General features: G+C 40.1%; 4 protein-coding genes across 7 annotated transcripts; 2 read left to right on the top strand and 2 right to left on the bottom strand.

Annotated features, from left to right (window-relative positions):
• Positions 1–3,478: 3,478 nt before the first annotated feature.
• On the bottom strand, positions 3,479–6,755 carry cep20 (centrosomal protein 20). The gene is made up of 4 exons (XM_030737203.1): positions 6,492–6,755; positions 5,588–5,785; positions 4,372–4,456; positions 3,479–3,995 (listed from the first exon to the last, which is right to left on the bottom strand). The coding sequence occupies exons 1-4, from the start codon at positions 6,517–6,519 to the stop codon at positions 3,884–3,886; spliced, it is 423 nt and encodes a 140-aa protein (XP_030593063.1). The 5' UTR covers positions 6,520–6,755; the 3' UTR covers positions 3,479–3,883.
• Positions 6,756–7,166: 411 nt separating this feature from the next.
• Positions 7,167–33,640, bottom strand: abcc6a (ATP-binding cassette, sub-family C (CFTR/MRP), member 6a). The gene is made up of 31 exons (XM_030729517.1): positions 33,254–33,640; positions 29,945–30,121; positions 29,658–29,783; positions 23,827–23,964; positions 21,532–21,654; positions 20,361–20,422; positions 20,105–20,236; positions 18,836–19,042; positions 17,472–17,649; positions 17,073–17,234; positions 16,863–16,955; positions 16,100–16,303; positions 15,054–15,200; positions 14,871–14,958; positions 14,235–14,304; positions 13,994–14,120; positions 13,722–13,898; positions 13,463–13,630; positions 13,073–13,256; positions 12,875–12,959; positions 12,669–12,786; positions 11,756–11,963; positions 11,349–11,659; positions 10,862–11,061; positions 10,549–10,675; positions 10,230–10,331; positions 9,967–10,113; positions 9,713–9,871; positions 9,384–9,550; positions 9,097–9,291; positions 7,167–8,472 (listed from the first exon to the last, which is right to left on the bottom strand). Exons 1-31 carry the CDS (start codon positions 33,293–33,295, stop codon positions 8,364–8,366), a joined length of 4,533 nt encoding a protein of 1,510 aa, XP_030585377.1. The 5' UTR covers positions 33,296–33,640; the 3' UTR covers positions 7,167–8,363.
• Positions 33,641–48,385: 14,745 nt separating this feature from the next.
• coq7 (coenzyme Q7 homolog, ubiquinone (yeast)) lies at positions 48,386–55,547 on the top strand. Of its 4 annotated transcripts, none has more exons than XM_030734460.1 (6): positions 48,386–48,523; positions 51,003–51,181; positions 53,187–53,301; positions 53,481–53,620; positions 54,883–54,951; positions 55,095–55,547. In XM_030734460.1, exons 2-6 carry the CDS (start codon positions 51,071–51,073, stop codon positions 55,170–55,172), a joined length of 513 nt encoding a protein of 170 aa, XP_030590320.1. In that variant the 5' UTR covers positions 48,386–48,523; positions 51,003–51,070; the 3' UTR covers positions 55,173–55,547. The 4 variants fall into 4 exon arrangements, with proteins under 4 accessions (XP_030590320.1, XP_030590312.1, XP_030590304.1 ...); XM_030734452.1 differs by having other exon boundaries at positions 51,000–51,181; XM_030734444.1 differs by lacking the exon at positions 48,386–48,523 and adding an exon at positions 50,496–50,688.
• Positions 55,548–64,592: 9,045 nt separating this feature from the next.
• On the top strand, positions 64,593–70,825 carry notum2 (notum pectinacetylesterase 2). The gene is made up of 12 exons (XM_030741229.1): positions 64,593–64,737; positions 64,826–65,150; positions 65,292–65,344; positions 65,807–65,902; positions 65,992–66,052; positions 67,515–67,627; positions 67,763–67,865; positions 68,263–68,451; positions 68,571–68,671; positions 69,413–69,560; positions 69,954–70,001; positions 70,522–70,825. Exons 2-12 carry the CDS (start codon positions 64,828–64,830, stop codon positions 70,823–70,825), a joined length of 1,539 nt encoding a protein of 512 aa, XP_030597089.1. The 5' UTR covers positions 64,593–64,737; positions 64,826–64,827.
• Positions 70,826–71,300: the final 475 nt, after the last annotated feature.

Raw genomic sequence — 71,300 nt, 5'->3', positions numbered from 1 at the left:
ACTCAGTGTTATTTTGGTAAACATTCAGCAGCAGCTACAGAATTTAAACTGCCCTGTGATGAAAACTGTTAAAGAGAAACTGCTTGCATTTACAATGAATACATTTTTTATTTGGAAACCCTGCAACACATTACTGTATCATTCAAGTGACAATACGAGCTGTAAGATCAGCTCAGAGGGCTGTGTTATTGCACGTTAATTAAAGTGCACTTGCTGTGGTCTCTGCTATTTTTGCAACTTTTATGCTCAAGGTCCCATTCTCAATATTTTCTGATTACTTGAAATTTAAATCATCAATAATTTTTTTTTTTTTTTCATTTTTTCATGCTTTTCAAATATTGGACACTGGGAGACATACAGTGTTTTAATTTACAGTGCCACATGGCCGTCCATCCATCCATCCTTCCTTCCTTCCTTCCTTCCTTCCTTCCCTCCTTCCTTCCTCACAGAAAGGCCCCAGCCAGCCAGTGGATTCAAACCCAGGACAGTCTTGTTGTGCCGCATGTTAGAAATGATTAAACAGAGACTACATGTCTGAAAACTTTACTCCAGGTAACAGGTCACATGAAGGGGTAAAACCCCTGATGGTAATGACCCACGCTTTTTTTTCACACCTTGACTCATGTAATGATGCACATGACCACCTCCAAAGGGAACAACCCCCACTAGGGTTTAAATATCTGGTATTCTCCACCTTTTGGTTTTAGAACTGAAAAAAACCTCTTAGATAAGAGGAGAAATGTTTTTAAAAAAGAAGTCCAGTCAATTTATTTCAAGCTCTTCAGAATAGTGGGAATGGCACTTTGCCCAGCTACAGTGGGCAGCAGGTGGTAGACATTAGAGTTAAAAATTACACTGTATTTATGCAAATGGTTAATACAACTGCTATGACCATGACCACAACCATCTTTAGTTGATTGGTAACATTACAGATCCATGTATTTTTTTTTATTGATTATAAATTATATTTATATATTATATTTACTTATTATAAATTTATGCAAGTAATTTATGATGGTTAGAATGACCGCCTATGGGAGTTCTAGGTAGAAATACTCATAACTCTTTGTGTTTTGTAATTTTAATAAAATGACAATGTTAGAATGCAATATACACACATTTCGCATATAGATTTAATTTTATTAATCCCTTTAGGAAGATTCCGTCAGGGAAACTGAAGAAAAGTCAGTCAGAGATTAATAATAACTTGTGATTACATGCAGAATGGTGTATAAACAGAGCATAGAGATGAATGAAAAGAAAAACTTTATCAGAACCCCTCAGCAGCTTAGGACTATAGCAGCATAACTCAGGGATGGTTCAGGACCCCTTGATCCAGTCCTAACTTTTATAACTAAAAGGAAAGTTTTAAGCCTAAGCTTAAAAATAGAGTGTCTGTCTCCTGAATCCAAATCGGGAGCTGGTTCCACAGAAGAGGGGCCTGAAAGCTGAAGGCTCTGCCTTCCATTCTACTCTTAAGTATCCTAGGAACTACAAGTAAGCCAGCAGTCTGAGGGCGAAGTGCTCTGTTGGGGTGATATGGTACTATGAGGTCTTTAAGATTCAGATGGGGGCTGATTATTCAAAACCTTGTATGTAGCAGAGGAATTTTAAATTAAATTCTGTATTCAACAGGGAGCCAATGAAGAGAAGCCAATATGGGAGAAATCTGCTCTCTCTTTCTAGTCCCTGTCAGTACTCTCGCTGCAGCATTTTGGATCAGCTGAAGGCTTTTCAGGGAGCTTTTAGGACAGCCTGATAATAATGAATTACAATAGTCCAGCCTAGAAGTAATAAATGCATGAATGAGCTTTTCAGCATCACTCTGAGAAAGGATGTTTCTAATTTTAGAAATATTGTGCAAATGCAAAAAAGCGGTCCTACATATTTGTTTACATATCCTGGTCAAAAATGACTCCAAGATTTCTCACAGTGTTACTGGAGGCAAAGGTAATGTCATCCAGAGTAAGTATCTGGTTAGATACTATGTTTCTAAGATTTGTGGGGCCGAGCACAAAAACTTCAGTTTTATCTGAATTTAGAAACAGGAAATTAGAGGTCATCCAGGCCTTAATGTCTTTAAGACATTCCTGCAGTTTAACTAATTGATGTGTGTCATTTGGCTTCATGGATAGATAAAGCTGGGTATAGTCCATTAAAGTAAATATTATTAAAAAATGATCAGATAGGAAGGTGTTTTCAGGAAATATTAAGTCTTCAGTTTCTATGCCATATGTCAGAACAAGATCCAGAGTATGATTAAAGTGGTGAGTGGGCTCAGTTACATTTTGAGAGAAGCCAACTGAATCTAATAATAAATTAAATGAAGTGTTGAGGCTGTCATTTTCAGCATCTACATGGATGTTAAAATCACCCACTATAATTATTTTATCTGAACTGAGCACTAAATCAGATAAAAAGTCTGAGAAATCAGACAGAAACTCTGAGTAAGGACCAGGTGGACGATAGATAATAACAAATAAAACAGGTTTTTGAATTTTCCAATTAGGGTGGACAAGACTAAGAGTCAGAGTTTCAAAAGAATTAAAACTCTGATTAATTAATGAGCTGGAGTGGAAGGCTGCTGCTAATCCTCCTCCTCTACCTGTGCTTTGAGGATTCTGGCAGTTAGTGTTACTCGGGGGTGTTGATTCATTTAAACTAACATATTCATCCTACTGTAACCAGGTTTCTGTAAGGCAGAATAAATCAATACGTTGATCAATTATTAAATCATTTACTAACAGGGACTTAGAAGAGTGAAAGAGACCTAAAGTTTAACTGTATTAATCCTTGGTGGAGTTGAGGTTGCTATATTAGTTTATTCTTTTTGAATTTTTATGCTTAAGTTGTTTTTCGGGGCAGCATGGTGGCGCAGTGGTTAGCACTGCTGCCTCACAGTTAGAATACCATCTGGAAGGCCTGGGTTTGATTCCACCTTGGCCCAGGCCTCTCCATTTCTCTGTGTGGAGTTTGCATGTTCTCCCCGTGCTTTCCTCCGGGTACTCCGGTTTCCTCCCACAATCCAAAGACATGCACTTACTGGGGTTAGGTTAATTGGCTACTCTAAATTGCCCATAGGTGTGAATGAGAGGATGAATGTGAGTGTGAAAGGTTGTTTGTCTCTCTGTGTTGGCCCTGTGACAGGCTGGTGACCTGTTTAGGGTGTACCCTGCCTCTTGCCCTATGACTGCTGGGATAGGCTCCAGCCCCCCCGCAACCCTGAACAGGATGAATGGAAGTTGTTTTTTGGTGGTCTGGGAGCAGGCGCCGTCTCTATGGGGATGGGGTTTTGGGGGGATGGCAGGAGGAGAGACGCTGCAGAGAGGCGTGTAAGACTGCAACTCTGCTTCCCCATCTCAACCCTGGGTAGTCATGTTCTAGTGTTAACCCTGTGGCTTCAGCAGTCTTGGGACTTGTCTGTAGTAATGCTGCCACCACATGGTGCAGAATGAAAACAGCAATTCAATAACTGAAGTTGGTGAATAAATAAGTTTTTATTTTTACACTCTAAAAAAAAACAGTAAAAAATGTCAATTATTTATAAAATGAAACAGAAAATGCATCAACAAATGTAATCTCAATCCTCAACTATGACGAAAACAATTAGGATTACTAAAAGCAGCATCACTATGACTCATATAAATGAAGTGCTGGAGTCTGATAAATACAAAATGTAAAAAAGGCCACAAGGATCATTTGGAAATTTATAACAATGACACAGAGATTACTGAGCTAACAAGAACTTATATACTCCATGCTCTAATGGCTGTAGAACAGTGAAAACCACACACATAGGTGGAAATCCACTGAGGTGTTATCTATCAGTCAATCCATCTTTTTAGTCTGTCACCTTCACAAGTCATTGTTGTACCATCAGATTTTAGGCCTCCGTTCTGGGAGCTGTGTTAACAGCAGCAGCACCTCGCAGAAACACCTTCCCTCCATTATCACTGCTGTTCAGGAAGTGGGACACTAAGCCGTACAAAAGAGGTCTGCAAAGTAAAATGGAAAAAAAAAAGAGAAGGAAAACGGGTTGAATGACTAATTATTTAAATGTGTATGTCTTTCAGTTTTCCCTGGAGATAAGTGCTAAAAAAGTCACAAGCTAGTGTAACATCCTTTTCACACGTGATTCCCCCAGAGATAATCTGACTTTTACAACACAAATAGTCCTGTTTCTTCAAAACTGTGGATTGAAGCTAACACTTCTAGGTATTTCAAGATAAAACTATGATGCTGATTCATGGAGACATTGGGAAATTGTTACACCCACACTGAACATACCCCAAAGAGTTCAGTAAATTTTTGAACGCAGTGTTCAGGAGCAGACTGTACTGGTATTTCCCAAATCCTGCTTTCTATACTTACACCGACTTGGAGCTTGGATCCTCTGCAACTTTCAGCTCACTTGCCAGGAACTGTCTGTCCAAAGGAACTTCGGGTTGGCCCGACTCTGTGAAAACAAACAGTGCTGAGAAATATTCACTTTTCTCAGGAGTAGTTACTAGTTATACTGGAATCACAAACATAAGCAGTCGTCAAGTGTCAAGAGTAATATTTCTGCTGTTACCACTGAATTCACTATTTCACCACAAATGGGTCACTCTACCATACCATGTAAAGACACACTCATTGAACACTTTATTAGGTAATGGTCTGGATCTGCTTTTGCCTTCAAACTTGCCTTAATTCTTCATAACACAAATTCAATAAGATGCTAGATGAGATTTTGGTCCACTTTGACATGACAACATCACACAGTTGCTGCATTTTTTTTGGCTGCACATCCATGATGTGAATCCCCACCCTATTAAATCACCACCAAGGGCCTGAACTGTTGATACAAGGCAGGATGGATCCATGCTTTCATATTGTTTATGCCAAATTGTGACCAAGATTCATCAGACCAGAGAACATTTTTCCAATATTCTGTCCTCCAACTTTGGTGAGGCTGAGTGAACTGTAGCATCAGTTTATTGTTCTTAGCTGACAGGAGTGGCACCCGGTGTGGTCTTCTGCTGCTGTACCTCATCTGCTTCAAGGTCTGACACGTGCATTCAGAGATGCTCCGCATGACTTGGGTGTAATAAGTAGTTATTTGAGTAACTGTTGCCTTCCTACTAGTTTGAAGCAGTCTGGCCATTCTCCTCTGTCATCAACAAGGCATTTTTCACCCAGAAAATTGCCGTTCATTGGATATTTTCTCTTTTTTGGACCATTCTCTGTAAACCCTAGAGATGGTTGTGCCAGAAAATCCCAGTAGATCAGCAGTTTCTGAAATATTCTGACCAGCTTGTTTGGTGCAAACAACCATGCCACATTCAAAGTGACCTAAATCACCTTTCTTCCCCATTCTGATGCTCAGTTTGAAAATCACCAGATGGTCTTTAACCATGTTTACACGCTTAAATCCACTGAGTTGGTGCCATGTGACTTGATGATTATATACTTGTGTTAACTAGCAGTTGAATAGTCGTACCTAATAATGTGGCCGATGAGTGTATTTGACATTGTAAAAGTAGTTAAAGCTGTTAAAGTTAGTAAAAAAAAAATGATGCGCTCGTACTTTAATGTCCTCACCCACCTGCCGTCAGTACCGACGCTGTGTACCTGTACTTGTTGAATTCCAGGTACTCCCGGATGAGCTCGTTGATGAGCAGGTTTTCATGGGACAGGGGCGGTCGCGGTTCACGCTGGTCATCCAGGGCGCTGAACACCTCCGCCCGGATGCGAGCCTTCAGCTGGCCCAGCACACCGCGGGATTCCAGCGTTTCCCTCAAAGCTAAAACATTCACAATTTTTAAAAACCGGAGCAGCGCAAGAATAATACTCCGGAAAACTGAACAACTCCACGGGATAAACCCGACTTGCCTTTTTGTTAGTAAATGCAGTTTACAAACGAAAGGGGGATGTTTTTGTAATGTACGACGTACCCCGCTCAAAAAAATGCCAATTTAACATATTCTTTGCATTTTTAAAGCTATAGATCACTTTACTAGGACTCATACTCATGTCAAAATCGTTACAAGCCACTCTTGAAATCGTAGTAATTTTCAACCATTAATCTGTTTCCATTGTAATAAAAATGTTTATTACATTTCCTCCCCATACGCTAACTAGCTTAACTTTAAACTAGCTAGCTATCGGCTGTTAGCGTAGCGAGTAGCGGAAATTTCACGAAAAAGCTAGATCGCATAAAGTATATTGCGTCTTTAGTTGTGCCGAACTGAAATAAAGGTTTTAATAGTAAAGACAGCAATGGGTTGATTTATGTTTAACATTTCCCTAAAACCAGTGCCATTCAGGTGGCTGATTTAGCAAACCTTTGAATGGAGGCTGGAAAGGACGTGTTGTTAACTTGCCAGTCTCCGTAGCTTCTCACTAACTTGCAAAATAACATCTAAAGTTGTGTGGGTTGATTAGAGATCACATTAAGTACTAGTTAGGATATAAAATAACGAATAATGCTAATAACAGTGAGTGCTTACCACACTTTAGTTCAGTGATGGTCGCCATTGCAACAAGTGTAAACGAACAGCTGCCTGTAGGCTACTCTTCGTAGACGTCTGCCATCTAGTGAGTGAGTCTAGTAACTTCAACTAAGACCCCCAAACGATGTGTTTGTCGTTTTTGTAAACTCTACATTTCACATGCGTCTTCCGACAGTTTAATGCTTCATATTACATAACACTAAAATTATTATAAGCCCGGCCCTGGTTACATGCAACAAACCGCAGTAAATCTCCCATTTAATGAGCTTTGGTTAAGCTCTGATACAAAAACGTGTATGTACTTAGAAAGGCAAAAGTTTTGCCTTAATCCAACAATAGTCTTAAATGTGAGCATGCTTGCCTCACACTTTCAAAGTGTAATTATCAGGAAAGACTCGTTCTTAACATGAAATGTGTCTTGTTTGTTTTTTTAAATATGAAGACTTGTCAGTTGCAGTTCGGCTTGATATTCTCTGATATAAATAGAGATAATCTCTCACTATAGTTTCATGTCATTATTTGAAATTGCCTTAATCTTTCCATAGCACTTCTTTTTTTTTTTCTAAACCAATTTCACCTCTATTCATATAAGAATGTGAAGTCACTGAGTCAAATAAATTTTATTTTCCAGCATGATGTATGCAACAAAAGACATTAACAGTAAAAGGTCAGTGAAAATGATCAAGCTTGTTATAAAAAGTATAAATATAATATAATCCTCATAATTTTAAGGACATTTAATACATTTTTGTCATATGGTATAAATAAACACTTGGGTTTCTCTTAGAATACATTGTCTAAACCAGTAAGACAAAACAGTAAATGCTTCTTCTCTTTGAAAAGTTCATAGGGTTCATCCTTTGACTTGAGAGTAAAAATCAACATGTCAGCACCATAAAAAAAAAATACTGATTTTTATCTTCTCTGTGTGTGTACAGCCTGGGTCTGTGTGGTAGACACTGAGAGACAATCACACAGAGATTTATCTCCATTGTTTTCACGAGGCATTCTCTTCATTCATGGTGGTTTTCACTACCGGTGTCAGGTTAAATCTGACCAGAAAGGACTCGATTGACTTTTTTATGTGTTTACTTTGACAGAAATAAACAATGGCCACAACATAGTTGGATGATTACTAATGTGCTGGCTCACTTCAATGTTTTCCTTTTTTTTCCCCTGACACATAAAAACTCCAAACTGGCTGCCACACGCTTAGATTCTGAATGCTGTACAAACCTCACTTCCCCATCGTTTGCCAGTGCGAACCGTTTGAAGGTTAGTGTGTCAGAGAATTTCCTGACCCAGTTTCTGGGACAAGAAGACAAAACAGACTTTATCATTTCAAAATGATTAAATTGCCTCTTCTTTGGTATACAAGGCTAAAATAGAGTAAGTAAACATCCATATTTAAGCCTGAGAAAACATAAAAAAATACACCATGTGCTTAATAAACACTTAAAAAAAACCTACAAAAATAATATAGCTCCCATTCTTAAAGAGAATGAAAATTCTTAAGATCTGTGGTACCCTTTCATTCCAGCCTTTGGCCTAATCTTTTTTATGGAATAAATTGACTCCACTAATCGATATGCAACATTTATAGCTCAGAGACTCTCAAATATCCACTATAGCGTTCCTTTTTAGTGTTCATTGTCTGAGGTGAACAATGTCTTTTCCTGACTTGGGACAGTGTGTTAAAAACCAACAAATGCTCTTGAGATTCATCGACAATGCCCTCACAGAGAGGTGTTTTAGAGCTGCCACAAAGTTTGGAATGGCCCAAATTAATGTGTGTTGGAGAGCCATAAGCATAAGGTGCCACATCTGTACACCAGGTCATCAGTTCCACGGCCAAAGCCCAACAGAGACCTAGACCAGCCCAGCTTCCCGACACATTCGATAGAACTGCCCCTTCTGTGAGATGAGGTTGGCTGGAGAGTCCATCTCAGAAATGTGGCCTCTGTCCATGACGATAACTCTGCAAAGCAGCAAAAAAGAAACAATATTGTTTACATCCACCATATAGGTGTGTAATAAAGTTCAAGGCACATCTGTATTTCTATTGGCACAAAACAGCCTCTGTGTCATCTGACATGTCATCGTTTCTTTTGCTGCATCTGGATCTCTGCACCTGCATCATTCAACTAGCATGTAATTTGCCTCCCATCATCTAGACACTCAGACCGCAGATGCTTTCACATGGTCCAACAAAGGGTCTGGCTCTTCAGATCCACAGGCAGCAAGAGCCAGATCCATTTTTTTAAAGGAGTTTTAACATAGGCATAACTTTTCTCTGTGTGGTAATGAGTATCTACAAATTACTGATAGAGTAAATTAACAATGCATTCATGAATTTTTGCAGTTATATAATGCAAAACTAACCCCAAAAAACAAAAACCCCAAACAATTCACGTTTGTCACATGGTAAACTTGAATTTGCCCCACAGCCCACAAACAGAGTCCACTGCAATAAATTCCCATCTTTACTTCCTGAGCAGTGTAACATCTAATACAGTATCTTTATCTAATAACTCACTAAAACGAATTAAAAAATTGTCACCATTACTTCAATTCACCGAATAGACAGTGAATAGTAATGTACCTGGTGTAGTCCATGATAGTGTTTAGGCGGTGAGCGATGGTCAGGACAGTGCAGTCCTCAAACTGTGTGCGGATTGTTGACTGGATGAGTGTGTCGGTCTCCAGGTCCACAGCGGCTGTCGCCTCATCCAAAACCAGGATCTTGGTTTTCCGCAACAAGGCTCTGGCTAGGCATACGAGCTGGCGCTGACCCAGACTGTATACGCAAAGGAGAAGAAGGGAAGATAAGTATAACATAGCAGAAAAGCTGTTTTATCTGAATTGTCATATTGATGTGCCTTTCTATACCTGAGGTTTTCTCCTCCCTCTGTGCATTCATGGTTAAGTTTGTCAGGCAGATTAGACACAAAGTTTTTGAGGTGCGCAAGCTCCAGCGAACTCCAGACCTCCTCGTCTGTGTAGGTATCAAAGGGGTCAAGGTTCATCCGGAGGGAGCCTGAGAACAGCACAGGATCCTGTGAGAGAGGACAGCAGGTGTTATTCATTCATCGTCCAGACTGGTAACAGAATCAGTACAATTTTTTATTGTCTCATTTTACACTGGATACAGATGACAACTACTGCAAACAGTTCATGTGATGAAAGCCAGATCTCAGTGTGAGTTAATACTGTTGTACCTGAGGAATGATAGTAATGCGTGATCTGAGGTCATGGAGTCCAATGTCAGCAATGTTCACTCCATCGACAAAGATCTTTCCCTTTGCTGCCTCTAAGACCCTGAAGATTCCCAAGGCCAGTGAGGACTTTCCTGCTCCTGTTCTACCCACAATTCCAACCTGAAAAAATAAAGGTTTCAGAATTTATATTTTAGATAATTAAACAGTTTAAATCAAGACTATAAACAATTTTAACATCACACAAAATGAATTACCTTCTCTCTCTCATGAATATGCAAAGAAATTCCTTTCAGAGCCAACTCAAGGCCTTTACGGTACTGCAGTCCGTAGTCCTGGAACTCTATAGTACCTTTCTGAGGCCAGGCCTCGGGCAGTGAGCTGCTCTCTATACTCCAACTGGCCTGTATCAGACAATAAGAAAGGATGAGTAGAGAAAAAAAAAACCCTTCTCCAGTACAGTTTTGGATTTATTGTCCTAAGCAGTGATTGGTGCGTTTTGTGTAGTGGGAATACTGACCTCTTTAGGCGTGTCAGCGTACTCGTTCACTCTCTCAACAGAAACAATGTTGTTTTCGACATCAGTCCATGATCGCACAATCCAGCTCAGGATTCCAGTAACCTGCAATATGCAGTGCAAATAATTTTACTTTTCCTGAAATAAACAGCATTTTCTGATTGTAAAAAACAATGCAATCTTAACTTTTTCCCCCATCTAGCTCTCTCATGCTGCTGCTGCTGCTGTGTGGTCAGTGAAAATGACTGTATTTCTGGTGTTAATAAGATGGATACTGGGACATCTCCAGCAAAACAGTGTGATTGTGGGTAGACCTTCTTACCTGGAGAGAGTGTGACACAGCCAAACCAACAATGCCTGGGCTCAGGGTGCCTTTCCCCATCACAGACAGAATGGCAGCAGCTAAGACCACACCATTACCAACAAACTCCAGATTGACTGCCAACCACCTGTGGATATAACAGTGATTCAGCCTTTAGGCATAGAAGTTCCAAAATGTGTCCTCATTACTACTTCATAAAGCAATTACACCTCCTAATGTTATAAACCATCACCATCCCTCATAAACTCCTAAGCGAGCAAATGGATGTATAAATAAAGCTAAAACCCTTTATAATCATTGCATGTCCTCTCACCGAGTGGCCACAAATCGGGGAAAGTAGGAGGTCTGATTGAAGTCGACCCTCTCATTAGCCTGCAGAATGAACCTGGACTGCTCTCCGAAGGCTCGGATGACGCTGGCGCCTTGCACTGTCTCATTGAAATGGGTGTAGATGGGCGAACGGCTCACAGCTTCCAGCCTGCGCAGCTGACAGGATGTGGCAACATAGAAGCTCTGTGGGCCACAGTGGAAATATAAAACATCAGCTTTAATGAATGAAACAAGTGGGAGCGCTCGGGGCTTTCCCATAATTCAGAATGCAACATCTACAGTATGTCAGCAGGTGGGAAACAAAATACAAGTGGATGGCAAAATCAGCAGATTTGGTTTTGGAGCCTAGAACTTTCCAATAACATAGACTAATGGAACCAAGCTCTTGCTATGCAACATTCAACAGAATCATCTCAAATAAGAAACTAAAGATCAGAGTGGGGAGTTTATATTTTGGGGAGAAAATGTACCTGAACAAAGGCATAGAGGAAAGAGAGAGGCAGGATGATCACGGCTGCAAAGGGCGTCGCCATCAGCACAATGATGCAGACTTCCATGAGCTTAAACACGTAGCTTAGCATCATCTTCAAGCCCTCAGGCACCATGCAGTCAATAGCGTCAATCTCCTTGGCAAAGCGATTCAGGAGGTTGCCACTTGGCGTGGACTCAAAAAAAGACATTGGAGAGTGCAGCACGTTGTTCAGCAGGTCCATGTGCAAGTGGCGTGAGGCGATAATGCCACAGATGGAGATGGCAACAGTCGTACCAAAGATAGCAATACCTATAGAAAAGGGGGACATAGTGCTTATTAAAATGTAAACTGTCTGAATCCTTTAAAGTGCTTTTCAATGAGGACTTATAAAACCCACTAACTGACCCTGTACAAAGCCCAGAGCCCCAAAGACAGTCAGTTTCAGGTCTGTATCAATCTGGGTGCCGTTAACAACAGGATCATCAGCCCACATGCTGAGCCAGTAGTTGTAAGCCAGAGAGGCGCCTTGCTGAAAGGCGTACAGGAAGACAATGGGAATGATGATGGCCAAACCGATCGTCTTAAAGTACTTCTTGTACATCTCCAACCTCACCTGTAATACAAATAGATAAAAAGCAGCAGAAATAAGAGAACTGTCTTCACATTCATTGGCGTATCCATCCATTTTCTGCCATTTATCCAAGTCCAGGCCACAGACATTAACAGTTTTATTTATCTTCATTGAAACAGCAATAACTGTTTTCTGAGAGCTGTGTGCCTGACATGGACATGTTAGGGATATCCATTCTCACTGACATCCTACAGACCCAAGAGTAGAAAAACCAGTCAGAAACTGAGGCTTTACAAAAGTCTGAAGCCTGAGCTTTTGTTTACACAGTGATGCAGTTTTAATGAGCATCTACCACTGTAACACCACATGTAAAAAGCATAACAGGTCTCCTGTAGAATAGTATGGCAGACATTTAGATAGCAAACAGATATGGACCAATATCAACGTGCAAGTTTAAAGCTTTAATTTTTTTTTTTTTTAACTTTGCTTCTGTGCTACTGTTTGCTGTTTGGTGCTGGGCAGGTAGTGGAAAGGTGGCTTTTTATTGAAGAAAAGTGGCTTATTATCTTGCTTTAGCCAAAAATGACATACGATGGGGAGTGACTGTCTACCAAAACATTAAACTTGCACAATTGTAAAATAGCAACAATCATTTGCAAAACACTGGCAAGCTAAGAGTTGAGGGTAACTGCAGAGCATGGTGGGGTGTGGCACTGACACCCAATTTTATACCATTTTCAGACTTACTCTTCCAGTGCGTGCCTTGTCAGCTTCAGTGAGCTTGCCCAACTCCTCTGGTACTTGTTCCTGGTCTGTTTCAGACACAGGCTCCATATTCTGCAGGTTGGTATTAGTGGTGTCACCCCTAAGGAGAGGTCAGAGGTCAGTTTCATAAAACAGGATGGTTGGTATTCCAAATATGAGAATGAGAATTGATGTGTTTGTCAATGTACCCGATGAGCTGCTCCTGTGAGAGGTCTCTGGAGAATGGCATGAAGTCGACCATGCTGAGACGAGCATTAGACCTCCTGGAACCAGCTACGTGAAAAGCATGCATAGTGGCAAGTTATTAGTGGAGGTTGTCTTACTGGGAATCTAAAAGACTGTTTTTATGTAAAACAGCAAAATGAATTTCTGAAATGTCTCTTCACCTCGCTGTATGGCGCTCTCTTTTCGCTCTGTGCTCGCAAAGGTGTGGATGAAGTCTGCAAAAGCACCGTGGCGGCTGAGGAGCTCCTGGTAGGAACCACTCTCTGTGATTTCGCCATCTACCAGGACGAGGATGAGGTCGGCCTGCGGCAGGAAGCTCATCCCGTGGGTCACCAGGATGCGGGTCTGTGTAGCAAGCCACACAAGTTAGAAAAATAACATGTAAGCACAATCCAACACTAAATTGAGGCTTTCTTGAAAACAAAGGTGTCAGCAAAGTGGCGGTTTCCATATTATGATAACAATAGCACATAACTTGTAAGTGGCGTAAGTGTCTTTGTGGCTGCACTGAACTAGATGAACTGTACTTTGACAGCGATATGTGGCATTACCTTGTCTCTAAGGACTCCTTTTGGTCCAATGACTTTGTCAAAGATATGTTGACCCACATGTGCATCAACGGCAGACAGCGGATCATCCAGCAAGTAGACATCAGCCTTTCTGTAGACAGCCCTGGCCAAACTCACTCTCTGCTTCTGTCCGCCTGAGAGGTTTAGTCCCTGTGGGGAGAAAAAAATATTTAAAATGTTTGAGACTCAACTTATGCAAGAAATACAATTTTTTTTTTCTTTTTCATCAAGTATTCAATACCTTCTCTCCAATTTCTGTAGCATCTCCAGCAGGTAGGATGTCCAGGTCAGGCAGCAGGGCACAGGCCTCCAGCACACGGTGGTACCATGTTTTCAATTTGTCACGGCCAAATATGATGTTGTCTTGGACTGTGGCGTTCTGGATCCAGGCCTGCTGGGGAACATACGCCACAGAACCCTGTGAAGACACAGTCAAAAGAGAGAACATCAATATTTATTACAAGTTACCCACAAACTATGAATAGACCTTGTTATGGAACACAAGCTTAGTACCTTGACAGTAACTTGGCCACTTCTTTTCTCCGTTTCTCCAAGCATAGCGGACAACAATGAGGATTTTCCACTGCCCACATGCCCGACCACGGCAACGAGGGAACCGCGAGGCACACGGACACTGATCCTAACACGGTAACAAAGAAGTGAATTTTCCTGTAAACCTCAAGTCTTTGATGTTATTGTTGATTTTTTTTTTCCAATCTCGTTTTTTCTAAACACATACATACTAAACACGTACCGTTTGAGACACGGAGGACCCTCTGCAGACCAACTGAAAGTGCCATTTTCTATGACCACATCTTCCCCATCTATACAGTAAAGAAAAGATCAACTAAAATGAACAAAACGTGCAATGAGCACTGGAAAAAAAAAGCATTCTTTCATACGTAGTGATAAACAACCTTTAAAAACAAAGTTTTCCCTTGAAGTTACGCAGCAGGGTGCAGTTGGGGCATAATTACAAGTGAATTTGCTTAATCATACAAATTACAGAGCTGCTGCTTTTTCACAAGCTGTCTTAGGAAGTGTTGACAGATTACAGACAGAGAAGTGCCGTATATTTTTTTATTTCTCTCTGAATCATATGTCTGAATTCATGCTGTGATTTACGTTCAACCGCCGAAGGGAACATCCTATAATTACCCTGTCTACCAGTCAGCCTGGGGACCCAGGAAGTGACAGTGCACATGATCCATACAAGGCTGTGGTAGTCCACAGTTATAAACAACTACATCGTGTGGGATGCTTATATTGATTATGACAGCCTGTGATTTTAGGCTGTATGGGGAAAGCAAACTGTGTATATTTGTGAAATTGAAAAATATGGAAGTGTATTCATTCAGTGTAATAGTTTATATATGGGCGGGGTTCTTACCAGAGCTCAGTGATGTCTTTGAAACACTGTCCACTTTCAGTTCTTCTGAGCACAAGTACTTTCCCAGACGTTTCAGTGAGACTATAGCCTGAAACAGTCAGGGAGTAGGTTAATTGTACCCATATCTGTTGTAGGACTGTGAAAACATTCCTCATTAGGAGATAGAGGACAAATGCAACCTACCTGCATGGTTGTGCTTATTGCAAATGGAAGCTGACTGAGTGGGGTCTTCAGGATGTTGATTAGTGCCATGGAGACAAAAACCTTCTGTGCATCCAAGACATTCTTGTCATCAAGCATCACATAGACTCCAAACATAGCGAAAGCAATCTTGGAGGGGGAAAAAAAGCACTAAATGTTACTTTTATGGGCAGAATCCTGCATGCTCTTTAGACACAGACAATTCAATTTTAAGCATAAGGATTGCACTGGCCTAAATTGATCTAAATGTCAATATGCTTTATCCCACGCCGAGACAAAAACCAGGAGCAATACTTTAGCTGTCTGATACTGCTTTCTGACTTCCCCGCCCTGTCTGTGGCACTTAGCCCCAAATCTATTTGTTCTGAAGACCTGAATCTTTAAAATCAGGCCACTTATGTATAATTTAAGAATATTTTGCCTTTCTAGCAAGGTTATTTGATCGAATAAGACGAAATTCTGTTCAGACATCTCCAGAGGATAAATCGTAGTGATTTGATGATCTGGCACTACCATGTTGGGATGTGGTGTTCAGTACTTGTAATTATTGTATTGTCTTAGCTGTAGTTTGCGTTAATAAATGCTGGCACAGTAAATTGGTGTAATGGTGAACATTATACCTGTTGGTGACTGACTGAACATTAGATTTAGCCCAGTGTAGGCACAAAATAAATTACTAAATTAAATTCTTAAGAATTCCCACTCTCTGGATGTCTGCTTTTATGGGATGCTACCTACAAGAGAGTCCTGAATGAATGGGCCCCTGTGGAGCTGTGCGCCTAAATTTAAATACAGGTAAACTTTTTTCTTCTGCAAACTAAACCCTTGTTTTTGATAGAAGAAGCTGAGACGAGAGATACAATTCCATTTTCAAATTTCTGCTGATTTTGACTGATACCTTTCTGTAAGGATTACGAATGTCCAGCACAACGGAATGAGCTATTTTCAGACTTTAGATACACAGGTCTACTTGCTCTATATCTATATTAGCCTCTATATTGGCATGGCTTTCAATGTACTGTTCTCACCAAGAAAGAGGAGGAGTTAAAGGATGCAATGGAGATGGAGTAGAGAATCTGAGACTTCTTCAGGGCCTTGAGCTCCTTTTCTCTGTAGCCCAAAACCTGCTCCAGGAAGGCCTTCTCCCAGGCATAAAACTTCAAGATCTTTATCCCATTCAGGATCTCATTCATCAGTCTGATGCGGCCATCCATGAACTTCATTTGAATCTCCTGTTGACCAGACAGAGGGGTTTTTACTTGATATTGTTTGAAAAGGAAAACATGCAAAGCTGAAACTGGGGAACAGCGGATAGAAAATTATCAGAACAAAGGACATACATTCATTTGTGAACATGGGTTTGGCTCCTCTCATTACAGCTGTAGTAGTTTTCCTGAACATCACAGAACTTGTTTAATTCAGTAAGAATTTATTGCTTGTTACATTTTAGTGATTTTTATAACAAGGAAACAACAAAGAGCCAGGAATGTGGTCACTGCATTCAAGACTAAGTTCGATTAAACTGGCATCCAAATTTACAGAACCCTCTGTTGTTTTTCCAAAGAAATGAAAAATTATGCCTTTCTACTGCCCACCCTTTCCTGTCATTGTTTTTCAAGCATGTTATATGGACCAGACATCAAAAGGACAAGGGAGAATGTACCATCCAGGCCAAACACCCACACAGCTCTTCAGTCACTATCTAAACCAGCTGTGGCATCCCTGACCTGACATGCCAGATGTCTGGGCTACTGGAACACGAGTGTGAAGGATTCCTGTAACAGCTTTTACCTGCAGCTTGCTTCTTTTCTTTGCAATGAATCCGTTGAGTGGAAAAATGAGAATGACAGTGGCAATTCCTGCCAGAGCTGATGGGCCAAGATGCTGAATAACAGAGAGGATATAACTGTCAAGGTTTTTTTGTTTTTTTGTTTTTTTTTTGGTCAAGCTGCATTTGTGCATGAATAGGATGCATTGTGAAAACACTACATTTCAACATACCTGCCAGAGGAAAAAGAGACAAAGGGCAATTTCAATAGGAGCCAGCCAGACAGCATTGAAGTACACAACAAAGTCCATGAGCTTCTGAGTGTCTGCTGAAACCAGATTCACAATCTCGCCCACGGTGCACGTCCTCCTGGCAGAGCTGTTTATCACCAAAGACTGGATTGACGACAAAAGAGACAGAGACATTTTAGCATTGTTTACCGTGTAATTTTATATCCTCATAAAGATTTCACACAATCATTCATCTTAGGTAAAAGCTGCTAATCACACACTGAGAACCGTTTTCCAGTCTGGAAGAAGATAAAGATTTTGTTTTTGCCACTTACGACATAATTTATGTTGTGTGTCTATGCTGGTTAGTGGCTTCATGTGCGTCGATACAGATTTACTCACCTTCCTGTAAACCAAGCCCATGACAGCTGTCTTCACCCTCATTCCCACTGTGAAGCAAGTATACATGTACTGATGGTTGAAGAGGGACTGAAGGCAAGACAGGAGGAACATGAGCGTGGCGTAGAAGTAGCCCTTCCACAGGGGTGCATCTTCGTCTCTCATGAAAGCCAACAGAAGACTATGGAGGAGGAAAAATAGATCACGGTTAATTAATTCCAGTGTTCAGCAGTTTGCACATGTTGAATTTTGTCTTCAACCTCTGTATCAAAGCACTGTTTCTATATTTTTCCTGGAAAGTAGTGAATGATGCAAAGCAAAACAGGCGCAGACAGGTTTTTACTCTTTTTACTGATTCAATCTGGTATTATCTGACTCTCTTTGTGTGCCTTAACCAATGTCCTTGAGCGCTGCTGTGGCTGCTGGCTGACTGGTCCTCACAAAGTAGCTTGGGTTGCACAACAGAGCTCAGCCTGTGGCCAGGCTGCCCTCACACTTGGCCAGCGGCTCCCTTATTGTGGTCCAACTGCATTTCTGCCATTTAGAGCCTCCTCTCCCTCTCTTCATGTCCTCCTTACTGGAGCAAAGACGGCTGTGGTCTCGTCTACTTTTCTTGCTCACAGCTCTATGACCGTAATTAACACTTCCACTGATTCTGTGCTTTGCATCAACAACAACATTCCAGTCTGACTGGTGGGCTGGTGCGGCGGGTGGCGGGTCAGCCATGACCTGTTTTCACTGCTGCCAGCTTCAGTTGTTGTTCGGCTGTTGTCATAAATCACCAAAATCCCTTAACGCTATTTATCTGTCTATCTCTCTCTATATATATATAGATATTTTAGACAGCCGTATTTTAGTCTGCTGTTTCTTGAATTTTCCCAGCAGTAAACAATAAAACTTTATTTTACTCTAGCCTGGACTGCAGTGCATCCAGGTAATTTCAGTCAGAGCTGAGGTTTGGAAGGGTTTGACTGTAGCTTTCCTTAATACAGTACTCAATGCCATTTGGTTTGTGGGACTCCAAGCAGTGAAAAAACTATATTTGAGAACTTAACAACAGTATCTCATTCCAAATATAATGACACAGTTTCTTATGCTTAGTAACCCTCTTTCTATCAGACTACAGCTGCTTCATTTCTATCTTTATGCTAAATTGTCCTACAAAAACTTGTGGATTGTATTCATAAGAGAATCTGGGGGAATTTCAGCAATGGAAAAAAAAATACCCGTGGGCCTCATGATACTGGGCTGAGATACATTTAATATCTACTAATATTGGCAGGTCATAGTACAGCTATTTAAAGCCAGATGGCTTTCATAAGAGTTAAATTTGGGGTTCTGGTGGATTTTTTTCGTTTAAGTCTTACCTCAGCACCTGAGGGATGGCGAACATGAAGGCATCGTGGAATATGATACACAGAGTACCGGTCAGGAAGTATGGCCCAAAATTGCGTGCTAGTGTTCTGAGGAGGAAGAAGCCAGAGCTTTGCTCCTTTTGCAACTTCCTGAGGAGCTGAGCCTGGTCTGGCAGTCGGCTTCCCAATGCCACACCTGCTGCTAAGGCTTTCTCCTGCCTACAAGAGGGAAGAAATGCACACAGTTACAGACATCTACGTCAAAGATGCACAAACATGCTGTTGCCTTTAACGTGAAACTGTAAAAAAGCAATTTTTTCTTTTCGTGCCATCACTGATTTTGCTCGCAGCTGAGAAAAACATCATTTGCTGAAATAATTATTAGACTTAACGACTGCTTTCAAAGCACTTGATCGTGTTAACAAGCCTCAAAAATGGCACAGAGCTCTAGTCTTGGCATTATGGTATTGTATGTCCTCAAGTGAGCCTCTCAGGGCCTATTTTTAGCCCTAAATGCCTGTGGTGATGAGACATCCCAAATTTTAATTCGCCACAGTTACAGCTGTGCTCTGCTTGGGCCATTAATTCGACTAGCACCACGTTGATGTTTGACCACATTGTAATAAAATGGGATTGATTCTTTGGCCATGACTATAAGGAGAGGAGTACAGGGGATCACAGGCCTGCGTCAAAATAGCAAGACACAAGGAACATGAAAGACAACATGTGCATGTCCTGCACATGCCATTTCTTTGTGTTTCTGCTGCAGATTCACGCACCAACCGCTGGCTAATACGCATAGTTTGAAAGATGAGTGTTTATCAGGTGAGAAGGGCGAATCAAAATTATGTTATTGGTTCCATTATAGAAACTGGAGCATCCAGTTTTTGCTATAGTTTCTGCTTCCATTAGTACACAAGGGTCCACTAGAGTATGAATGACATAAATTTCATCATCAGGGGCTGCACGTGACGCTCAGCACAGCTGTTACTGAACCCTCCAATTTGCGGTGACACCACAGACTTGTCCATCAAGCCACAACACTACGCGGGTGCCAACTGCACATGCTTCTCCCAGGCAGACTCCAAGTGGACTAGAAAGTAGTATAAGCAGAACAATAATGTGATTGTGGTGTCTGCAGATGTCTGTGTACGTGTCTGCAAGAGAGCGTAATCCTGGCCATACTAGGGACTGTAAGGCAATATATACAAAGTGCATTGCAGTACTGCTGTCAATACCTAGAGTACCAGGTTAAATGTATCACATTTAAATAATTCTCACTTCTGAAGTTTGGCGCATTCAGCTGTCCAGTCCTGTTCCAGAACTGAGATGATCTTTTGTGACGTGTCTTCTTCTCTCAGGGTCCACAGATCCCCTGCTTCCAGCGGAGTACGATATCCTTTGACAACAAGTCTGAGGAAGAAACATGGGAGACGAGTCACACAAAACAAACATATTATTGTAAACAAGGACAAACTGTTGCTGTAGTGATTCAGCCAATGCCTAAAAATGAAAGGGTTTTAAAGAACCATCTTACCCGGTGAACCACCAGAAGAGGATCTTTGACAGGAAAGAGGCATCTTTCACAGGACAGGGATTCTGCAACAGATTAAAGACCAGACTCACTGTTGTTTTCGCTGTAAATCTGTCACCACTAAATGGCTTTTGAGAAACACACATCCTAACAGAGGCCATCGGTTGATGGTTGAATGGTGCACTTGTGAGGGGTGTGTCTAAGAATGCTAATGTGTGTAAACAGCACTGTACACTCAGGTGGTCCAGTCTGAGGAGCAAAGGCCATGAACTCCCACAGAACAGAATAAATAGCGCTCAGTGTTAGAGCACGGTGAACATGACGTTTTGAGGTCTAGTGCAGACAGAGCGGAAATGTGTCATCACAAACTATAACAAGAGGATACACATGCAGACAAACACAAAGTTTGTCCCGTCACGCAAACGTTTTGGCATCTCCTCCACCCTGCCACCCCCTCACCGGGGTGTTTGCTCTCATCATTACCAGTGCTCTTACTTTCTGTGTCCTCACCTCCTCTCTTCCTATGAGTAACTCTAACCAGAGCATGGGGCAGAGCAGAGGAGGAGGTGGAGGAAAATGGGTGTGTCCACCACGGCAGACTGTGGCTTCTGTACCCTCAGCGTCCTCACTGCTAGCCAGCAGTTTGTTAGGGGACTTTTCCAGCTATTTCAATTGTTTACCACTGGGGAGATATTACATCACATGTCTGTTTGATTAATTAGAAGCTCATTTTCATTCAATTGTGAGCTGCCCCCAAACAGCTTGCTATTCTGAGCACAACAACATCTTGCCAAGCTCATGTTTGATGGGGTAGTCAGATCTGTATTAAGTAATTGCTTTCGCTGTTGTGTGGTCATGGACTCTAAGCAGTGGTCTCGATGTTATCTCACAAAGTGAGTGAGTAGCGTTAAAGGTATGCAGGAGAGCACACGCGCAGATACACACACACAAACACACACATAGTCATTCACACACCTCTCACAGGAAGCCAAAGTGGATATGTGAGAGTGAAAGGAGGGAGGATGTGAATCACATCATTTCCTCCAAAAGTGAAAAGTGTCTTGACAACAAAAGTTGAAAACCACAGGATAGCCACACAGGCATTTTTCGATCCTGGATATCGGATCAGAGAGGACGTTCCTGACATAAGCGGGATACATTCTCCTCTGCCTACCTTTTCCAAGATGGTTTTTCCCTCTGGAGGCTGGTCTGCAAAACAACACAGGAATAGCTGGGCCAACTGGATTGTGAAGTAGGAGAAGAAGGCGAGGTATCGTACAATATCAGAGGTGATGCCCTGTGGAACAAATCAGAAAAACAATGAAAAAAAGAGATTGATAATGTCAGAATGCTACAGTTAGAGTTCCTTGAGTTTATTTGTTTCAAGCGATTTCAGTTTTGTAAGTTAGACACTTATTTTAAACTTGGGACACAATTAATTGTCTTTGTGGCTGAGCTCACGCCACAGAAAAATAACACCGCTCTTACATGACGAGGGTTTTCATTTGGATCAAAATGTGTTTTGGTTGTTTCATCTCTTTCAATATTACTTAACAAATCACACAACATCCTGACTGTGGTACAACGCATCATTTATCACCACTGTGGCTTTCTGTGCAGTTTCACAACAGCACCAACTTCATTACATAGCCGTTTCCTTGCATACACATTGTACAGCAGAGGATGGTTTCTGCACCGAGATCACAGAAACAATAAAGAGTATTTTGGACCTTTAGGCTAAATCAGGGTGAAAACCCAGAGTCTTTAATGGTGTGCTTTATATAAATGAAGCAACAGTTAAATCTGTCTCACAGTCACGCTAAGAGCCCATATCTGTAAATAGGAAGATTGTGGTTTCACAAACCAGCACCCTTACTTTCAATCAAGGGAGCAGCTGCAGTATTAACCACTCAGAACCTTTTGTGAAATATAGGACTTGCATGTTATTCTTGACATACAGAAACTCTGGGTTTTGGCAGAGGCTTTGTTTACTACTGGGTCAGAGCCACTGCCACAGACTGTGCGCTATGCAGCAGTATGGCTATGCATACGAGTTGGTCTGATGCCATGGTAAACAGTAAAACAATTTTCTCTCAAAAGTGTGGTGCTGTGCCCAGACAGGCGATACAAAGAAGCCAAATGGATCCGGCCACACTGGGAAAAACAGGGTCAGGATGGTCCAAAAGTGGCTGGGAAAAATGTAGGTCAAGCAACTAAGAATGGCCCAGGGTCCACAAACATGAACTCTGTCAACTTGAGCTGTCAACGCTGCAATTTGAACTGGACACTTTCTTTATAAATATTTAGAGCACATCTCAGCACCATATGTAGTCCACACAGAATAAAACTGCTGAGCTGTGCTACTCTGCTGCTTCACAGCGAAAGAAAACTTCTTACTGTTTTGGAGAGGGCTTTGTGGCAGGCTAGGCCAATTAGCCTACCAGGAATTATCACTTACTTTGTTTTATGAGTTTTAGGGGACAGTGAACATTGGCGCTGTCTACAAATCTGAAACTTTTAATGTCACTCTTGAGATATAACATCTTCTAGCTGCCAGCATCAACAGTTATTGGAGCAGAGAATGTGGTAAAAAGCCCCCCAAAAATTAACTGAATTTGACACACAGATGTGGTCCATCGTGACCTAGAAATAAGATATGGAGGATATACTGTAGTATAAATTTATAGATGGTTATATGAGCACAATGTGTATGTGTGTCTGTCTGAAATTAAAGCATCTGTGTGTAAATCATATATGGCTTTGCATTGTGTGTGAATGCATAGATTTCCATCTGGCTGTGTTTACAGCAGTGTAGGGCCATAAACACAGCGCTGACGTTCCTCTGGTCTGACCCTGGGCTGCCATGTCTCACCAGCATTTATCCCAGGCCCATCATTACTCTCCCCCAAGCAGTGTGGGAATGTCACACAGAGAAACGATAAAACAGAAATATGGATATGTGTGTCTGTGTTTTTATAGAAATGCAAATGCGACTGTCCCATGGCTGCGTGAACAAAAATACAAACCTACCCCCATACAACAATGATTGCTGTGTTTGACAGAAGACACAGGAAGAAAAGAAAACCTTAAACACACACAGGCTTGACCAGAATTGGCAGTGTCATCCTCCAGCACAATGTGATAACTTTGGGCTACCTTGGTTAAAATTGGGGGATGAAACAGAAATTCTTTGCAGACACAGGGTATCGCTCAAGCTGTGCTGCTGGAGTCTCGTGTCTAGACTGTGAGTAGGAGCAGAGCTGATTAGATACCTCTTCACGGTGTTTAGACATGGCAGGTTCACAGAGTTCAAACTGGACACATTTCCAGATTCACTTTGGCCCAAACCTAGTTTTGATTTTAGAGGGTTTGGAGGCATGGGCACACATGGACACGGAGCAAGATATTAATGTTCATATTAAAGGGTATAGAAAAAAGTTCTTTAAATATTAATAGCCTAACTACATACCTCATCCATGGCCAGCTGGATCTTTGCTCTGAGAGGCACCAGAGAACAAACAACAGCTAAGACCCAGAACAGGAAGAGGAATACGGAGGAACGACAGCCTCTTATTCTTTCCAACTGGATTATGCACAAGGCCAGGATCTAGACAGAGAGAGACAGAAAGACTTAATTTAACAGTTCACATGTGTGGTTCTTGCAGCACAGGGCAGGAAACAACTCAATCCCAGAGAACACCAGAGTGCAGAGAGCCAAACTCCAATCTGTGATGCCACGTTGATGAACTGCCTGAAGTGACTTCATGGACAGCAGGACCAGAAGAAACAAATTTTTTTAAAAGCAAAACAACATTTTGCAGTAAACAGCAGTATATTTTTGGATTATATCTTCCAGAAGTCTTTCTTTTGACTCTAAATGGACCGATGCCAGTATGAAGAATCTGGGTTTGATGTTGTGCAAAAAAAAGCCCCAAAAAACTAAAACTAGAAGAATAATTTCTGTTTATTCCCAAGGTTTCTCTCCCACTCAACAATAAGCAAAACTAGCTAATAACAGCTTAGAAACCAATTTCAATAATTATCCAGCACAACAGTGAGTCGAATGCAAAATTCATTTAGGGACAAAAACCAAATACAGAAGAATCAGTCCGAGAGTGCAAACCTCCACCAAGGTGGCTCACTATAGATGTGATATTTTTAATCTTTATACAGTACTTTCTATATGTTGGCAATACACAAGTTATAAGGCTTGAAGACCATGGTGGATATAAGCAAAATTTTAATGGATCGTTAACATGACTCCACTCTACACCCCTACAAAGTTTAATCAGAGTTATTCAAAAGTTTTTGAGCTGTCGTGTCTACAGACAAAAGGGCACACATGCACGCAAACGCTACCAAAAACATAACCTTCTTGGTGGAAATAATCATAGTAGCTGCAGGTGCAATGTGCTACTGAGCTCATTTTAGCTAACAAATAATGGTTTTATGTTATGACTGAAAAAAGTGACCAATGTTGGGATAAACTATGGTTAACATTTTGCAGGACCTTTGATTCGTGGACAAACTTAGACTTGATATTGTGTAATAAAACTTCTTCTGGTTAATGTCACTGAGGCTACCTCGCTTATTAACACAAACACATGATTGCAGGATGCTGATACTTAATGGCTGTGGGTGTCACTGGATGCCACACATAGTACTTATAATTCAATTGAAGATAAAGCAATGGTTCTCTGCCAATTAGCTGTAAGTGACGGTGTTTTCCACAGAGCATAGATTTTCTCTGAGCTAGTGTATTGCAGTCTATGGTTTTATAAAAAAAAAAAAAAAGATACTGCTCCGATACTGGGAATTCCCTGGCTGCAGGCATAAATATGACTTGGCTTTCTTCCCTTTATAAAAATGATGTCTGCTGGATGGCCTGCATATACGTTCCTGTTTTCCCAAAAAAACAAACAAACAAGCAAAAAAAAAAGACTAATTTGGTTTAGACATGCTGGCTATCTGTCTGTGCTCAGAGGAGGCACGCATCTGCCCGTGAACCACTGTAATTGGTCCCTCACTGAGCGCCTGGCCAAGTGAGACGTCACTTTACCGTGCCAGCTCATCACCAAGTGGAGAGAAAGCGGATTTAGGTTTCATAATGAGCACCACATTGGTTTCTCTGGGATGAGCCACAGTGCTGTCCTGTTATAAACTGCTGGTTTGCCAGTTATATAACTTTTTTCCCCCCGCAGCCTAAAGCACTTTGTGAAAAGAGGGTGAACATCTTTATGCTGATATAAAAAAATATTCGTGTCGCAGTGATGATGAAACATTTATTCAAATAAATGAACATTTGTTCATTCCTTTTCTCCACATTTGTTGCTCGCCAGCCCATCAGAGAAAGAATATAAATAGACGGGCACTTACAGCCACACATGTGGGGAATTTAGAGTCTCCAGTCAACCTGACATGAATGTGTTTGGGAAGTTGGAGGGAAAGGCACAGACACAGTATATAAGGGATGTGAACAACATGCAAACTCAAAACACTCAAATGTCAAATATTTTTATATGCTTTAGGACTGACTCTATTGTAATTAGCAATACTTCCTAAGTAGCTGGTTTAATATTTTTCCCAACTTGGCAATTTATTCTGCGTTAACTGAATGTTTTTTTAAACATATGGCCAGAAATATCTATTGGCTTAATATAAATAACTCGGCAGTGCTGTTAGCAAAAGATTAGCAGCCTTTTAATGCTTGTGGTCTGGAATTGCAGTTGTGCGCACCTGAGCAATGTCAGTCCTGCAGTAACTCTCTTTTAGCTCAATTTTGTGGCTCTAGTCAGCTAAACACTAAACGCTTAAATACTATATGTTCAGCGGGTACTCAAGATTTACGATTATTGTCATGTGCAATTAGAGAAAAAGATGAATTCCTTATGCCAGAGTTGGTCTTCCATTTACATAAAAGTGTCTTACAGTGCCAGTGAGGCAAGTAACTCAATACAGCATAACACAGCATGATGTGTAGGGGCAGCCTAGCAACATATAAACATTAAACAAATGCAATAGTCAATAATTGTATGTTTTTTTTTTTTTTAGTACACAGAACAGCTAGAACCTTTCATCTGCATATGGAAACAATCTTCTTAACTATGCTAAGTCTAAAAGTAGATATACGTTGGTTATCATAAATACAAAACAATTAGCTGAAAGATGCTAAAATAGTGCTGACTGTTTAGGGAGAATTAGCTGATTAGCTCTGGGGGTTCATCGATAGGAATGATGTGATTTTACATGATCATTTGACCTATTGCTCAATTCATTGTATTGACTACTGCAGGAGTTAAGTAAGACTTCATTATTAATGAAGCCCTGTTTTCTCAAGCTGAACATACAGTATGCTGCAGGATCTTTGATCAATTCAAGGGAATATTCTCAAGCCTTCTATGGGACTGCTTAACACCACATCTATTACACCCACTCTATGTTAGTCAGTTGTACCAAGCCCGTGGCAAGAACTTTCTTTTGTTTGCTGGTTCTTTTGCTCCCAAACACATAAAGTCACATCGGCCACAGTCAACCTTAACATTAAACTACCCTTAGGTCAGTATACAAATGCAAGGTCCCGCTTATTCCTAGCTTTCCACTCTGTCTTGCCACCATATTGCTGCAAACTATAAGCCCATCTGTTTGTAGGAGTCAGTGGGTGGAACTAACTTCATCACTAGGCCTGAATCAAACCCCGACCTTATAATTACATGGGACGTGTGCAGTGCTGGGGATGGAGTAGGAGCTTTACGTCATTGTATTACTGATTATAGTCGGTGTCATGTGTGTACTTTGCATCAGTATTCACCGCAGTTCATTCGTGGGCTGACTGACTTGGGCAAAAGCGTTCCCATACACTAACTTCAGTTGAAGGGCAACAAAACAAACTCCTCAGAGCAACAAGAGCTCAGTGTTCCTTTCCTGCACCCAGGGACCGGTTGGCGGTATGTGGCTAGAATCAACATCTAGAAAATTATATCCTTTAATAAAGATAAGTCTGGCATGTAGATTAAAAGATTGGTGACATGTTCCTGATATGATTTAGGAGATGCTTTTTTGTTCACCCCCCTGGTGTGAGAAATTATAGATTCCAAATAAGGCACCTTTTTTGAGACTTATCCTTTTGATACAAGAGACGTCTCAGTGTATTTTTAACCCAAACACATGCTGGTATTTACTCAAGAGTCTGAAAAGACCACAGGTGGACAAAGCCGTCTGACTTGAAGGGAGTGAGACTGAGCAGGACCTGTATGAGGCTGCAAAGAGAGGAAACTTTGTGCGGTACGTAAACTTATACGACTCTGTGGGTCAACTTTATAGGTTCATAGGACCGCAGCAATCCTTCCTGTCTGGCCTCTGCACCCTTGCACAGCATTGTACTTTCTATCACTCTTGCTCAGGATAAACAGCATTTTAAACTTGCCATGCCACCCATGTTGAGCTATACTCCTCTTCTCCTTTGCCTTTTCATCCAAGTTAAGTATCATTTAAGATCTACTGAAAATGAGTGGGATCGATGTTCTCAGAAACATTTGGGGATTTTTTTCCATCAACAAAGGTCAAAACATTTCTCTGATTGCACACTGGCCGTTATTTTCTATAAATAATGTTCCACAGCTCACCCTACACACCACTGTGATCCAGGTCATGAGGGCCAGTATGGTTTGCTTCAAGATGTTTCGAGGGAAGAGACAAACAACATTTGTAAAGATTAGAGATCTCTCATAGACTTCCAAACTCTGCACATGTCTTGGATTGATTCAGATCTAAACATTTGAGTCTGAGCTTTTTGCTTTGGGTTTTTTTTTTTTTAATTTTGGGTTTGGTTTATACCCAAATGAGGATTCTTGTTGCAAGGGGAACTGGAGGGCTATTTTGTCCTTATCTTTTCCTATTTTTTGTAGTGACGCTGCAGCTGAACCCATCAAGCTTAAATACAGTTTTGGTCAGAACAATGGCGCTCAGAGGAGCATCTGGCATCAAAACTTCCAATCCAACAGTACACCTGTAGCCTATATAAAGACTGAATCTTCCTGTGTAATTAGGGTTAACTCAGACTACAATTGTGTGTCATTGTCTTTGCATTCACTGGATTTGTGTGTGTGTTTTTTTTAAAGACAGCCCAAAAAAGTTGGAAGAAAGTCAAATGATTGGATTGAAGCAAGAGATTAGTCAATGCTCTTCCACCACTAAGCAACTCGTTTGAATGCTAATACACAATTGGTCAAGCACCAGCTCTAATTTATGGAATGGACAACTGCTGTTTGCCCAGCTACCTGCCTGTAACCTGAAATGATGTATCAAGTAGAAAACGCTACTAAAGAACATTATAAAGCATAATATTTCAAATAGGCCACAACGCAATGTGTACTGTTTCCAAGGTATATGCCATGCTACATTATGGTCATATTGTTTCAGATATTTTACAGCTATAATGGAACACAGTTGTACATACTTTGGAAAAGAGTGATACATACTGCATTTTGTCTTTTAACATAGCTGAAGTGTTATATTTCTTTATGAAACATGGCCACTAGAAAAGCACCTAAGAGTCACATTTTCATTGCATTGGAACTTTGCATACATGTATTTATTTACATTGACTCCACATCAAACAGTAACTGATGCCATTACAGTATATAGGTGCTCTGCACTCTGATGAGTGATTATCAAATACAGGCAGGGTACTGTGATATTTGCATTGCCTGATACACCATAAATCTAACCACAGTGGTGCATCTTTGCACCTCAGTGTCTGGCCAACATTTGCAGATTGACATGTGAGCCAGCAGGACACAAGCTGAAATATTTCCAAAACTTTTCTCTTAACCTAAAGCAGCTCAGAGAGGAGATAAAATGGCAGTGCTGCAAATCAGTCTATATGCATTTGTATATGTACTATATACAAATCCTGGGCAACTAATGCACAATTAGATAATTACTTTGCATTAATAGAACAGTTATAGTCTGTGTTTAACAGCCCTGCAAAAACGTGCAGTGTAGAGCTTGCTTCCTTATTACTACAGTCTTTGGCTTAGAATTTTAATGCTGTGTTTTAATGTTATTGCTCCCATTTGGACTATATGTAGTTTCTCCCTTAGTGCAAACACTAAGAACACACTACAGTGTTTTGGGTGACTAAGGAATTGATAAATTCAGCTTCTCCCATCCTCAATTTTCCAAATGTCTTGCAAGTGTGCATAGCCTTTTCAAGCTCAATAAAATATGAAATTTAGATTGACTTTGATTTGGACAGATGTATTTGTGCGCAAACACTTGAAACAAAGCCGCAGTATTTACCACAGTCATGCTGCGTATAATAGGGCTGAGCAGGAAGACCATGTGGTGTTGGATGTCCTGGCTCCTCTCCAACAGGATGTAGAAGAACTCCACAAAGCCAAATGAAGCCAGCAGGAAACCCAGCACCTGAACGGGACAGAGAAGTAAGAGGAGACTGAATTTGCCAAATACATTTGTGTTTAAACTGTGTATCTTTCTGAGAAAAAAATGGCAAATGTTTTGCCTTCTTTTCTTCTTTCGGTTATGGGAAAAACTGAAGAGTGGCCAGCATTTAAGTGATGTCTCACCATCTTGGCAGAGCAGAGGCAGGACATTTGAATGTGTCCGCGGTCATGGCAGTAGAGGTGAAGACAGTAGAAAGGGGCCAGCAACCACAGATAGATACAGGGGACCCACACCAGCACTGTGTTCTGGAAACACTGGGTTAGGTCTGGGTTGGCTGTGTACCATGTACGGTTCCAGTCCTGCAACACATAAGAAGTTCAAAAGTTCAGATCAAAAGAATATACTTAAAAGCCAGAAACTGAGGTCAAACTGTGAGATTGTATTCATCATCTGACAGAGTAAGTAGGTTAGGGCCAAGTGCAAAGAATCCACACTTGGTGCAGGTCCTGCGTTTCATCCATCAATCCAGTGGAGAGTGAAACCGCAGCAGGTCAACAGAAAATGTGTCTGTGCCCAGTCCCGCTGGAAAAGGCCTCCTTTTACTAAAAAGCTGAGTCAGTGATCATTTTTTTTCCCTGACCACATCTCTGGCTTGTTTCCCAAATTGAGGAGGACAATGTAAATGTCAACAAATTAAACTATGAGGTCAAGGACTTTAGTAATAATGAAGACCATAAACTATAAAAAAAAAAAATCTGTGCAGACGAGGTGTGTTGAGCAAATGCTGCCAAAACGCTGAGATTATGTAACAGCAGCACAACCAAGATAGTCTGTCCGTCGTTAAAAAAAGATACTTGGAGCTAAATGGCTTGTTGTTGTCAAGCTTCCCTTGTTTATCACCTCGCTGCCCTAATGAGGGGCAGGGTGTCTGGCTGTGCTAACAAGACTGCCCTGCGGAGTCACCACAGGAAGTGGTTTTAAAGCTTCTAGCATGGCACATAAGTCTGGCTCTGCTGGTAGACTTCCAACTGGGATAAGGTAAAGTGGCCACAATTGTTGGCAGCTGCAGGGTTATTGTGTAACAACCATCCACCTACACCTCTATGAGTGAACCACAGCAGGTGATACTTTACACAGACTGATGCTGCAGCTTGAGGGGACTTGTCTGACCATGAACAGTGATTAATTCAAGTTTACCATAAACCAATACTGTTTACCGCCACAAGGGTCTAAATCATGAGCTGACTGTCGGCTGCTTGTTTCAGTAAAAATCAGAAACGATACAAATCGTTGGATGCCTGGCTAAACATACCTGGCTAAAGTTATGCAACGAGCGCATCATTTTGCACATACTTTATACAGGTGGTCTCTGTGTGGTCTGCTACACCAAAATGCATTTAAGTGAAAAACTGCTTGAGAGGCAGTGAGTGGGTGGCTACTTTCACAGACTCATCTGAGTTCTGTGGTGAATGGCAGGCAGATGAGCAGCGTACTTTTATGATGACATCCAACCTATCAAAACCTTTCCAAGTTCTTTCTTGTGCTTTTTTTCCCCTCAGTCCTGTTTCTGACCCTTGGCTGAAATGGTTTCAGTACTCTAGTAGATGCCAACAGTGTCTATTTTTACCTGACAAGCACAGTGATGGGAAAGTGGAGAACAGAGACATTTACTGTCCTCTGAATCTTTTATGTCCTCTTCATTTGAGAAACCAATTCAGTATATTATAATGCCCTTGAGTTGAGGAAAAACTGTTAGAGAATTACCTAACGTGAGTATGTGACGTGTATAAACTATGGACACTGTAATTTAAGGGCGTGTTGATCACTCCCCTGGCTGTCTCACTTTGTCCCGCTGTTCAAATTATAGATTAGGTTGATCTAAAAAAAAAAAGAAAGAAAGGAACTAAACACACTTCTAGCACCTAAATTAAGCTCTTTCAAATTTCTTCCATCCATTTTCTTCTGCTTATCCAATTCAGGGTCCCGGGGTGGGTGCAGGGGCTGGAGGCCATCCCAGCTGCCACAGAGTGAGCAGCAGCATGCGCCTCAGAGAGGTCGCCACTCTGTCACAGGGCTAACACAGAGAGACAGACAACCATTCTCCCACAATTTAGAGTAACCAATTAACCCAACAGTCTTTGGACTGTGGGAGGAAGGCCGAGTACCCAGAGAGAACCCACGCAGACACAGGGACAACATGCACTCCACACACAAAGGCCCCAGGATTCGAACTTAGGCCCTTCTTGGTGGTTAGCACTCTTGCTGTGAGGCAGCAGTGCTAACCACCATGCTGCTTCTGGATCAGTTTGCTGAGCTGGACTGTGCAAGTTCAGTATTAGATCCATATAAATCAACATTACTAACCCAAGGCTGTGACCAGTGAGTCAGCAATGATGTCATTTCCAAAGTATGTAAAAGGTCAGTATATTTAATGACAGAAGATACTCTGTGGCTAAGAAGACACAAAAACATCTGTTACAACATCCTGTAAGAACAGCACATCTGTGTTTTGAAGTCTCACAAGATACAGTAACACACTTTCACTTTCTCGGCAATGTTTGATGGCAGTTGTTTTGAGGTTTTGCAGGAGCAAAAAACAGAGAACGAGCTGTAACAAGAACCAGAAACAGGGTGAAAGAGGAAGGACGAGGGTTGAAAAAGTCAAGTTGTGAATGAATGCATTTAATAATTTTGGCAGTCCAGCTGGCTCACAGCCGTTCCTTTTATTTTTGAGCTGGGACTCAGAGTGTGGAGTTTTGTAAATATACAAAACTAAAAACCATTTTCAGTTACAGCAGCACTCTCACTGTGATGTATTTCATCCTGTCAGCATCGCATAGAGCTGAATTACAGAGCACAGTGACGATAAACACACAACTATGACACCAGTCAAAGGTAAACTCTCACATTCAGACATGCTTTAGATTAGACTGCTAATGTGCTGTTACATACATACTGAGAAGGCCAGTGTATGGTGGGTTTTCTCCTGTACAGCTGACTGCTGCCAGCTAACATTTTAAGTTAACTCACTCCTTTCTTCATCTTAAAACACACAAGGTTAATATTTTTCATTCAATTTACCTATTAGCGCCAGCAATTCATCTAATCATGATGAACAGCAGGGCAGACTGCTAATCAGGCTAATGATAATGACACTGATTGTTTAAATTATTAGATTAAAAAGAGTTTAAGAGAGTCAGCAAGAATTATGCCAATGTATTCATGTGCGTAAACTTCACTAAACAAATGCTGATACTCAATTCATTCTATCAAAATCACAAAAACATCTTTTTGAATTCATTCATTTAGCAATTCATAGATATGACTGTAAGCTCAAATTAAATTAACACACAGTTTGCATCAATAAACAGGTGACACAGGCATCATAACTGAAATGGTTATTATTTAAAAGTGACTGTGGCTGAAAAAAACCCCCACACACTCTGCAAATAAAAATGATTCCAGGGTCAGTGAACACATCATGAACTCACCCATAGAGGGTCCAGGCCACTGAGTCTACAAAAGGCATCCATCCACTCGTTGGCTCCTTTCTCCCTGATGCTCCACTTGTTGGGGTCGATCAGCACTGCTCCTCACACTGGGTCGTGCACGTTCTCAGCAACAGCACCAGTGAGTGTATTTGTGTGTGACAGGGGGAGAGAGTGTGTGTCCTTAAATGACTAATGGTCGTATTTCTTGGGTTTAGCCAGTCCTCGCTTGTCTGTCTGGGTGGCACGCTGTGTTTATTAGTGTGTGTGTCTGTTTGAGTGTGTGACTTTTCCTGCTCTGTAATAAAACATCTCCTCTCAATGAAATCCTGTTTCTGTCTGCCTTGCTGTTTGAACTGGTGCTGCCCTGAGATTCTGTGTCTTTCTGACTCTCACTCGGTCTGCCTGCTGTTTATGAGTGTGTCTCCTTGTTGGGTGGGTGGAAATATTTCTCTCTCTCTCTCTCTCACTCCCTCCCCCTTTCTTTCCCTGTTTCTCTCTCTCTCTCTCACTCACACCCCCCTTTTCTCTCCCACATCTGCTGGATTTTGATCAAAACACCACAGCTACTCCCTTCAGTGGGATGACAGATCCACACCCAGACACACTCCTCCCATCTTCACTCACTGCCCCTTACCTCCTTTCTTGCTCCTTCTTTTCCCCCCCTTTCCCCACATCCCAAACAGCCAGTTGTCTGACCACAAAGTGTCTGTTTGTGCATAGACATACCTTGTAAACTGAGACTAGCCACACTTAGATAAATACCGTGCTTATAAGATCTCCACAAATCCAAGATATTAGCAGTGAAGGCTGTCTTACATCAGTTCATATGTATGAGCAGAGGCTTACCATATTAGCATGTAAGCATGTAGCATTAGTAATAACTTAAAGCATATTTCATAACCTTCGATGAGCTATTTTGAATTTTCTTTTTTCAGTCCAGACACATTCATATGTTTTTTTTTTTTGTTTGTTTTTTTTTTGGAGAACTATCTTGGTGGCGCAGAGCATCACATGCGTTTCCAAGTATTGCAAAACTTGCTGATACGGTAAGAATACAGTAAGTTTGGTTAATTAGTCATCTTATTGGGCTGAAACGTCTGCTGTAAGTGGAAAATGTGACATCACTGGACTTAAAGTGTCACGCTGAATAAGATGGGGATTATGTTTTTAAAAATGTGTATCCTTTTTGTCAGTGAAAATACCGAAGGACATGAGAGGCACTTGGTTGCCTGTGTTAATGCCACTATTTACTTTGTTAAGGAATATGTGCAAATGCACTGCTCAAAAAAAATAAAGGAACACTTTGAAAACACATCAGATCTCAATGGGGGGAAAAAAAATCATGCTGGATAGCTACACTGATATGGACTGGGTAATGTGTTAGGAATGAAGGGATGCTACATTGTTTGATGGAAATGAAAATGATCAACCAACAGACGGCTGAATTTGAAGACACCCCTTAAAGCAAAGTGATAAAAATGATGGGGCAGGCTGGTTCATTTTAGGTCAGGCGAGCATGGGGGCCAGTCAGTGGTATCAGTTCCTTCATCCTCGAGGAACTGCCTGTAAGCTCTCACCACATGATGCCGGGCGCTGTCATGCATCTGGTCGTTCTATGGTCATGTCCAGCTTACCTAGAGCGCCTGTCTCCTGGAATCTCCTCTAGTCTTGAGACCGTGCTGGGAGACACAGCAAAACTTCTGGCAATGGCAGAAGTGGCCTCCACCTGTAAAACCATTCCTGTTTTGGGGGTTGTCTCGTTGTTGCCCTTGTAGTTAGATGTTAGATGTTAGATTCAACTCATTGTCATAGTGCACACAAGGCACACAATGCCTGTTGCACCTGTTGTTAATTTCATTCCCACCAAAGTAGCTGAAACTAATTAACAACCCCATCTCCTGCTTAACTGACCAGATCAATATCCCAGAAATTTAATTGAATTGATGCTGAACTCTGATTAAAGTGTTCCTTTAATTTTTCTGAGCAGTATATTTAAATGCAATCTGCCATAAAAAATATACAAAATCTGACTGTAAAAATATTATTATATAATTTACAAGTAAGTGGTCTCAAAGCTGTTTGTAGTCTGCTGAAAAGTCTGCTGAAAAGCATCACAAAATGGCGTGATGCTGGTCAGTCCAGTTAATACACAAGGGAAAACTTCAGCAGAGCAGCTGCGCAGGAAAGTATGACACTGCCTTGACTGGGACTAACACCGCTGCCATCATCACCGCAGAGAAGAAACATGGAAAGTTCGGCACAGGCAGACCACCACCAGGCCCTGTGTCTCGCCATGTGCAAATATGAGATTATTATTCTTTTAAAAATGACTCATCACTTTAAGCTTCTCCTCCGGGCAATCAGCTACTTTTTATCCAGCACTTCAGCTAGCTCCTGCTGCAAAATGTTATGTAATATTACACATGTGAATTCATTTGAAAGTGACGTCTTTTTTTTTGTTTTTTTGCGAAGATGGCTTTAAAGCTGTTTTATGGTGTGAATGGAGAAGACATGAGGAAGGAATCTGGAACTGCAATTGTGGTCAGAAATTCTGGTTAGAAAGAAATATTTTGTGTTAGGTGTTTTTAGGTGTGGTCAGAGGGTTTGAAAGTTCAGACTTTCCCTAAGGTTTACTCTGGCTGGCTGGCTGGCTTCAACAATAACCAATAAGGATTAAGAGAAAATAAATTAGTGTAACAAAATTTAATATAGCTGTCTGTCAGATCTAAACATCCACGGTCCAACCGACTGTTGTGTTATGTCTCGGTCCTAAAGCATGAGTGGAGGGTTGGTACTACCAAGAAATGGTCCGAAACACCTCAGTGTGCCACAGCCAGTGAAGTGTAAAGTGGGTGGTGTGTGTATGTGTGTGACTGTAGCAGCTGAAAGTGCACCTTTTGTCCCAAATAATACCCCAGGTCCAAACACTGAGAGAGAAAGAGCTTTGGGATGGACTCCCTCTTTATTTTAACTCACATAACTGAGGCTTGATTCTCTGTGGCCCAGTGTGTTTGTGTTTTCTAATCAGCAGCAGAAAGACGACAACATCTGGTGTGTGGCTGCAGGAGGTCATTTTCAGGGGTGTGTGAGAATTTTTCCTAAAGGGTCTCTAGGTTGTGGCGATTGTGTTTACTTGATTTATCCTGAAGTTTCTGTGTTGTGTGTTTGTAAATGTGGCCCACAAAAGCTGTTAGTAAATGTGCATATGCATTCTATGGGTTTGCAAATTTGGACAGATACACTTTTATATCCCCTCCTGGGTTAAGAATAACCTTCACTGCAGCCTCTCAACCAAGACTCCTCAGCTGATCATTCCCAGACAGGAGCTTGGGGTTGGGTGTTGCAATTCATAAAGAAAAAGGAGCACAAAAACAACACACAGACACATGCAGAATTGTGCACATGCCATGAAGAGCAAAAGCTGTGCAAACTGTTGGTACAGGCCCAAACGCAAACATATGCACGTCTGGCCTGTAAATACGACCCAAATGAGCTTCGTGCCAGTCGATGGCCAGACTGCAGACTGTTTATACCAATGAGGAGAGAGAAAGCACCCAGCATTGGACCCAATGGGAGACTTGCGCTGGAGTGGGGCCACTTGTGGTCATGGCATGTAGTAGTAGTAATGTGGACCTGGCAGGCGCTGGTTGCAGAGGATGGCTGCGGGGGTGGCAGTGCCCCAGCCATCCCGTGGTTGTGCGGTGGTTAACCAGTCCAGGTCACCTACACTTCCTCTGGCCTCTCTCCCTGGGAGGAAAACAGTCTAGTCAAAATAATGGTGTCATTTTGGCTTTTTACATTCGAGCAAGGCGAGACAAATTTAGCAACAGCAAAGCAAAAGGAGGGGACTTAAACAGATTAGGAAACAAGTGAACAAAATATCTGTTGTGTGTGTGTGTGTGTGTTTTTATTCTCAAGTCTTAAATAAGGAGTCTTAAATGAGTGGCACATTCTCCACTGCAGCCTGTAAATTCAGATGTGTCAGCCTACGCAAGCAATTAGAACTGGGCTCCGTCTTCCGCTTTTCTCCCTCCTGCTTTAACCCACAGTACCATCTTAAGCTGTCCTTATAGCTTTGCTCTTTGCTTGAGCTTTGACTCCTGCTTCCTGTCTGTCAGCAGTACTGCTGTATTGGGCAAGCTGTCAGGATGAGGAAGATGTATGATTTTAATGTGCGCATCTGTGTGTGTCAGATCCGTTTTCTCAGTCTGCAGACTCTAGACCTGTCTCACATGATCCTGTGAGTGATACAAGCTGAAAAGTATTTGTCGCCCTGCTGCCCAGGCACCTGCTGAAGAGCTGTTCATTCACAAAAGGGTCAGTAAAGCCTGATTACTCATATACAGTGAAATAAATAGTTCAACAAGCATGGAAACATAGAAGATTGATGCCAGTCTCATATCGCTCCAGCAAATACAGACAGCATCCACAGTGGAGTGACGGGACTGAACCTGGGGGTGGTGTGTGTGTGTGTGTGTGTGTGTGTGTGTGTGTGTGTGTGTGTGTGTGTGTGTGTGTGTGTGTGTGTGTGTGTGTATTGGGGTGGGGTGGGGCTGCCTCTGTCTGAAGGTAGCAAAGTCTACAAAATAGCTACACCTAAATTACCCCCAGTAGAAATATTGCTATTGCAACTAAAGTTACTTGGAAAACATGGTTGATACAAAATTGTCAAAAAATAAAAAGTTAAAAAAGTCTTGTGCCAGCAAAAAACACCAGTTAATCTAATTGTGTGCAGAAAGCAGAACATTTGTTAATAAATAACAATTGCCAGAAAATACACAGGTTTTTCCATGATGACATTATGTGAACATGTGATGTTGGTGTGAACACTGAGCGCCTGTTGTACATGCTAATAAGTATGTGGTGGCTGCCTGATGACCGCATTTGCTGGCTTTACAGTGGTCAGGATCATAGAAGATAAAGGGGACGGGGCTTTTCAAAGGCAGTTCAATTACCGTACAGACACAATAGAAAAATTAAAATAAAAAAAAAAACTATTTATGGCCCAGATTTGTTGTTGTTTACGGTTAACAAAAAAAAGGCCAAAAAAAATGTATCGGCAGAAAAAAAACTGCACAAATATGAATGTAGGTGAGCCACTACCATGCTAACATGTAGTTACACTGCTAGTTTAATTACATGTATTTTGCACTTCCCAATACACATGTAGAGAAGCATGTGAGGGAAGGAATGTCATGTTTCTGGTAAAGCCTTCTTTTTGGCTCTTTCATAAAAACATCAGTCATCAAGTTCATTTTAATTGGGCCTGAGCTGGCTAGCTGTTTCATTCTGCTTTTCAGTTCTCACCGTAGGAACTCACGCTCTGGAATTCCTTACACAGCTTTGTCCTTCACTTTAACTCCTCAAATTCCTAATTGGCATGTAGGGAACAACATGGTGCAGCCACATGACACTGAGTGAATATGTGTGTCACCATTAGCTAATTTTAAAAAGCTTGTTTTTTCAGTTTCACAGTTCTAATGCATCATTACTTGCATCATATTGTGCCTATAGTTCATAGCACAAAATGACTGTGACTGCGTAAAATGAACTTAAGATTTTGTTGCCTTTGAAGCGGTTGCTTCAACAGTGGGTACCTAATCTGGTTTGGAGTCAGTTCCTATCTTCTAAGTGACTTTGGTGCATCAAGACAGCGTTAAATGACAGTAAGTTATTTAGTTTGATATCAGTCTGTGATCAGATGGCATTTGAGTTGGCAATTACATGCAGTCTATTTGTAATGATTTGATTATTAACTGTGATAAATACGCACAGACAAACTTGGCAAACAGTCAGCAACCAGCTGAGCTCAATCCTCGACTGCGAAGAGACACTCTGGTGTGACTGAGACATTACATTTGACCTGATCTGACCACATTTCCTGAACAAACTGATTACTAAAATATTATTATGACATATATATCACATCAGGCCTTTATCCTTAAAAAAACATCATGGAAAATGAAATGCCATGCACGTTCTTTAACACAATAAGAAAAGATTTTAATGATTGGCTCAGTTAATTTTTCATATCAGAGGATATTTAAAAGAAATGTCAACAAAACATTTACAAATAACATCAGTTATGCCAAACGCCATGAAATTGTTCATACACCGGAAAATGAACGCGGCTGACAACATGTCATGCAACCATTTTCAGATCAGGTTTGTACAGAAGAGGATTAGGGCCACCGGGGGAAAAAAATGGGTGGCCATTTTATTTTTATTTTTTATTTCAGGAGAATCTCTACATTTTATTGAATAGTAAAATACTGTTTTTTTGTTTTGCTTTTTTTTTGTTTACAGCTACAGTAGACTGTAGCTGACCTTCACTAAAAGCCAATCCCAGTTATTTATGTTTTGTGTGCTTTGTGTTGTAAAAGAATTCTGAAAAATTATTTGCCAGCAAAGTTATAACTATATGGTATGGAAATGCAAATCAAAAAAGGCAAATCTGTATTTACTTTCTAATAAGAAGTCATTATCCATAAATGCAAAATGCAGCATTTCAGATCTTTGAGACAGTCTGGTATTAAAGAAAATGTGGTTCATAGTTTGCCTTGAGGAGAAAGATGTCTTATGAGTTAATCTAAAATGTACAGACTGCAGTTGTGCGACTATAGGATCAGAAAGTTTGCATAAATCCTCTAATGTTACTCTGCAAAATCTCTTGTTTATGATCTGTTGAAGCTTATGAGAAAATCTTTCTTCTCATTGCCAAATGTTATTAACTCCTCATTGTAGTTGTCCTGCACAACATTAGGAGACACTTTGATTGCATAACCAATCTAGAATTAGCAAGGTAAATGCTGGGCTGCATTTATTTTATTTTTTTTTTCTTCTGGTGACTCCAGTTGCAACCTGACATCTCCAAACCTCACACACAGTAAAGATGCTCTTTTCCCTCTCAGACAGCAGATGGCTTGCCATCATTTTCTCAACTGCTCTGGAACCTGACGGTGTCTGAACGAGACTGTGCTGTGATTACTTTTCAGAGGAAAACCGTGCTGGATGACGGCCAACCAGAGGAAGGGCAGAGGTGGCGCAGGACCGGTTTGGAGCACAATCTCCCAAACGAATAATGCAAATTTACCATGTAATGCTGAGTTTTGTTTTGTTTGTTTTTTGCATTCACTTTACTTGAAAAATGGTTCATCTAAAGGCTTTATTTCCTCTTATACAGAAAAGTCTGTTTTTGAACGTGTGCGTTAGTTTTTGCTTACATGGTTTACAGGGGAGAACAAAACAGCAGTTCATTAAAATATCAGACATCTCTCACGGAATCAACGTGTTCCTTTCTGTGGGTATGTAATCTTGATGTTCCTGTTTTCTTCTCTGAGAGTCTAAAATAAAAACAATTCATATGCATTGCATTGTAATCTCCGTCATCAACATTTATGTGAAATTAAATTGGATGACGCACCAACTGCGCACACTTCTTTGGGGTAATTTGGAAAAGCTATTTTTTACTACTAAATATAAGCCACACACGCGTTGTTTGCTAGCTGCGCTTTATGTGTCAGCCAGTGGTGAATTTTGGTTGGGCCTGACCTGACTGTGCCTCACAGCTGACCCAGCCACAGTCCAAACTGGTTTAGAAAGTCTCTAAACAAACTGGAGACCCTGGCTGTGAGCTAAGAGGTTACAGCATGGTTGAACTCTTGCAGCAGCAGGCAAAGAATAAGAGTTTAACTTTGGTACAGTGTCAAACCTGTTGCCACTGACTTTTTGAAACTATCTGTCCATCCTTCCATCCTTCTGTGATCTGTCACAGGCAGAATCTGCAGAAATACAAAGGCCTCAGTTTAACCAGGCAGAGCCTCTGAGTAAACATTGCTTTAACAATACTTAATAGGATATTGTGGCTTCTCTCTAAACTCAAAACAGACCTGTAGCTATCCAAAAATAGCAGCCAGCAGGGATCCATGGAGAGTCCCGCGTCACTAGTTCTTCAATAACCTGAGTGACTGGCTCCCCCCTTAATGGAACCCGGAGCCTGACTCCCACTCACTGCGGCCTCTTGTGACGTATGGAGGCACCAGCTCATCACGAGTCACCACACTGAAGTGGTAAGATGAGCAGGAACAAAAACAATTCCCCCGCTTTTCACTCCAGGATTGTGGACAGAGCCCGTCTAAAAATATCCTCAAGAAAAACTGAGGGGAAGCCTGGATTGTGGCTGTGACATTTATTAGGGAATCATACACTCCCTGAGTGCTGTAAAAACACAATTCTTTTTCAGGGTGGAACACAAATGGGATGAACACAATGTGGTTAAGTGACGAAGTGATGACCAGAAGAACTTTAACCGCTTACTGTTATATTGTTATACCATATATGTTAACACAATCCAGAAAATACCACAACGTTCAGCCGCAGCCTCATTTCTGATCTGATTTACATCTACCTTTATGTCTTTTGGATTGCTGCCAGCTGTTTAGCGCTCATTTGAGTCATAGCTGTTTCATAATAACAGTAAAAAAAGATTGTTAACATGTGCTTGCTACTCATCATCCCAGCAGGAGCACCTAAGTGGCAAAAATTACCCCAAAACATTGAAAGTTTTATCTTTATGTTTTTCTGCTTTAACAACCAGCCACATCGAACGTACCAAAGTAGTTTTGGGATTTCAGTCATGGGAAAAAAAAGAGCAGCTGAAGGTCAGCAATGTATCTCCCCGCATGGCGTATCCAGTGCTCATTATACAGCTTCCTGTTGCAGCACCGTTTGTTCTATTATGCACTCATGCACTGGTAACCTGCAGTTTGCACTCTGTAAATCAGTAAGTACAAACACGAGAGGCTTCCGGAGAGCCATATAGGACAGCAACTGTTGGGATGGCAAAGCTCTGTGAGCCACATCCTGTGGCTAACTGGAAAGTCTTTTAAAATGACAGGTTTCATAAATAAAGGCCTGCTGGCTTTCTCATCGCACCCTTTATTAACTGGATTGTTTCCTAAATTCTTCAACTTATCATCCTCAGTGTGTGAAAATCAGTAGAAAGCTGTTGGTTGAGCTTCTTTCTCAAGTGCATCACCTTCTTTGAGTAATTCTCAAAGTGAGCACACCTTCTTTATATAAACTAGCTGCTGTGTCTGAGCTTGCCATTGAGGTAAATCTAATGTCTGCTGAAAAAGCTGTACTTCTGACTCTCGGGTTTGTTTGTATGCCTTCTTGAAATAGTCTTGTGTCGGGTAGTAAATGAATGTGTCTCCATTGGCTTCTTATCATAAATAGTAGTTATTATGTGACTGATTCATTCAGGAATATATGGTTTGATGAGGATTGCCTGAACATGCACGTGTTTTGAATTTTCCAACAATGAAGAACACATTCAAACATTTTCTCTTATCCCTTTAGTGTATAAAAAAAAAAAAATCACTAAAGGACTACTGCCAGACAGACAAGGGCCATTTAACTTGTACCAGACGAAGCTAAATACACTCTCTAGTGTCCATGAAAACAGGCGGTTTAGAGTGTGATTTAGGTCTGCATGCTGCACAAGATAGTTTTTCAAGTGTAAACAATTCAATAATAGAAGAGAAATCACTTTCCTCTGGTTTTAATTTTGTACACCATCTATAAAAAAGATTAGATGGCTTTTTAGGAGACTTGCTGAATTTGAATCAGAAAATGAATCTCTTTTCGTTTTATGAGACATCTCGCCTTTTCCACAGGGATACCACCAAACCCTAAAATGGTTGGCTTTTTAAAACAAAGTTGCATAACTTTAATTTATTTCTCAACCTACTTTTGCAACAACTAACTGTTGTTTTCAGGGAGCATACCATGCTTTTACAGAATTTATAAAGTTCAGGGCAGGCCAGACTATATTTGTGACTATTAACAGCTTTTCTCAAAGATCATAAATAAAACCAAAGTGACATGCAACTGTGGGCGTTGAAACCCTAATTTTAGAGGTCATCTGAGGGCACTTTCCAGTTGCTGATTCTGCACTTTGACTTTTCACCTTTCACCTTGGTTTTGAAGGAGGTCAAAGGCAAAAAGGTATTTTATAAGGAAACCATACCATAAGAGACTAGAATGTGACCTTGCGTTCTTCTATGACATCAAAATGAACAGTTCACATCTGGGGGTTTGACACAAACTCAATACAGATAACGAAATACAGCTGTCACACACAACAGTGGAGTGAACACAATTTTTAAAAAAGATTAAGGTAAAGACAATAAGAGCAATGTTTGATCATTTCCAATGGATAAAACTCAATCCCAAACCATGATTTTATTTTAGATTAAACAAATACAGAACATATAAATTGAGCATCTGTACTCATAAAAACATCTGCCCAGTAAGTTGAGAGTAACCACCACATTGTCTCTGGTGTGAGAGTGCTCTTTTTAAATGCTCTTTTCTTAATATAAAAGCCTGCAGTACATCATGATCATACTGCACACGTATTACTTCCACGCTGCATCATGCAGGGACACTAACAACTTGACCTGAAACTGTATGTGGTTTCTTTCATCTTCACCTCACTGTCACCGTGTTTATGCATTTTCAGCTCTTTGCATGAATCTGTCCTTCCTGAGTAGGAGGAGAAATGATACTTTACAAACACTGTTATGCAATACGCATAACTGATGTGGACGAGTGGAGCATTGTGTGTATGCTTCTATACCACAAAATGAATCCCGCATCGGTGTCTAGAAACTATATTTAGACTTTCCATTTTGCATTTTCATCCATCATATTGTAAACACCCATTGCTGAGTATGTGTTGAAGATATAACTGAAATCTGTTCCATTATTCACATTTTATGGTTTCAAATCCACTAACGCAAGCTCCAGGGCAAGACAAATACAGACTGTAGTGCATGGAAGATAGACTTCAGATGATTTCTAACTTAAAGGCTGTATGACAATAACGTCTTTAATTTGGATATGGTATGTGGTCTTTTGTGTAGTCAGCAGATATTTAAACTTTCCAGTGGGTTTTTTTTTTTTTTTGGTGACATAAGAGTTATGTCCATAAATAAACATGTTTGCAATACATAATCCTGCATTACATCAGCTACCGTAGCTCACTCATATTATGTCACCCTTGATTTCTTGGAAATTCACTCGTGTTTGCATCTGTGTAATGCCAGGCTGTACAATCACAGGACACATGTTGACGCAACCACCAACCTGGAAAGTTGAACAACTGGAATTCATCTTTCTAAAGCAGAAAACCACCACAAAGAGAGTTACAGCAGCAGTCCTCCATGTGCCATCCACAACCTTCACTTACATACAGTACCAGGCCTCTTCTTTATTGTCTCTCTCCCAACCAGGAAACAGCATGGAAAAGAATTTTCAAGGTATTGTACTACCCACTGAGATGAAGGTTTGTAAAGGAAAGGGAGCAGTCGGTGCTTATGGCAATAAGCACACCAGCAGAGTCTTCGGGATTTTCCTGCGGTGGACAGAAAGAGCTGGGCCAAGCACAAGGACAGTGTTCCTGATGAATGTCCACTAGTCGGGATCAGAAGTGATAAGAAGGGACATTACAGAAAGGTATATATCAATCTACCAGATTTCTGCAGCATGAAAAACATGTAGTTGTGTTTCTGACCCATGAGTCAAAAGCATTGCAGAACAAGATAACATCCAGAGAAAAGAAGCTGGAATTAGAGGAGAGTTTTCTATCTGAGGAGATCCCACCTGGGGTGGGACCCACTCTGCAGGAGTGGCTCAGATTTTTGACACCTTATAAACTGACTATTACAGTTTATAATACAGTTTATGCACTGTAAAACCTATTTTAATGTTTTACAGTTTTTATGTATTTATTTTTAATTGTTCGCTTTCTTCTCTTAATTTTTTTTATTTATTTGGTGTATAGCACTTTGTATTTGCTGTGGCTTTTTAAAGTGCTTGATAAATAAAGCTTGATGATGATGATGATGATGATGATGATGATGACAAAGAATACAAGTTTATAAGTGATCAAAATATTTTTGAGAAATATGGTAAGAAATGCTGGTTGACCTGACATAAAATGCCCCTACAGGCTGTTCAATTGCATCATGACAAGCACAGGAAACAGACTTTTCGGTATTTTACCCACACTAGTCAGGGTAATTTAACCCTTGTTTTTATTAATCTGTCTCTTCTGAAGCAGCCACTTAATGGAATGGGAACACTTTCATGGAATGGGAATGCTTAAATGCTTAAATCTGGGAATGCTTAAATCTTAAAGCACCCCTTTTCCCCCCTAGATGCTATTTTTTTTAACCTTGTTTAGCTCATAGCTGCAAAGCTTTCTGCAGCTGTTTTTTGAAAACAGGCCTTCATTATACAAACTCCACGCCAATTCCACAAAAAGTTTGAAAGTTTGTTGTTTGAGCCGATAGACCCCAAAACACAATATTGCCTCGGGTTCAAAAACCCTTAACCTGGCCCTGCTCGTAAAAAACATTTGACCAAATTTCTCTTTTTTTGGAAAGGGTCGTCATGAAGAATATAACTTGTGTAAACACAGACACTGACGCATTCTGCTGTCATATGTTATACATCTGCGTGAACGGCTAATTTTACTTTAAAATCATGCACGCACACACATACAAATTTTGGGAGTCCCACCACACAAGTGAGGTACCAAATGAGACAAGTCCTATCATGTCTCCTCTCACTGAGAGCAGACATTGTTGACTCACTGTAGTCTAGAGGCGCTTAGTTTGCGTCCAACCACAGTTATGCACTGTCTGACCAGAGCCTCGGAGCAAGGGTGTGCAGACTCACACACATCTTTGGATGCATGCAAACACCACACAAACAGACACTCACACACATACATACAGGTGCATAGGCACACATAAAAGACAGTTTGCTCTTCTCCTGCTCTGTGGAATAAGCTCTTTAATCCTCTCATCAGTCATAACACACCGAGAACAAGAAAACTTTCTCCTGGGCTTCCTTCAGTTGTGCTATTGAATTTTAGACCTGACAGTTAATTATTTCATGTATGTATGTACAAAATATTAATGCCTTTGTAATTAATGATATACTTTTAGACATTTTCTTAAAGACGGTCTAAAAGCCACTTGTGTTGAGACGCCTCACACCTCTTTTACATTGCCTCAGGCAAACATTTACTTTTTGGCCCCATCTTCTCTGCTTTGTGCACTTTCATCTATACAGAAACTTTGTTATGAGACCAGAAACCCAGAATAAAACCATCAGTTATATGTTGGAATTACACTAAACTAGTTTTGTGTGTGAGTGTGTGTAAATTTGGCATATTATTATTGAAGCCAGTTTTTATTAGGAGTGTGCAACATGTCAGAAAAACTAAAATTAATTAAGGTCTTCAATGTCTGCAGCAATTTAGTGGTGCACTCTGACAAAGAGCTGTTTAACGAGATGTGATAATAGCTATAATAAATTATAATAAATAGTTGTTATGATAAAGTATCACATTTTCATGATGTGAGAACAATGAGACAGTGTGAAAGGAATTTCTTCTTCTTTACCTCTTTGGCCCACAGCTATACTGTTACAGGTTACTCTGATTGCCTTGCGTAGTTTGTTGTTTTCGGTTGTAGCAGCTGGCAACTGTTTTAATTGGAAAAAGCTCATAAAAAAAAAAAAAAAAAGTGCAATACCTGCTCAGCAACAGAGACGTGCAGTTGTGCAGGTGGGTCTCCTGAATCTAGTAGTGCATGTAGGAGATTAAAGAACAGCTATATCTCTCAGAATTTGGTAGGAGGTGAATTGTTGACTTGCATTCATCAGGAGGCTGGAGTTGCTCCCCATATGCTAAGCAACTTCTTGCTTCCATATTAACTAATGATGGATGTAGTGACCAGGATATCATCTTTTCTTGTCTTTTTTTCTCTTTTTTTAGCTGAATGTGACCATGGTTGATGATAAAACTTATCAGCTAAAACTAGCTGATAAGTTGATTCAGTCCCTTCAATCAAAAGGAAAGCTAATTTTGGAGCATGGCACAGTGGTGCAGTGGTTAGCACTGCTGCCTCACAGCTCGGGCCTTTTCTGTGTGGCGTTTGCGCGTTCTCCCCGTGCCTGTGTAGGTTCTTTCTGGATACTCCTGCTTCCTCCCACAGTTCAAAGACATGGATGGAGTCACGTTAACTGGTGAGTTTAAAGTGGCTGTAGGTATGAATGTAAGTGCGAGTGGTTGTCTGTCTCTCTGTGTTGCCCCATAGTAACTCCCCCACCCCAAGTCATTAAGTTGAAAAGTGTTTTATTTTCTTCGGTTTTATTTATCAGCCCTGGAAGTTGACACGTGGTCAAAATCAAGCAGGATATTAGCTTTTAACCCATAGTACATATGTCACGCTCAGCTTCTAAAAGACTGGGAGAGCCACAGAAAACATCAGTTTTTAGGCCTCCTTATGAGGAATACTGCACTAAACCTCATGTGTAAAACAGGTGGCATCCCTTTTTATAACTGGATTGTTATGCTGGATCACAATCACTAGATGCACAAAATTATGTATTAATACAGGACCTGGTTTAGATTTAGGCTACGGTGTAAATTCCCAAACAAATATAAGCAATTATAATTCAATTATTAAAAAAAGAAAAGACAATATGAACCCAGGGCACATCACATATACCGATGTGCAACCACACATATGTAGCCACCCACAGTCAGACAGACAGATAGGGAAACACATAACCGGGTGTCTCACCACAAACACACACACAGACAAAACCGACACACCCCACCATTCACTATGCTGGCCTTGTTTACTCATGACCATCACAGCAGCCGACCTCATCATTCCACAGATTCCTGCATCCCAGCTATTTTATGTGTTTTGCCAAAAAGAGTCCCTTTTACTCATCAAAAGCGGGAATAATTCTACTAAATAAAAGTACTGACTAATATCATGAAAGGAAATAATAACGACGTGGGGCGCGTCAGGCTCAGATCACCAGTTATTTTCCGGTATTTTAATTTTTGAATTTAAAATGGTTAAAATAAAAATGTTCTGGCTTGTTCAGAAGGCCTCGCTGCAGTATATGCTGACAAGCTGAAATTGCTATGAAAAACTGGGACCGGCTGGAGGAGACAAGGTGAAAGTTTGCATGAATGTCTTTGTCTGCGCAACACTGCCATCTGTTGACTATTAACAGCAACTCTGGTTGCTCCACAAACTCCTTCATTGTTGTTGCTCGAATGTTTAGTCTTACGCTGCGTGCTACTTTCGGCTACTCCCTTACATAACAAGCCAAAACAAAAGGCAAACTCGTGATTTGTTTGACACCGAAAAAGGGAGAATGTCCGACCAGAAGGTAATTTTCTTCTCTCTGTTTATTTTACTTCTTTAAATACTTGTTTTCCTCCCACAGGCCAAAGATACGTAGGTCGAGTGAACTGCTTGAACTCTAAATTATGTGTTACGTGTGGATTTGTTTGTGTCGTGATATAATCCTGTGACAGACGAGTGACTAGTTGTCCAGGATGCTGACACTGTGAACCTGCACAGCAATAAGCAGCCAGTGACTCAGTGGAAGATTATGTAACAGATCACTCAGAGTCCTTAGAGTTCCATTAAAGGAAACACTGAGATTGTGGAAGTACAATAAAGGCTAAATTTTAAAAATAGATCTTATTTTCTTAGCTTTCTTGATTAACGGATTCAAGCTTTGCTCTTTTATATATATTTTAAGAATAGTGATTTCTTATCAGCATGCTTCTCGTATTATAAACAATTTCAAAGTTAATTTTATTTTGTTAATATGAGCTAGTATCTTTGTAAGCTGAGTAACATTTTAATAAAAAAACCCAGGAGCTGCACATGCTGACTGCAAGTCTTACATTTAAAATCATTAAAAAAAAACCCAAAACTTCAAATCAGATAATTTCGTTGATGATCAACACATAAAAAAAAACATACCCTGGAGAATTTCTGACTTTTAATTCTTGACAAAAATCATTACAATAATTATAATATAAATCAGTTTAGGCTGCATATTCTCTTGAAGGTGTGCATTCTTCCTGAAGTACATGTGGCTAATATTTTGCTAAAAGGTTATCAAGCAGCATGCCAACCTATGAGGAACCTTTCAGGATGTTTTGTCCTGTGTGCAAACAAAGGGACATGTTTGGATATGCAAAAATATAAGCACTATAATTTTGTACTGGGGGGAGGAGAATGTTTTGTTTTGGCAGTGAGTGCATGGCAAAAGAAATGGTATTATGTAAGAAAAGATAGAGGTCTGCAGTACCTTATTCAGTGGTTATTCACTCATGTCCTCTGATTGTTATATTTCTATAAGAAAATAAAGTGAGACAAAGGAAATGAGGGAGCTAGAGATGATGATTGACTAAGAATGATGCATAAACCATATGCTTAACAGATCAAAGGAGCCTAAGATTCAATAAGGGGTTCATTGTTCTTCCAAAATGTTATGTATTGTAGCAGCATTGCAGTGGATAGAGTAAAATTAACTAAAAAAAAAAAAGGCCCTATTATGTTCAGATTGATTACTGAAGTAATTCCAAAACAACCCAGATACACTCTATAAAATATAGTAAACACGAAGCACTCTGGGAGTGCAAACCTCCACCAAGGCAGCTCAGTCTCTGGGCAGGATTTATGTTTAGTTTTTATTATATTTTTGTTATGAGCTTTTGTTTTCATTTCACTTTAGTTTCAGCTTTTCAGTTTTGAGCTTGTCTGCCCAAAGGACCTCAGATGAGCTTATGTGATGGCGAGGCGTCTGTCCATCCTGCCACAGTTCATGAGACTTGCTCCTCCTAAAGTATTGGTCACATCTGAGTGAAACAAGATTATTTTTTTCCTGACATGACTGTTTGCAGGCCGCATTTTCTTCTCCTGTTTGTTTTCATTCTCATTGTGCAATACAGCCAACCAAAGATAACGAAACTTTCTTTCTGTAATTCACATGTTAAAATAACCTGTAAATTGTGATGGATCACATTTTAGATTTTAAATATTAGAAGATGGCAGTTATTTGTCAGGGGCAAGTTTTAAGACCTTCAAAATATGATCGAAAAGTAACACTTTACTGTGTAGACAAGTCTTCACAAATATGGGCCTCATAGTGTTTACATATTTGACCTACGTTTACAAATTTGACCTGTTGCTTAACGTAATTCAGACACTGCCAAAAAGAAACAGGGTTAACTGAGCGGACTTTGTTACCTCCTGCCTGTACCACCGTAAACGGGGAAACTTGATGGGTGGTGATAACACATCCTAAACGCTAGTTGGCGCCCGTCATTACACAAACGAAGAAGAAGAGCAGAAGTCCGTGACGTCCAGTTTCTGACGTTCAGTGTCAGTTTGATGCACGTTTTTCTACGTTTCTTTAATAATACGGATAGTTAAAACATTACCTGACTACCATGCAGGCAGCCGCGCACAGAGTTTTTTGTCACTGGTCTCAGAGTAAAAGCACAGCGGTGACGCTTCAGTGTTTAAAATGCAGAGGTACGCAGTGGCACCTGGTAGCTACAGTGCTAAATGCTAAAAACACTTATCTAACCCTGTCGGTGCATACCGTTTATTTCCCTTTATCTGTGGATATAACACTAGGCTGAACGTGTATTTTTTGTTATTGGCGTTATTGTTATAAACCTAATCTAGCCTAATTCAAACACTCGACATTTACTTAGTTTTTAGGTAAAGTAAATGGCTAACCTTCATAGTGGACACTAAGGAGCTGTGTGGTTACAAAATGTATCAGCTTACAGTGCGCTGACTGAAGGACCAGTTACAAGTGCCTGTTACTTTGTTTTCAGCAGTAACTCTGCAGCAGAGCTCTCGCGCTTACAGTGTGATTCCGCCACCGCGCGACAGTGAGGAGAAGGAGATGATGGACCGGATGCTGCGTGTGGACCATGCTGGGGAATATGGAGCTAACCGCATCTACGCCGGCCAGATGGCAGTGTTGGGTCGATCCAGGACTGGGCCCCTTATTCAGGTATCAACCACCAGTGCTGGAGTACTCAAAAACAGTGTAACACATTACTCGTTACCACCCCCACCCCCCTTTAAAGTAATACATTACTTTTGTGTTGCTTCCAAGGTACGATTTGTGAAAAACAAAACAAAAAAAAAAAAAAACAAGGGAGGGTGGGATGGTTTATTATTGCTGTCAATGCAAGGTTTATGGAATAATAATTATGAACTTAACTATTCTGTAAACCTTTTACAAGAATACTGAGGTGTATTTTTAATTCAATTAATATGTGCAATATTCTCAGTCTCTTGTTTGCCTCTTCAGACACAGGTGATCCAATCGAACAACAATACATGCGAGATTTAAATCCCCCTTCCAGTTTGTGCTTTTTGGCCAGGCGTGCCATAACTTCAATATTTTAAATGAAATAAACTCCAATTTCAACAGCAAATAATGTTGGCATTCCTACATATCAAACAAAAAAACAGTCTGCTGTGATGATGGACTTTTTCTGATTTCCTGCAGTGTGTTATTTGTAGCACATCACCCTTTTTTACTCACATCTGCAAATCTTTGAACAGGGAAGGAGGTGACTCTATTCGTTCTCTGAGATCAGCTAGAAACTTTCTAGTTTGAGAATTAATAAATATCTGAAAATGCTTGGCTCTATAGCAGGGATCCTCAAATCCAGGCCTTGAGGTCCGGTGTCCTGCAGGTTTTAGATGTATTCCTGATCCAACACACCTGAGTCAAATATAGAAGTCATTAGCAAGACTCTGGAGAACTTGACTGCATATTGAGGAGGTAATTCAGCCATTTGAATCAAGTGTGTTGGATCAGGGACACATCTAAAACCTGCAGGACACTGGACCTCAAGGCCTGGATTTGAAGATCCCTGCTCTATAGCATCATTAACCATGGGTTCTAACTTGAACATGAATGATGATCAGGTTAGGGTTGATCTTTTTACATAGGAGTGTGTCTCCTCCTTTCCAGCAGCTTATCACAGCAACTCTACATAAAGCCAACAAGTCGTATGCATAATTTCTGCAGGATTTTGCAGACAGCAGCAAAGCTGCAATTCAATAAGATGGGTACCCCCCAGCAAATTGCATCCTGGTTGCTCCATAACATGGCCTGAAAAGAACTGTTGCGGAATTACCAATTAACAATATAAACCTCAAACTACAGTCCAACACACTTGCACAAAATCTTATCCAAACGAGGACATACACAAGAGATTTCCTTCAGTCATTTCTCTGGACATGGAGTATAGAAGCAGGTATGATTAAAAATGGAAGCTAAAATAATACAAGCTCGTCACTGCTTTTACTCTCGTAAATCAATCTGCTTGGCTGAGGTTGACACGTATGCTTTAAAAGAACCCTGGGGCCGAGTTTCTTATTTACTGGCTTTGTTTTAGCATGCTGCTATTGCAGGTGCTCGGAAAACATTGATGCCACGTTAGCTGCATTGGATAGCTGTTTCTGTGTCCAGTTTGCACTTTAGCCTTATGGTTTTAACCGTTCATGCAGAGTAAATGAAAGTGATATTCATATCTCCAAATCTCAAAAGTTGTAGACAGCTCTACTCTTTCTTGAGTTCCTCCACAGGAGGTGCACAGGGAAAGGGCACTTGGATGATTTTTTTGTTTCAGTCTGCTCAGTGTTCAGGTAACTGAAGAACTTGTCTAATGCAAGTAATATAATTGTGTACAGAACTATGATTACTGAATTTTCTACAGTAATGCATTACTATGGAGCGCGCTATACCACTTGTCATATAATTAAATATGCTTATCAAAAGGTCAAGACATAACCAAAAATCCCATAGATTTCTATCAAACAAGATGACACAGACTAATTGCCTTTACTGTATGCAGACCAATCATACATACTTGCTTGGTCCCCTGTGTATGTAAAAAAAAAAAAAAGAGTGACTTTGAAATGTATGCGTGTTTTCACCTTGAATGTGTCTGCATAATTTTTGACAGTCCGTGTGCTTTTTTTTTTTTTTTTGCCTACAGGAAATGTGGGATCAAGAAAAGAAACACCTTGAGAAATTCAATGAAATTCTTGCTGAGAACAGAGTTCGGCCCACGGCGCTGTTACCACTCTGGAACATTGCTGGGTTTGTATTAGGTTGGTACAGCACGTAAACACACAGTTTTATAGTTATTTTGAAGTTATACGAAAGGAACAAGTGCATGAAAGAGTAATGATTATTGACTTTCACAATGGCCCCTTGACATGTTATCAACAGTAAGCAGTGGGATATTTCATTATAAAGTATTAACAGTGTGTATCCCTCTGTCCTGAAGGGGCATCTTCTGCATTGCTGGGAAAAGAAGGAACCATGGCCTGCACTGTGGCGGTGGAAGAGAGTATCACTGAACACTATAACAACCAGATAAGAACTCTGATGGAGAAGGACCCGGAAAGATACACTGAACTGTTACAGGTGAGTCTCTTAGCTCTGTCCAGTGATGGTACCAAAATTGAGACAAATGGCGAATGTTTTCAACTAGGTTGATTATTACAGGGCAAACTAAATAATAATTACATCTGTTACTCAGGCTCAGCGTCTAACTAGTTAATACTACTGTGTAGCTAATCACTAATCACCTTTGACAAATATTACACTTCAGTAAGAACTATGTGATTAGTGTATAAATGAAGATATTTCAATTTGCGCTTGATCAAACTTTGAGAAAATTTTAAGCATCCAATTATGATTGTATCACATTAATGGCAAAATGGGTCCGAAGTGGTCCTGTTTTTTTTTTATATGTAGCGTGTGCATATTTTTACAGGAAAACAAATGACAACTTATTACAACTTTATTATTTCAGTGTTCACAATTTATATGAAGCGTAATGTTCACAACTGGATAATTTGCTGTATTTTTTTGCTATGATTGCTGCAGTGTGTGTATGTAAGCCAACTACAGTTCAAACTCTGGCACAGCCTGTTTGCTTTCAGCTATACTATTGACTTTCAGTGTTAAAACGATCCATGGGTGGAATATTTTCTGTTTATCTAAGCAGTTCAATACAGTTCAGGTTTACTTGCAGAGTTTTACAGTTTTATAGCCAATTTCTCCAAGGCTATGCAGCATGATTCTTGACATTTTTGTCTTCAGTGCCTTTGCCATTACACAAATGCATCACTTAATGACTACTGACATTTGTTACTGCGCATTGATGCAGGTCGAAGTTTATTTAACTTCTAATTTGGACACATTCCACAAGCCAAAACAGCTTCACAGATCACAGAGCGTGGAATAAAATTGGCATTTCATCAGTGGGTTTGTCGCATATACTGTCAGAGCTCAGAAGTGACTCTAACTCTCTGGATTTTTTCCAGATGGGACAAACCACTTTTCAGCACAAGGCAGATTTTGTTTGAAACAGGGTGTTCTATCTTCCATTATCTGATCATAGTATATAAAAGCTGGCTGTTGATGACTAATTTATTGTCCGTTAATTTGAATAGAAAATGGGTTTAATGTAACCAACTCATCATTGTGAAAAGCCAAAGCTGAGATGTGATAAAATATGACCTACAGACATGCCATAACATGATTGGTGATGGCTTTTATTGTCAGTTGTGCTAAAATAGCTCGAGACTTTTTTTTAGTGAAGCAGAGTGCACATGCATTTAAAAAAATTGAAAAAGATTTGCTAAATTAATTACTCATGTTATTATGTATACTTTTAATAGGTAATAAAGGAGTTTAGAGATGATGAGATGGAACATCACGATACGGGATTGGAGCATGATGCTGAAACTGTAAGTGACTTTTATATATTTAATTTTATAATATAGATATTTTATCATATGCCATCAAACAGGATTCCAATCAACAGGTTATATTTAAAGACTGTGTTTATTTACCTAAATATGACACCCCCCCACCCCCCCTTGTGTTTTAGGTTCCTGGATACTGGCTTCTAAAAAACGCAATTCAGCTAGGTTGCAAAGTTGCAATATATGTTTCCCAACGTATCTAACTCTTAAAGCAGTTACATTGTTTTGATATTCTGACTCAGTTTTGTAAATGACGTAATTTAGACTTGTGTTCACATTCTGCATCTTTGTAAATGAAGCGCTTTGTGATTGAACACAATGTACTTTTTCCAGATCATATCTGTTAAAATACAGTGTTACCTAAACTGGTATAATTTTGGTTGCTTTTTACAGTACATACATGGACTCAAAGTACTCTGGTTGAGGCGAGCATTGCTTGAACAAATTTCAGGCCTCTGTGCTGTTTTCTGAATGCAGATGTTTAATTTTTTGTGTTGCTGTTGTACTGTAGAAAGGTTGCCAGTCTGTAAAGATGCTGTTGAAATAATTATTGTGAAATAAAGATAATCAGTGGCTTTACGTATATCTAATTGTACATATGTCCAGTTACCTCACATAAAATACTTTTAATATCATTCTGCCTTAAGTTGCATCAGTGTTTGTTTTATGAGCAAGAGCTGCAAACACCAATATTTTATTACTTTTGCCTGCCTTTGACTAAAAGCTGGACACTTTAAACACACATGATAAGGACATATTAATCCAAGCGCGCACACACACACCCAGCCCGCCATACCATTCAACAAACTCTCCTGTTTCACATGTAATCGTTCATATATCAAGCTGAGCAATGACTTGTCATCCGGGCCTAACTGCTAAGCACCTTCACACAGCTGTTCTGGGTACATTAGGTCACTGAATGAGGAGGCTTGTCCAGGGGCCCCTAATCTATTAGGCTTTTCATCAGGCTGTGCAGCTTGAACAAAATGTTCACCCCCCTGCGTCAGTATGATTATGCCCAGACTATCCATGCTGTACATTGAATTGTGACCCAAATGTAATTCACCCTAGTTTTAGCTTTTTTGAGCCAGATGATATGTTACATGCTGGCTCACAGCCAGTAATTGTCTTGTGGGTTCTTCTTTTTTTTTAATTTAAAGCTGTGATGGGTTTACATATCAGACCTGACCTCAGGGGTTAATATGCTGTATAGCCTCAATTCCTTAAAAATAGGATCTTGTGTATTGTCTGTGAGTAAAATCGAAGTCGATTCTATGCCTATGCGTCCTGTTATTGGTAAAATAACAGTCAGTTAAATAAAACCCAGCGGCAACTATAGACTTGACAAAAGATTTAGAAAGGAAATCAAATAATTGTAAATCAGTGGATGACTGCTGCTGGCTACATTCATTTTATATACAGTCTATAATCAGAGTACATTTTAATTGAATGAAAGCAGACCCAGAATTGTGGCTCCCATAATCCAATAATCCCTATCTCCCCATTCTTTTTCCATTTTATTTGTAATTACTTTGCTTTATTGACTGTATACCAGTTATTTAGTTTTGGTGACCCCATTTGTGATCACTTTGAGCAAAGCCTGTAGTATTCTCACTATCTCACTAATTTTTGACATGACAAGGATAAAAAGTCATGACATTCATTTTCATAATTATTGGAGGTCACCCACGATACATGAGAAACATGAGATCGTTGGCAGCTTTGCAAATCAAAGGCAGATTATCATACAATATCTCTAAACCAGATTAATAGTACTGACAGGTTTTTATAGCAAGGTGTAACTGTTTAAATAAAGCAACATATGTACAACTCCTTTTGTATGATCATGTTGGCTGATGAAATTACTGGTATATAAAAACAGGAGTGATGACTTAGTCACAGTGCAGGTGTTAATAACCTTCAACCTTAAATACTACATCTAAATTACCTGCAATATGTAACTACAAAAAAAATCTCCTTTTTTAAATGTTGTTCATAATGTCTGCACATTCTGGTCCATTCTTCAGTCATTTATAACATCAGGAGTTCATGTGGATTGTTTAGGTTCTTTTCTCAGAATCACTCAAAAGGAATTTGCTGAAACACAGACTGAGAAATGGGCAACAAGAATTTGAAGAGAGCAATAAAACTTTACTAAACTGGGATTGTCTTGCTACCCATGAATAATTGCTGTTGTAAATCTTGAGCAGCAGGAAAAATACAAATCCCTATAAGTCGTAAAATCTTTCGGATACAGATTGTATTGCTTCTTGGCTTTAATAGTTGCTGTCTGTCAGTAATAAGGCCTTTTTGGGGTTTATGGTAACTAATAGCATAAAATCCATATGTAGCATTGAGAGCACAAGGAGTTAAGTAGATATTTTGCTTTAGAATCACTATAGTTAGTTTGATCCAAGAATATGATAAGATTTAATAAATGTCTGACAACTTTCAACATGTTTTCTTGCAGTTCTTTTAAATTCATATGCAATCACATTTTTTTTCAAGAGGTGCTTATACATATGCTATATTTCTAACCTATTTAAAACCTCAAAAACAACTGAGACCCATGAACACCAGTTATGTATCATTTCCTTTCTCCTTGAGGACATTATCTACCCATGGACTGGAAGTTATCTTATGTCCTCAGATTGTCTGAAGATTTTTCCAGAATCTCTGAATCTTTTCATGATATTATGCATCACAGGTTATAAAATTCCTACATTTTTTGCAGTTTATGTTGATGTTCTTTGCCCCGCGTTCAGATAGTGGGGAACCCAATCCGTCTTAAGTATCCAGTGAAGTAACCTGTTGCCGATTAAACTGTCTTAAGTTTGAGATGTTTCACCATGTTTTTTTTTTGTTGTCCCCATACCAGCTTTTTAAAAATGTGTTACATCAAATTCAAAATGTGCATATATATTTAAAAATATCACATCATATCTTGCCTTTATGCTATTTTTACATAAATGTAGGATTTGAACGATTTGCAAGTCCTTGCAAGTCTGTTTTTAATAACTATTTTACATGCATCCTGACTTTTTGGAGGGTTTAGGAATCAAATGGACTCAAATGGAGTTGAACTTTTGATATGCATCTGGTTATCCAGGTCAACAGCTATGCTCTATAAATAGCAAACAGTAAACATTTTACTATTCTGTGGTATGTCTGTGCATACAGTAAATACCTACGGTGTGATGTTACTTGCTTTAGATTTCTGTTCTGCACAGAGGGACCAACTTGCATAAATTTTTGTTTGAACTGTAATACATTTATTTTCCTCCCTTCTTCTAATGAGAGATAAATGACTGTAATATGCCCTATGGATGTGTGTATGTACAAATGCACCCGACTGCCTAAACATAATTGTAAATCTTTTGGGTGACTGAGGGTGTGTGGCCTGAAAGAGTGACCACGTGTTCACATGTCTTCATACTGTGAAGCGACAACTCATGATGCAAAGGACTGACATCACTGGAACCTGGAATTTCTGATTTACAGCCTGTCGTGCAGTGCCAGCCACCAACGGCTTTGATGAGAGAAAAAGACCAAGGTCAGTCTTCTAGGAAGGTTAAACTGTGCAAAATTTTTAAATTTCTAATGCAGAAAGAAAAACTGATTCCTAGTTCAACACATAAACTGCAAAAAATAAATACATTTATATATAGTATATACAATGGCAAACAAAATCAAATAACTTTTTAGGTGAAGTTAAACCTTGAGTGTAGATGTATTTGTGTCTGAGAATGTAGCAAATCTTCCATTCTGACATATCTCTTGGATCAGACAGTTTGTGTAAGATTTTGACACGTCAAAGAAAATTTAATGTAAAGTGTAAGTTCAACAAAGATACAGTATCTTGACAAAAATGAAAGGGATTATGAAATTTTGTTTGCAGTTTCAGGTGATAAATCTTGATTGATGATCCACAAAGTTCTACCTACAGCACCTCCAGTGACTTTGTCACTTACCTTGTTAAGTACATCAACATGTGCTTCATGAATTAGCCGAAGATTTTGTGCTTACGTGATGGCTGCATTGTCATTATGAATATAATACCATGTTATTTGTTTCTGTGTTACAAATAAGTGACTGACTGACTGAATGATCATTATTTTAAACTGAATCAGCCCAGAATTTCACAATGAGTGTATTTATATCAGCTTACTTACATTATTGCAATCACTCAGCACATTGTGTTTGTGTACTATGTGCTGTTTACTTTAGTATGAAATGTAAATAAAAATATGATTATCCATATATATATATATATATATATATATATATATATATATATATATATATATATATATATATATATATATATATATAAATTGCATTTGAGCCAACATATAAAATGGAAAATTGGACATCAAGGTGAAATTTGTGTCTTCTTTTCAGACGCACAGCTGTTTCCAGTGGGTGTTGTGTGATAGTTTGTTGATCAAGTTGTAGGACTTATGTGAAGGACTTATTGAGTGCCAGAGTTGAGCATGGCGTGACCCCTCGTCTGGTATCAATCAATATACTGACAGGCATGGTGGTTCTTCCAGCATGACTCCAAGGCCACGCTGCTGCTCCACTATGTCATGAGCTCCAAAGACGCTTAAAGCTATTGACTCTGGCAGAGTTTGACACCCTTCCCAACCCCCACCAACACAACCACCCTTCTGTCAGAATCTGAGCCCCACTTAGGTAAGAGGACATGATCAAAGCCTGTGAACTGTGCATGTGAAGTCAGTAATTAAGCCTCTGGTATAGCCATAGAATGAGTGTAAACACATGGACGACTGACACTTCAGCCACTGATTTGTGAAAGTCAGTTTTTAAGAAGTTCACATTATAGCCATTGCCATCATGTTTTCTTTGTTGCCAGTGGTGTACGTATTTGGATGAGTGAGTTAGCAGCTACTGCTAGCTAGGTCATTTAGTAAGGTGGATTCATAGCTGCTAATTAGTGCTAAGTAGCATACAAATAAAATGCTAGAATTTTACTGACCAAAACTATAGCATTTGCATTAAAAATTCTTCTATAGTCACCTCAAAGAATCTAGTTAAGTTCAAATTAGTTGAAGTGAAGCCCAGCAGACAACTAGGGGCTTGATCTGCACTCAAAGAAACCACACCTGTAATAATGCATAATTTTAGCCTTAAGTGAGAAGGGGAGTTATAAAAGATGCTCAAATACACTTGTCATAAAAGGGGAATGGAAAAAAAAGGGTAAAGGCTGTATGTATATGTCAGTCATGGGTTATGTTATATACTCATATTTCTATAATACTTTCCTACTCTTACTGACCACTCAGAGGGCTGTAGCTTACAAGTAATATATACAACGTACATTCATACAGCATTTAAACACTTTACCTACATCTACTCCCAAGAAGAGAGAGTCACCAATTAACATAACATGCAGAACCTTGGACTGCAAGGCACATGCAGAAAGGCTTTAGACAAGGTTCAAACTTTTACTGTCAGTCAACAGTGCTAATCACTCCACCACTCTGTACTGCCCGGTTAACAAAGTACCATTTTGTAGCCTTGAGCTAATTGTTTACTGAGGTCATTTTCTCATGCGCATGACTTCTTTTTGCCATCAGAGTCTCCTTTTGCTGGGCATTAGAAAGAACGTAAGTTTAACTTTTGCATTGGCTTCACCTTTTAGACCCAGACTCTACATCCATCTTTTATGTACAGTTTTTGATTTTAACTCGGGGTTGATGGGGACAAATTGCTCTTGCATCTAGCCTTTAAGCCTCATTTGAGAAATTGTACTTTTTACTACATCCAGGTTGGCTTAATTTTTCAGCCTCGGAATTGCTGCTTGGGTATGAACATTAACAACATCCCTCTAGTGTTTATTTTATATATAATATTTGAAGCATCTTTAGCAGTTAAACATAACATAAGGAGGTGCAAACCCATAACAATATTTAGAACTCAGTGATTCAAGTTGCTTGGGGAAAAAACAGCATGCATGTAAGTTATGCAGCATCAATAGTACTAATATGAACATCCTTTCATGGTATGAGGCTTTCAGTTTTCTCATCTCTCTTTGCTGTTTGCACATCTTTGTGCAAAATTGCAGTTGTGGAATTCATCCACTGAACATACTTGGATGAAGTTGTGTCTGCTACGCAAATAAGGTGCACACAGAACACAGCTAGCTGTGAAGGGATCAGTAGAATAAGCTCAGCTTGTCAGCGCACACAAGACTTATTCATTAATCATCTATCCTTTTCTGTAAGTTACATTACACCCCCCACCCCCACCCCTCCTGAATTCAACACCTTGTATCGCTGCCACTGACCCCTCCTCCATTTATCACTGTGATGCATAGGCAGTTTGCAGAAGGTTACCATGCAAGGCCTCTTAACACCTGGTTTAAGGAATAGTTTTTCCCACCCCACCTGCTTGCCTCCTGCAGTGGCCCAGCACTTTACACCGATCCCGCTAAGGCTCTGTCTGTCGTCCTCACTGATTGAACGGAGAGCGCTGGCAGTATTACTCTGGCCAGCTCTCATATCTCTTGCCTGAGGCTCGTTTTCATGTGGCTTGTAAAGATGCCACTCTTATCGCCTATTAATCATGGCCCCCTATCTCCAGCTATGCCCTCCACTGCTGGTGACAACACAGATTCAAAGTGATGCTCTTGCAGATTGTCAGATTACATTCAACATGACAAGGGGAGGTACAAGCTATGATTATGTTTGGATCATAGCCTTATTTAAAGTTTTGTTGATTTATTGATACGGCTCCATGAGCGTTTTTATTCTTATGGCAAAAGTTTACTGCAATAGTTTATGGCTAGATTTTGTACTTTTGTACCTGTGGGTCACAACCTTTCTGTGCTGTAGTGCAAGCAGTAGAATTCAGATTATGACTGATGTCCCTGGATCGTTGTTCTTTGAAGCTATCAGCCATCAAATATTCTCGCTCATGGCTCAGCCCTCAGCTCTTGTGGTTGGCGATGACACACATGCACAGCAGACAAAGTGCCCGCACCACCCGAAGCCTAAGGTATCCTGACCTTGGAGGCTCGCTGTGAAACATAACAACACAAGAGGAGAAAGAATGCCTTCTATGCTGCACAAGGGGTCAAGTTGTTGTCCTGGTCAGGGTGAAGTTCAGCATGTCACACGAGCCCCTTATGTGTTATGGACAATGTTTGTTTTTCAAAGCAAAAATACATGTGATAGACTCTAGAAGCGTGTCTGGTCTCACTTTTAGTGTCTGAATGTGGTAGTCTGGTACCGTCTGTTGAAGAGGCTAAGAAGGGACGAGTTTGACAAGCTCTGGGAGTTGAATCAGTCAAGATCTAGAACACAAATTCATTTGAATCCATTGATCTGAGGCCTGTTCTAAAAAACGTATCATTCTGTCCAATCCCATATGAAAGAAAAACAAAATAGCAGCAATGCCATCTCTCTGTTCGTGACATTCTGGCGAAATGGTGATAGATTTACAGCAACTTCTTTTGTTTTTCAGCTATTTGAAGTATCTGTTAAACACATTGTTGCATTGATTTCTGGGAAGACAGATGGTAGTGTGCATGCTTCAAGACAACTGAAGGAATGAAGAATTGTTCAGCTCGGTAGATCAAATTCGGTATAGGCCTTAGGCTACATTTTTATTGCGTGTAGGCACATACGATCTCAGACATATTTTTGAGTAGCTTTGTTTTCTTTCTGGCCATAGTTGAAAGTAGATAAAATGGCACGAGGTGCTTGAAAATGAGACAAAAATACCATTTTTTTCCTGCCAAAGCAATAAGACAATCCCAAGAAAAACTGTCTGCTTTGTTTGTTAGTCTTTAAATGGTTGGTGATTATTGCAGAAAACATACTGTATTATCTGGATTTTCATTTGTAGAGATAATAGTAATAAAAGAGATAATCTTCTGTACACCCAGAATCTATTCTTACATTTGGCTGTTAAACAAAATGTATCCTGATAAAATGAAGTTGATTGTGTGTGTGTGTGTATGTGCTGTTTTCTGTTTGCCCAGTCTTCCGAGAGGGATGTCATCCTGTCTTTGGGATAATGTATTTATTCTTCTCTTCTTTGCTTTATCATTCCGAGGCAAGTACCCTGCAATCTTTTTAACCCTGACTACCCTATACAGCCCTGTGCTGCCTCCTGTAGCCACCGGCCTTCCAAGCGATCATTATTTGCTTTGATTGACACTCAGGGATGGTGTGCATTTCATTGATGAGAATTTTAGAGCTCTGGGGCTCGTGATCCTTGGTGATCGGTGGTACGTCACCCTACAGCCATCCCAGGGGCGACAGCCGCAGATCAGTTTCAAATACTCTGTCGCTTTCATCACCAAAGGCAAACTAACTTAACCTGACATCCAGGAGCTACCAACACTGCACGAAACCTTTAATTCTGCAGGATAGATAGATAGGATAACTTAAGGGTTATCTTTCCCATCTGAACTTTTTTTTTTTAACTTGAGTGATTAACTCAAAAGAAGAATGAAAAGGGGATCTGAGTATATTACACTGCTTCAACAATCATCCTGTAGCTGTAATCAGCATTTGTAGATCACAAAAATAGTGCAGAGTGGTTGAAAGTTAAGTCTTAGAGTGGAGCTGAATTTCTCAGTGTCAAGCAGTATGACATGGATTTCACTAATTTAGTTGCATTTCAGTTAGTAAAACAATTAGCTTAAATAGTCAAATTGTCTAATGACATGTAACGCAAACTGATTTAAGCAGCAGTCCTTAATCCCTCTGTTTCAATCACTGCATTTCTTTGGTTAAAAATTACTTTGAGAGGCAGTTGTGATCTAATTTAATTAAACTTTGTTCCATTGGTTTAAATAAAACAAGTGCAAGCAAATTGTGTATTGGAAAGGCCTGACCTTTTATCTTATATATAACATATATATGTTTTATGTTATCTTATAATGCAATAATGATGATTTTATTAAATGAAGAATAGAAGCCATTATTTTTAATCATCATATTTTTTTTCTGTTTATGTGTCTTTGAAAAGGACTAAACCACACTCCTATACTTTATGTAATGACTTTATCCTTGCAAATTGTTAGATTTCTGTTATTCTTTCTTGTAAAGCTGAAATTACTTAACGAAATGGGACAGTGCATAATGTGTATGGTGCCACAACCGAGAAGAGTGTCCTCCACCTGTGCCTTGAGAGCGTCCGCTAAACTGTTGACCACGCGGGAACCTTACGGTACAACTGATTCCCATGTCAGAAAACGCTTGAGGTGTGTGCTCCAATGACCTCTGGGTCACATACCATGCAAAGAGACTATGCAGTAATGCTGACCATGTAGACGTTTAAATAAAAAAAAAAATAAAAAATGTAAAAACTGGCAATCAGAGAGCTTGTGCATGAGCTATGGTCAGCTGGGAAAGTGCTTGGTGGTGGGTGTGTGTAAAGCGCTGAAATATGTTGAAGAGATGTGTGTGTTATCTTTTCTCCTCACCACTAGCCTTCCAGTACCTCCCCTAACGGCATGTCGTCAGCAGTTTATCTCAGGACCTGACAGGGGCTGCAAGAGAAAATGGGAGGAAATCTGATCCATATGGTGGCACTATAAAGCTCGTTGCTGATTTGCAGGCTTCATCAAAACCTGGTCAAGACTTCATCACTACTCATGACTGGGAACCGCCTCTCACACCTGGTCACAGCACACTGAACGTCTCACCGCCCTCTCTCTGCAGCAGAAACAGCTATCTGCCTGACTCCAGGGGTTCACTGCAGCAATCTTCAAAACTGATTCTTCTTAGAAAGGTAAACTGTTTGCAAGTTGGAAAGGTGAAGACTTCTCATGTTTTGCATGAATTAATCTGCATGTCCCTAACTGTTTATGTTACCTCAGATATGAAGATACTGGGCCCGTTAGTTTTCTTGCTTATGCTCGGGGGACTCCGGTGTCAGAATAACCGTAATGCTAAAGCTAGTGGCAAGTCCACAAAGAAGTCTAGTGGGATCCAACAGGTTGATGCTGGCCAGTCTCCCCCTGTGGCTGATGTTACTCCAGGAAGCACCGGAAGAACAGGAAGCACCAGAAACACTGAAGGCACAGCCGAATCAAGAGAGGAAGGTGCTGCAGGGGCTCGTGCATCTGGACAACAGACAGATGATATGAGGCTGCAATTCCTCACAAACACTCAGGTTACATGTAATGATGGGACAGCAGCTGGGTGAGATGTTCAGATTGGATTTTTGTTTTTGCTCTTTGCTGATTGATTCAGTGACTTTAGAATCTAAATAAAATATCAGTGGGTCCATACAAAGATGCCTTATCTTCACCTTCTCCTCATTCTTATTAATTTGTTCTACAGGTTTTACCTGAAAGAGTTCAGAGGAAGCCGCCGATGGTTGTTATTTCTGGAAGGTGAGTATTTAAAAACCCATATGGTTAATTTGGTCCTCTTAAGGTCAGCTTGCTTTAGCGTGACCCCCCCGCCAACCCCCACTGGAATTTTAATATGAATGTCATCTTGTTCTGTCAACTTCTGTGTTTCTCCTTTTTTGGTTGCTGCCTGTCACACACTAATGGACTGTCTTCCAAGTTTGCTTATACTCTGAGATCAAACACAAATATTTTACCTGCTTGGAGTGACTGAGCGGCAAATCAGCAAAAATGAATAATCTGCATGCTGACAGTTTGTCAGTTAAAAAGATCATTCTTGTCTTTTGACCAGCTATCAGAGCATATATAGTACACTCATGTTAGTAGACCAGGCTATAGGTGCAACCATTTCTCTCTCCACTGCTCACAGGCCTGTGTGATGGGCTAACAAGGGTGTCCCTGTTTTGGATGTGAATGTCTAATATTAGTCTCAATTATATTTAGGTGGCTGGTGCTGCTACAGCAGAGAGACCTGTGATTACAGGTACCAAAATATCCCCCGACTGATGAGCTCATCGGGGTGGCCTGAAACTAAAAGAGGTTGGTCAGCCGCCCGTGCTTCAGAATGTTTGTCATACATGTTTCCAAAGTGTTGCTTCTGTCTAATCAGTGATTGCTGGTTTTTCCAGGAAGTGGAATATTATCTTCTCAAGCTGAGGAAAACCCACACTGGCATAATGCAAACATTGTGTAAGTACCTGTATAAATGTGTGTGGTATGATTGAGGCTATTGAAGGTGTCATGACATATAAAAACAACTTTTTTTTGTGCCTATAGTTGTGCGATTATTATTAATTTTTTTTGTGCCTAAGGGGAGATACTACAGGAGAGTAGGATAAAAAATTTAACTTACAAATATGATGACTGTTATTTTTTTAAATATATGTTTTCTGAACTTTCATATTTGAATATGAAAATTAAGTGTTTTTTTTTTCACTTCGCGAATCATAAAATACTGTCAACAGGAAAATCAATTTTCACCTTTTTTTTTTTTTTAGGAAAAATATAAATCAAGATCTGATTGGTATATTCAGAACATATATGAAAAAAAAACTCTAGGAATAAAACTCCTGAAAGGCTAAAAGTTTTTTTTTAATATTTATAAATGCCAGTGAAAATAAAATGATTTTTGACTCATTTTGAGTTTTTTTACTCATCCCTTACATGTTCTTTAAAGATATGGATTAAAGTTGTAGATTTCTTTACTGGACATCTATTGGTAATGACAGGCCAAAATTTTAAATACAAACATCAGCATATACCTTCCCCAGTTCATTACTTACATTAAGAAAAAATTTCCTTGTTTTTTAAATTTTCTTTGAATTCAGATTTTATGAATGTGCTAAATAAATATTCATATTCATAAATATCCACAAATGCCAAAAACTGCATTTAAAAACAAAACAAAACAAACAAAAATTTTTGATGATTTCTGTGTATTTCTCTGAAAGATGACAGAAAAATAAAACCCTGTTTTTTTTTTTTTTGTAGGAAGTTGGACAAATTGCAAAGCGTTATCCAACTGTTAAAGTGAATGTGTTAAAAAAAAAAACTGTTTCATAATCTGACATTCAGCAGGCATATCCCCTTAATGTACCTGAAATATGGTTGACCTAAAACAAGCTAAAAAGGATTGAAAACATAATTCTTTATGTGTCAGTGACCCTTTTCATGTCAGACAAGATATATAACTAATACAGCACAACACCATAACTGTATCATTGAATAACAACTAATAAATCTTTCTTTCAAAAAATAAAAAGAGACCATTTTCATGGTGAATTATGGGGGGGATCAGTTCAGTAATGACAGCCTGAGAAAAGAAATTGTTATGATATACTTATGCATGGTATCTTACTGTAGCACACATCTAAAGTTTTTCGGGTGATATTTTTAACTTTTTGGTTTCATCCGTGCAAGCTAGTTGCAAGTTTCTGAGACACAAGTTTCTAGTTGCAAGCTAGTTGCAAGTTTCACTTGCAACTAGTTTGCTGTGTGTCACGCAGTGATCAAAATAGAGATTTGCCACTTTCTGATATGGCACACGAAGTCAGCGCCAGCCTGAAGTGATGTTTTATTGGGGGAGAAAAGAAACTGACTTCATGACCTCAAGCTTTAGTCTTAAAAAATGTGATTGTCTTCTTTATGGCAGATTCATCCCTTACTGTTCCAGTGATGTGTGGAGCGGCACTGGGCCTGCACCACCACCCCCTCCCAGGCCGCGACAAGGCAGGGACAAAGTCAGAGATAGAAATACAAATGCAAGTAAGTTTCCTCAAATCTTTTAATATCTATCGAATAGGTTAACTGTGGCACCTTTGGATATAAGAAAACATATATTCTCTCTAAATTTTCTGTTAATTGTGGTGTGCCAAATCATTTGATACTTGTCTTTATTAGCTGAATATACCTTCATGGGATCCCTAATCATCCGTGAGGTCATCAAAGATCTCATCCCTAAAGGAATCAAGCAGGCCAAGGTTGTCATGCTGTCTGGCACAAGGTGAGTTTGTTTTATTGACGGTGACTACAGCCTTTGGACAAGAGTCTCCATCCCTGTATCCCTGTACCCTCTGGATCATCTCCATGTCTAACATTAAACGAGAGAAGTCCTATTTTGGGTGCATGCTCTTGTCAACAATGAAGATGTTTATAGTCAACTGTGATCAGTGACATAATGTTTATTAAAGGGGCTTGCCCTGTAATGGTGAACATTCCTCCCAGGTTAGCAACATGGTTCTTGGGACATCCCCAGGCCCTAAAACAGGATCAGCTGAATGTGAAACCTGCTAAATATTCACTTCCCTGCTATTAGCTGGCATGTGCTGTCATTTTGATACCCCTAACAAAAATTTGAGACAAAGCCAAACTAATTATTAATTGTCTTGGCTCCCCTGCAGCGCTGGTGGAACGGGTGTTTTACTCAACATTGAGAAGGTGGCCAATCAGCTCCAGCAGCTTGGTGCAGAGACTCAGGTCCGAGGCCTCGTGGACTCAGGCTGGTTTCTGGAGAGCAAGCAGCAGAGATCACCAAACTGTCCAGAGACAGTTTCCTGCTCACCTGAAGACGCGATCAAGTTTGGGCTCAGGTGAAGACACTGTTCAAATTTAGTGTTGTGTCACTTTCTTATGGCACATGTAGAATTTGAAAAAATATTTTATTCATGAGGGATTCATTTTATTCATAAACTGAACATTATTTTCTCAGGCTGTGGAATGGCGGTGTTCCTGACAGATGTCGGCAGCTCTTTAAGAGGGGGGAGGAGTGGAAGTGCTTCTTTGGTCACAGACTATACTCTACCTTGACCTGTGAGTGCTAACTGGTGCCTTTGTTTGTGATGGTGTTAGAAATGCATGCCATAGACCTGACTTAAGCGGTTCAAAAATAATGAGCACTGAATAATTATAACTGTGAATTTAATTCACTCTGAAAGTGAATGGACCGGTTCCCATGCTTGATGACATGATAAACCAATGTAAGCCCATCTGGACTGGACAGCTGGTATTTTATAGATCCTTCTGAATGTGAAAGACCGGCATGCAAACTTTTAGCCTCCATATATGGGATTTTAAAGTTGCTACATCAGCAGAAGCACGTGCAGCCAAAATCAGGGTCTGAAATTAACACCACGTGCCAAAGGACAGGAGATTTTCAGTGGAAATCTTGGAAAGCTAGCTGCCTCACTGCTGGATAAATTTTGAGATTTGAGAAAAAAAAAAAACAAGAAAATTCCTGAGTTGTATTCAGACTGGAATCATTGAAACAGTTTTAGTTGTTGGATTTTTTCATCTATGACTCCTCTTGGCTATAGAGTATAAAAACTACTTTTTAGAAACTGATCCAAATAATAAATTAAATGATCACCCAATGAATGTAAATTCAAAAGACCGTCTTCTATTAGCTCCATATCTGGCTTACTAGATGCTGCAGTGTACTCTCTAGGCAGTCTCTAACTTAGTCTGACTCTACAGCTTAAGAGCTGGCAGGAAGTGACTGGTATATTTGATTGAATTTACTGATTTGATCATCTAAATGTTCTTTCCCTGTAGCCCCTGTGTTTATTGTGCAGTGGCTGTTTGATGAGGAACAGCTGAGGGTGGAGAACATCTATATAGGAGGACAGAGCATGTCTGAGGAGCAGTGGCAGTACATACGAAACCTGGGCTTGGAGCTCAAAAACTCACTGAGAGATGTTACGTAAGTTCCTAACCACATATATTGATGTCCAAATCGTTACTACATTAACACTTACTGCATGAAAAACTGTATATTCAGAATTCGCTGATTCCCATCAGTTAAGAGCTGTTCACAGACTAACCCTAACTAAATGAAATGAACCCCTTGCAACAAATTGTACTGATTTTAAAAATATATATATTGCTTTTATTTTTATTTTTTTAAATAATGCTGACCATTGATGGTGTCAAATAAGATCATTTATCTTAGTAGATCAGGAAACCTATTCAAGCTACAATTTATGATTAGGAGAGAAATTTTTAAAATGGAATCAATAACTTTTACTTTCACTTTTAGCTTACAGAGCTAAATAAAATTAAGATGACGAATGCTCTCTGTTTGCATGTATTTCAGGGCTGTATTTGCTCCATCCTGCCTCTCCCACACACTAATTACCAAAAGGTAAGAATGGATATCCAAGTCCTGTGGTGTTACTGCACTCTTACACCTGACACCCTTGTTTATTCTCACCACTGGTCATCTCTACCTAGTGAGCTCATGCTGCTGTTTTTGTTTTGCTTGTTCATCAAACCACATTCTTCATGTCATCAAAAGCCACTTCACACTTTCCCTGACCTGCCAGTACCACTTTAACATACTGATTCTTTTGCTGTACAGATGGACGTTGATGGGTCAGGGCAGTCTTATATGGGTTTACATAGTCATGCTGAGATAGGTGTAATCATAGACAGGAGCTGAAAGCCCAAGGTCCTTGTACATCATTTTGTAGCTGCAGTTCTATGATGTAAGACTTGTTGTATCAAGATTATGAGCCAAAACTAAAGCCAATTGCAAATCTTGAAGTAAGACCATAATGCTTCTATTAACTCTTTCCTGGTCCTCAAATACTAACTCCGCCAATGTCCCGAGTCTTTTCTCTTTAATTTTAATCCATAACTTTTCCTTCTTGTTATTCCTCCAGTAACTGGACAAATTTTCAAGTTAGAGGCACCTCTCTGCCACGGGCCCTTCAATGCTGGGACAGGAGTCTCGAAGCGATACGTAACAACAGGACCCCTGCTAAAGGCTGTCCTTTCCACCTTGTGGATACCTGTCAGTGGCCACAGTGTAACCCCACCTGCCCAGCTTTGGTGGATAAAACCACCCAGCAGGAGCTTACCTTGCTCCAGATGCTGGTAGCCATGGGTCTGGACCTCCAGAGGCTGGGCCTGGATCCCCAGGGAGACGCAGATTCTCTGGCCAGCATGGTCAGGAATGGAGGTTAAGTGTAAAAGAATTAGGGTAAATGAGAAGTTAGCCAGGCAGAGGTTAACTTCTGCCTGGCTAACACAAATGTGTTGAAAATTTAATGTAACCATAGAAATCCTGTAGAAATCTGGTTACTATGTCTTGTGCTACTCAGCATTCCATTATGCTCCACATGACTGTTCAAATTGACTTGGCTGGAGGGTATGTCACTGCATCTGGGTTTGAATGGTTTAGTGCGCCCTCTACTGGACACCAGTGGAAAGAGCGGTGTTACGGCTGGTCAATAAGATTTGTGTTTAGCAGATGGCTGTGCATAACCTCCTACATCACACCTTCAGCCTGATTACTCCATGGGAAAATATTTAACATCAGAGCATGGTAGTAGAAAAATTACACAACCATTTTGCTCAACCAAGATAAAAATGCATTTGTGTACTATATAGTTTTTAACATTTAAACTGGCTTTACATTCTTTATTTACACTCTTTTAAG

This window comes from Archocentrus centrarchus, chromosome 1, assembly GCF_007364275.1.
Source record: "Archocentrus centrarchus isolate MPI-CPG fArcCen1 chromosome 1, fArcCen1, whole genome shotgun sequence".
Taxonomy (NCBI): domain Eukaryota; kingdom Metazoa; phylum Chordata; class Actinopteri; order Cichliformes; family Cichlidae; genus Archocentrus; species Archocentrus centrarchus.
The sequence above is the reverse complement of the archived record's forward strand: the minus strand, read 5'-3'. Positions and strand labels throughout refer to the sequence as shown.

Excerpts from the sequence above, each read along its gene's own strand:
- coq7 (XM_030734437.1), top strand. The coding sequence starts at position 50,604 with ATGCAGGCAGCCGCGCACAGAGTTTTTTGTCACTGGTCTCAGAGTAAA. Across the intron at positions 51,182-53,186 it reads GGACTGGGCCCCTTATTCAG|GAAATGTGGGATCAAGAAAA; the intron begins GTATCAACCACC and ends TTTTGCCTACAG. Across the intron at positions 54,952-55,094 it reads TGGAGCATGATGCTGAAACT|GTTCCTGGATACTGGCTTCT; the intron begins GTAAGTGACTTT and ends CTTGTGTTTTAG.
- abcc6a (XM_030729517.1), bottom strand. The coding sequence starts at position 33,295 with ATGGATGCCTTTTGTAGACTCAGTGGCCTGGACCCTCTATGG. Across the intron at positions 12,960-13,072 it reads AGAGAGCGCCATACAGCGAG|CTGGTTCCAGGAGGTCTAAT; the intron begins GTGAAGAGACAT and ends CTTTTCACGTAG. Across the intron at positions 11,062-11,348 it reads TCCTCTATGCCTTTGTTCAG|AGCTTCTATGTTGCCACATC; the intron begins GTACATTTTCTC and ends TGTGGCCCACAG.
- notum2 (XM_030741229.1), top strand. The coding sequence starts at position 64,828 with ATGAAGATACTGGGCCCGTTAGTTTTCTTGCTTATGCTCGGGGGACTC. Across the intron at positions 67,866-68,262 it reads GTCATGCTGTCTGGCACAAG|CGCTGGTGGAACGGGTGTTT; the intron begins GTGAGTTTGTTT and ends GCTCCCCTGCAG. Across the intron at positions 68,672-69,412 it reads ACTATACTCTACCTTGACCT|CCCCTGTGTTTATTGTGCAG; the intron begins GTGAGTGCTAAC and ends CTTTCCCTGTAG.
- cep20 (XM_030737203.1), bottom strand. The coding sequence starts at position 6,519 with ATGGCGACCATCACTGAACTAAAGTGTG. Across the intron at positions 5,786-6,491 it reads CATCACTGAACTAAAGTGTG|CTTTGAGGGAAACGCTGGAA; the intron begins GTAAGCACTCAC and ends TGAATGTTTTAG. Across the intron at positions 3,996-4,371 it reads GATCCAAGCTCCAAGTCGGT|ACCTCTTTTGTACGGCTTAG; the intron begins GTAAGTATAGAA and ends TTTACTTTGCAG.